The 66,546-nt window shown below is 37.4% G+C and overlaps 3 protein-coding genes across 9 annotated transcripts; 2 read left to right on the plus strand and 1 right to left on the minus strand.

The window, feature by feature from the left end:
• Positions 1 to 21,386: 21,386 nt before the first annotated feature.
• Positions 21,387 to 44,856, plus strand: LOC149830593 (protein AGENET DOMAIN (AGD)-CONTAINING P1-like). Of its 6 annotated transcripts, none has more exons than XR_016433899.1 (6): positions 21,387 to 21,507; positions 22,730 to 23,160; positions 23,989 to 24,279; positions 25,224 to 25,412; positions 35,278 to 35,354; positions 43,437 to 44,856. XR_016433899.1 is itself a non-coding variant. In XM_090016622.1 (4 exons), exons 2-4 carry the CDS (start codon positions 22,756 to 22,758, stop codon positions 40,028 to 40,030), a joined length of 723 nt encoding a protein of 240 aa, XP_089872748.1. In that variant the 5' UTR covers positions 21,387 to 21,507; positions 22,730 to 22,755; the 3' UTR covers positions 40,031 to 40,230. The 6 variants fall into 6 exon arrangements, 2 of the variants coding, with proteins under 2 accessions (XP_089872748.1, XP_089872749.1); XR_016433897.1 differs by lacking the exon at positions 43,437 to 44,856 and adding an exon at positions 40,004 to 40,230; XR_016433898.1 differs by lacking the exons at positions 35,278 to 35,354; positions 43,437 to 44,856 and adding an exon at positions 40,004 to 40,230.
• Positions 40,222 to 49,260, minus strand: LOC149830594 (guanine nucleotide-binding protein subunit gamma 1-like). 2 transcript variants are annotated; one of them, XM_090016625.1, is made up of 5 exons: positions 48,777 to 49,260; positions 40,634 to 40,686; positions 40,505 to 40,549; positions 40,359 to 40,420; positions 40,222 to 40,282 (listed from the first exon to the last, which is right to left on the minus strand). In XM_090016625.1, exons 1-5 carry the CDS (start codon positions 48,909 to 48,911, stop codon positions 40,266 to 40,268), a joined length of 312 nt encoding a protein of 103 aa, XP_089872751.1. In that variant the 5' UTR covers positions 48,912 to 49,260; the 3' UTR covers positions 40,222 to 40,265. The 2 variants fall into 2 exon arrangements, with proteins under 2 accessions (XP_089872751.1, XP_089872750.1); XM_090016624.1 differs by having other exon boundaries at positions 40,222 to 40,420.
• A 6,410-nt stretch (positions 49,261 to 55,670) lies between these two features.
• On the plus strand, positions 55,671 to 57,447 carry LOC149830595 (uncharacterized). The gene is made up of 4 exons (XM_090015489.1): positions 55,671 to 56,106; positions 56,597 to 56,758; positions 56,956 to 57,048; positions 57,308 to 57,447. Exons 1-4 carry the CDS (start codon positions 55,671 to 55,673, stop codon positions 57,445 to 57,447), a joined length of 831 nt encoding a protein of 276 aa, XP_089871615.1.
• Positions 57,448 to 66,546: the final 9,099 nt, after the last annotated feature.

The following is a 66,546-nucleotide window of genomic DNA, read 5'->3' on the forward strand; positions in this document are numbered from 1 at the left end:
AATAAGATTTGGTAAGCCAAAACGATATCCTATTATAATCGGGTGCAGATATGGTTTTGAGTTTTTCCCACAAATATCCGGATTTTGATGGATATCATAATCTGATCACATGTAAAAAATCGGATATGATATGAGCTTTACACCATCGGAATCCGGATCTGAATTCGGATCCTTTTTAGCCAACATCTGATTAGTCGAAAGACCTATTTATTGTGGGTCTGCACTTGGGTGTATGTGGATATAACCCTTGTTCAACCAACTTGTTCAGATTTTGAAGGTGCCGGCAACTATATAACTTTCAAATAGGGATGTCAATTAATCGGATTTTATCTCATATCCAACTGAATTCGATCCCGTTTAGTTGCATTTGGTAAGCCAAAAGCATATCCTATTAATTATAATCAGATGTGGATATGGTTTTGAGCTTTTGCTACTGAATCTGACAAATATCCGAAATTGATGGATATCCTGATCCATTTACATGTAAAAAAGTGGATCTGGTACGAGATTTTCGTCATTCGAATTCACTTAGCCAGCACTCCGGTTCGAGTTCGGATTATGTTACAATCCCAAACTTGACCCACATAATTTTGAGGTATTTAGATTATTTTTTACATAAAAATATCTAAGAAAGCATCCAAGTCAACCAGGTTGGTTCGGATATCCATAAAAAATCATAGCCCAAACCTGACCCAGATGCTACTTAGGTTAGTTTGGATCAATGCAAATAACATTTCGGTCAGCATGTTCTATGCCCATATCCAAGTTTGGGTTGGGCCTTACCTGAGGCCAACCCAACCCATAAGAACAACTCAAGCAACTTAGGGTTGGTCTGGACGTATGTGCCCCAGTGTCAGCCAGGCTATGTCACAGGGACACGCCATTTTGGTTGCATGTCCCTGGTGACACCAACTCATACACTGACATGTATGGCATTATTTAAATCTTTTTAAATAATATTTTATCATATTAAATTTTATATCAATAAAAAAACATTTTTATGTTAAAAATATTAAAAAATAGTTTTTATTGATTAAAAAATTAAAAATCTGTGTCCTCGTGTCCCATTTTAAAAATAAATAAATTAAACTTTCGAGTCGAATCCGAGTCATTCATCCTCGAGTCCACGAATCATTGTGACATAGCAGCCAGGTCTTTGCAAGTTTGTGTCACCTTAACTGAATGAGACCCAACAAAGCAAACTACATCTTTAACACAGAAGCAGCACAAGGGCAGTTTAGTCAATAAAAGTAAGAGTCCAAGATTCCCTCATTAAATATCTTAGCTTACCTTAATACTCAGATTATTTATATTTGTGAATATTTCTGTTAAGTTTTCTTTCTTTACTGTTTTCAAGCAGAGGGGTGATGCATTGGTGACTTCATCATGAGTGTCAGAGATGTTCCACTGCTCTTTTCCTTGCCCAAGCTGCCCCCATTCCCTCCACAAAGGGCCACTCTAAAATCCATAAAGACATTGGAAGATCTATGATCCTTTCTGATCCTCATCTGCATGGGATAAGGCTTGATGATGACACTGACCACATTTGTTTGACAATCTTTTTCACTGAATTTTCAAGGTGGACCACAGTCCACACCCTGCTCAATCATCCCTTGGAGGGTATTTGGGCACACCCACTTGTCTTAAAATGGTAGGATAATATGAAAGGAAAAAAAGATTTATAACTTTTTATCCTACATTTCTAGATAAGTTACTGCATCCAATCTCCCCCTTTAGGGTATACATAAAACACTAGTTTCAAGTTCATGAATTTCAATGTTTCTATTACTAGCCACATTGCACCTAATGCAAGACATTTCTATGGCTATTGACTCAATCAATCACCAATGCAGCTGTTTGGTGAGGTTGCTGTCAATGTTATCAGAATCGGTTTTCGAACATTTTTCAGAGAAAGCCCACATCTATCCGAGTCGAATTGGTTTGAATCGGTTCATCAAAAAACAAGATTGTTTAAAAAAATCATAAAATATAAAATTTTGGAAAGCTTGTAAAAATAAACCAACTTAGGACATGAGCTGATTTGGCCGGATTCTGCAGATTTGGACCTGAATCGGCTAAGGGGTCTGAACCGGTCCATTTGTTGAATTGAAAGGGTCCGACCCGATTTGAACTGGCCGATTCAGGCCGATTCGATTCTGACAACATTGGTTGCTGTTGTTGTTGAGCAATGAGCAGTGGCAGTGTACTTCTTCTTGGCATTGTTCAACGGCCTGAATCGGCTAAGGGGTCTGAACCGGGTCCCTTTGCTGAATCGAAAGGTGCCGACCCGATTTGAACTGATCAATTCAGGCTGATTCGGTTTGATACTGACAACATTGGTTGCTGTTGTTGTTGAGCAATGAGCAGTGGCAGTGTACTTCTTGGCATTGTTCAACTAACAAAGAGATCAAAATTTGATAAGACCCATAGCTTCAGTGAACACATGACTCCTACAAAGTGAGCTTATCTAAAGCTATGAAATGATGTGGTCAAAGACTTCAATGGGATCGGGTGGCAATTGTTGTTAACTCTGCATTGAACAGTGTATCAGCAAATAGGGAGGCACTACCGGTCCTAGAGATCAGAGATGTGCAAAACTCATGTGTCTCTTGTGGACATGAGCTGCACCAATAAAGTCTGTGGGTTAGTACACTGCATTTCCCTCAATGAGCTACACCATGTTTTTGCTCTCCATTCAAAGCAGGCATGTGCATTGTATTATATATATATATATATATATATATATATATATATATATATAGAGAGAGAGAGAGAGAGAGAGAGAGAGAGAGAGAGAGAGAGAGAGAGAGAGGTGTTTGAACGTTAGGTGCTTGTGATAAGTGTCTTGTTTGATGGGTTTTTCTGGTCTTTCAGTGTTTTCTTTTGCAGTTTTGACCCCATGAAACTTATAAAAACCCACCCATGTGTCAGAATCGAACACTTTAAGAATACTTAAAAATCAAGTACATGTACGATTAGAATTTAAAAATAAAATAAAATAAAATAAAAACACTTTAAGAATACTTAAAAATCAAGGGGACAGGCCTGGGTCTGGACCTAGTGGATCTAGATCCACATCAGGCTTGAGTGTGGTTTTTCACTCAATGATTGTTGTCTGTCTGGGTCTGAATCCAAACATGGCTAGATAGGGGACAGGTCCCGGAACGTTTTGTGATTTTAAGTTCATAAAACAACAAAATCCTAATAAATCATGAAAAAACTGTGATTTTATTAAGATAGTTCACAAAGCAATAGCATCCTAATAAATCACGAGAAACTTAAAATATTAATTAAAAATATCATACACTTATATGTATCATAATTTCAACAAAATTTTAAGATGAATTTTCAAAAGATTTTCTTATATATTACCATGTTCTTTCTCTGTAATTTCAAAATAATGACTTAACTATGTAGAGATTTCTTGAACTTTTGTTTTTTCCTTGAAAATAAAATCCTGATAGTAGTATTCATGGCAATAGGTCATGCATAGGAGTGTGGGTTTGGTCACACCGCTTTCATTTTCTTGGTTTTTAGTAGCGAGAGAAAAACCACCTCACTCACCGAGTTCATTGTCCTAAAACCCTAGGTCTTCCTTGCCTACCTATCAAAGGGGGGGGGGCGCTCCCGGCCCAGTTAAAAAATAAAATAAAATTTAAAAGCCCAGTCCTAGCCCAGCCCTGATTCCCGGGTCGGATCCAGCACCTTGCGAGGGCGGGCACCCGCACGTGCTGGATCCGACCCCACTACAATTTTTATTAATAATTGTAGCCATTTTTTATTTTATCTAAAAAAAAAAAAAATTCGCCGCTGCCCCGAATCCCAGACTATCACACCAAAATTTTTTTTGCTGCACCCCTGTTTGCCCCGCCCCCCCCCCCCCCCCCTTTCACATGAATCCTAGCTACGCCCCTGCTACCAATGAGTACAGCCAGCTTCAGCCTCGGTCACAAGTTGACCCTACCAGATAAGTGGAGCCTTTATGGACCTCTTTCAGTAATTTGGTTCATGCCTTAATGGATAAAAATGAGTCAGGTCATTGTCATAAAACCCTAGGTCATCCTTGCCTACCAGGGAGTACACCCAGCTTCAGCCTTGCGGCGACCGAGTTCATTGTCCTAAAACCCTAGGTCTTCCTTGCCTACCCTCGGTCACAAGTTGACCTTACCAGATGAGTGGAGCCTTTTTCATTATTTGTTTTTCATGTCTTGGATAAAAATGAGTCAGATCCAGGTTGGTCTTGGATCTCAACAGACCATACCTTTGGCCCATATCGATGGCATGGGCCCTTGATCGTAGTAGACACGGATAAGGATGACGGGACAAAGTAACAAATCAGACTGTCAGATGTGGACTCTAAGTCCATTGTATGTGTCTCAAGGCTTTACTTTGGTCAGTTAAAAAGTGAGATTTTGTGATTTAGTAAGGCCTATGCCACTACTTTGTAAATATCATGATATTTTTTCTGAAGGCCGTATGATGCCAAAAATATCATCATATTTTCATAATTTTCACCTGTTCTGAAAGTACCACAATATTAATCTAACAAAGAACACTTTTTTAAGTTTTGATATATACATATAAGTTACTTTCGCTGTATGTGTGTATATTCTAATTTATTAATGGTTGTGCTAAAGTAAAAAATAAATAATTCACACAAGCACAAAGGCACCAGATTTAAAATGTCTCTCTATCTCTGGTCACATTTTTTAGAGATAAGAGATTACACGATTTTTCTAGAAAGGTTTCTCCCTATTGAATTATTCAAAATACAACTCATACATGTGTGAGACTCTATATTAACTTGATCTTGTAGAGTTTGATCTTGATCAGCTTCTTGATCTACATCATATAGACGGCGAGAGAGTATTATAAATAAAACATGATTTCTTGAAGACTTTCAGCCTAAAGTTAACTCCTCGATTAATTAAGGCTTCTTTATTTGAGTCCATTTGTTTTGAATTAGGACTCTTTTGAGTTGGATGTCCCCTTATGGTGAGAGTCCTTGATTTCCTTCTCTTGATCAATCTGTTTATATGCTTTAATTAAGCTTCCATAATCTTGAACTGGATCTGGGTCATGATCTGGAACTGATGGAGTTTCAATAACAGTGTGATTCTATGGGAGTCCTCTACCACCATAGCTTGTGGGGATACACAATTGATTTACATAAATCTAAACTTAGAAAAGCAAAATCTAACTATTGGATCATGTTTAACATATTCTATTTATTATTTTCATGTGTTAAAGTTGACTCAAATATAATGTTTTGTTATATTTTCAAAACCACACTTATTTTCATGAATCGTGAGCCATTGATTTTCAATGGCCTAAAAAATAGAACCTTATGGTGTATTAAACATGATAAAACCTTTTAATATAATAAATAAATCAGGATAAAAACATTGGTGTGGTTAGATTTACAATTTGATGGTTAAATCTATGCAAACAAGAGGGTATTGTGAAGGTTCAAAGGAGTTAACACATTGTGTATAACACGTAGATGAAGGGATATCGTCCCATACCTGTCCCTGCCATTGCGTTGATGCGAGAGACAGACGATCTCCTCAGCTGAACTGCTTCTGTTGATGAGTACAGGCCTTTAAACAGTGAGTGAGCAGGGACCGATCTCTGTAAGCCTTCAACCCATCATGTGTTATATATATAGGTATTCAAAGAATACCGTCGAAGGGTCACCATGCATTATACCAAAATGTATGGTGCATGAGAATAAGCACATACGAAGGGATACCTTATTTCTCAACATTCTCCCACTTGACCCGAGTATGTGAAAGTTCATGTGGATAGGTCTTAAGTCCACATTATCAATCCAAATTTGTTGTTATGTTAAACTCTTAAACTTTATGAGCAAACTTGATGCATAACCAACAAAAGAAAGAAAGAAAGAATCATATCTTTATTACCAAAATGTGATCACATAAAAGTCAGTGTACATGATTGCAGGATTTCAAATAAGCCCATCCTCTTAACATGTCCGGCATATAATCCCGGGACCAAACCCTTAGTAAGAGGATCAACTGTCATTTCCTTAGTTCCTATGTTATCAATATACAGTAAAAGATTCATTGTCCTCTCCTTTACAACAAAATACTTCAACTCTATATGCTTACAAGATGTAGTACTTTTGTTGTTATTAGAGAAAGATACGACTTCATTATCACAGAATACTTTCAGTGGTCTCCCAATGGATTTAACCACCTGAAGTCCTGAGATGAAGTTCCGCAACCAAATGACATGTGAAGTTGTCTCGAATAGAGCTATGAACTCAGCCTCCATGGTGTGGTCAACAGTAGTGGAATGCTTCCCACTCTTCCATGAAATCGCACCATCGGCTAGCAGAAAAATGTATCATGTGGTAGACTTTCTACTGTAAGGACAACCTCCCAGATCTACATCTGAATAGCCAATAACCTCAAGGTGGTTCATCTTTCTGTAGATTAACATATAATCCTTTGTCCCTTGCAGATAGCGTATGTCTTTCTTAGCAGCCTTCCAGTGAGCAAGACCAGGATTTGATTGAAATCTGCCAAGAGCCCCGACTGCAAATGATATGTCAGGGCGAGTGCATGTCTGAGCGTACTGCAAGTTACCGATCACTTATGCATATGGTATTATGGTCATCTGTTTTTTTTCTTCTTAAGTCTGTGAGCAATCCTTAAGGCTCAATTTATTCCCTTTTAATATGGGTGTCGTAGTAGGAGCATAATGCTCCATCCCATATCTTTTGAGAATTTTATTAATATAAGCTTTCTCAGAGATACCTAGTACACCTTTAGACCTATCTCGATGGATCTCATTGCTGAGAACATAGGCAACCTCTCACAGGTCTTTCATTTCAAAATGAAAGGATAAAATTGTTTGGTTTCTGTCAGCATATTCTTATCGTTGGTTGCAAGTAAGATGTCATATACATAAAGTACCATAATTATGAACTTACTCCCACTTGTCTTGAGGTATACACATCGATCAACGATGTTTTCAGTGAATCTAAATGTCAAAATGACTTTGGTGAACTTCATATACCATTGACGGGAGGCATGTTTAAGTCCATATATTGACTTTTTCAACTTGCAAACCAAACGGTCTGACTTATCTTTATAGAAACCTAGAGGTTGATCCATGTATACCTCTTCACTTAATTCACTATTTAGCAAAGCTGTTTTTACATCCATTTGGTGCAACTCTAGATCAAAATGAGCTACTAGGGCAAAAATAATTCTCATTGACTCCTTAGTCGAGACAGAAGAAAATGTCTCGTTGTAGTCAATGCCTTCCATTTGAGTGAAACCTTTAGCAACCAGCCTTGCTTTATACTTTTCGATATTGCCGTTAGAATCTTTTTTGGTCTTGAAGACCCACTTGCACCCTACAAGCTTGACTCATCTAAGTAATTCGACAAGATCCCATACTTTGTTTTTGGTCATAGAGTCTAGTTCTTCTTTCATGACCTCTATTCAAGATGAAGATTGCTCACACTCAACAACTTCCTTAAAAGAAGATGGATCTTCAATATCTATGAAATCATTGGGCTCCTATAGATACACCACATAATCTGGATGAATAGCTGATCTTTTAATTCTCGTGGATCTCCTGACAGGTGAACTAACTTGATCAACCTGTGGATGCTCTTCAGCATGATCCACAAATGGTTCTTCTTGAGTTGGTGCAACACTAACAAAATCAACTTCTGTTTCATTATTCGAATGAATAATGAAAGAAAGTTTTAAATTTTCAGGTGGAGTAACTTTATCCTGAATTTCCTCAAAAGAAAGGTTTTGCAATGTATTTATACAAACAGAACCATCTTCTAAAAATCTAGCTTTATTCGTTTGTACTATTTGTGGTATATGAGAGGGACAATAAAACCTGAAACCTTTTGACCTTTTTGGATAACCAATGAAGAAACCATTGATTGTTCTGAGGTTAAAAGCCTTAATGTGGGGATTATATAATTTTGCTTTTACAAGACAACCCCATATGTGCATGTAACTTAGACATGGTTTCCTACCTATCCACAACTCATAAGGTGTTGTTGAGACAACCTTAGTAGGGACCTTGTTTAAGACATGTACAGTTGTTCGCAGAGCTTCACCCCACAGGGTGATGGGAAGGGTTGAATAATTCAACATTGTACGTATAATTTCTTTAAGCGTACGATTTCTTCTTTCAGCTACACCATTCTGGTATGCACTTTCCGGCATGGTGTACTGAGGGATTTTTAATCTATTATCATTGAATAAATCCAAATTTCTTCAAATCCCTTTGAGTGAATCCAAATTTCTAAAAAAATCCACTTTTATTAAATGATCACAATTATTTGAATTTCTTCAAATCCATTTGAGTGAATCTGAATTTTCAAAAATCTATTTTTATTGAATGATCATAATTGTGTGAATTTCTAAAAAAATCCATTTTTATTGAATGATCACAATTATTCAAATTTCTTCAAATCCATTTGAGTGAATCCGAATTTCCAAAAATCCATTTATATTGACTTATCACAATTATCCAAATTTCTTCAAATTTCTTTGAGTGAATCTGAATTTTCAAAGAATCCATTTTTATTGAATGATCACAATTATCCAAATTTTCTCAAATCCATTTGAGTGAATTCGAATTTTCAAAAATCCATTTTTATTGAATGATGACAATTATCCAAATTTCTTCGAATCCCTTTAAGAGAATCTGAATTTCCAAAAAATCCATTTTTATTGAATGATCACAATTATTTGAATTTCTTCAAATCCGTTTGAGTGAATCCAAATTTCTAAAAATTCATTTTTATTGAATGATTATAATTATTTGAATTTCTTCAAATCTCTTTGAGTGAATACAAATTTTCAAAAATCTATCTTTATTGAATGATCATAATTATTTGAATTTCTTCGAATCCCTTTGAGTGAATCCACATTTCCAAAAAAAACATTTTTATTGAATGATCACAATTATCTGAATTTCTTTAAATTCATTTGAGTGAATTCAAATTTTTATTTTTTTTAAATGATAACAATTATCCATTTTTTTTCAAATCCCTTTGAGTGAATCTAAATTTCCAAAAAAATATTTTTATTGAATGATCACAATTATTTGAATTTCTTCAAATCCATTTGAGTGAATCTGAATTTTCCAAAAAATCACTTTTATTGAATGATCATAATTGTCTGAATTTCTTCAAATCTCTTTAAGTGAATTTGAATTATTAAAAAACTCTATTTTTATTGAATGGTCATAATTATCCGAATTTCTTCAAATCCATTTGAGTGAATCCAAATTTCCAAAAAACTATTTATATTGAATGATCACAATTATCCAAATTTCTTCAAATCTCTTTAAGTGAATCCGAATTTTAAAAAGATCCATTTTTTATTGAATAATCACAATTATTCAAATTTCTTCAAATCTATTTGAGTTAATCCAAATTTTCAAAAATCTATTTTTATTGAATGATGACAATTATCTGAATTTCTTCAAATCCCTTTGAGAAAATTTGAATATGCAAAAAATCCTTTTCTATTAAATGATCGCAATTATCTGAATTTCTTTAAATCCATTTAAGTGAATCCGAATTTCCTAAAATCTATTTTTATTGAATGATCATAATTATTCGAATTTCTTGAAATCCTTTTGAGTGAATATGGATTTCTAAATATCCATTTTTATTGAATGATCACAATTATCCAAAAATTTTCAAATCCTTTTGAGTGAATCTGAATTAAAAAAATCATTTTTATTAAATTATCACAAATGTGTGAATTTCTTAAAGTCCATTTGAGTGAATCTAACATTCCAAAAATCCATTTTTTTTTAATGATCACAAGTACATGAATTTCTTTAAATCCCTTTGAGTGAATCCGAATTTCTAAAAAATATATTTTTATTGAATGATCATAATTATCTGAATTTTTTTAATTCCATTTAACTGAATCCAAATTTTTAAAAATCTATTTTTATTGAGTAATCACAATTAATCAAATTCCTTTAAATCCATTTGAGTGAATCTGAATTTCCAAAAATGTGTTTTTAGTGAATGAATCAACATTATAAAAAAAAATTCAATTTTATTTTCAAATCATTGAAATTACTTTAAACACATTTCCATCCTATAAATTTAGTCATGGTTGTATGGGTTTTCAATAATTGATTTTTTCCTAATTGCTTTTTATCACTTTATACAAACTTTGAGAATTTCAAAAATGCAATTTTTTTCATATCCACATAGATTAGTTTCAAGAATGCGTTTCTCATAAACAAGTCATACCCTCTTCACACAAATTTCCATAAAACTAAGATTTCAAATTTTTATGTTCACACGAATTTCCAAAAATCTTTCAAGCATGATTTTTCTTAGGTAGATTTGGATGAAATTAAAATTCGTGGAATGCCTAACTTTTTAGGAGAAAAACTCTATAAAATCAACTAAATTTTTCATGGTAAGAAACTATCATTGGAATTGGTAATCTTCTTTTTCCAAATATGATCATGGCAAAAAAATTTGTGTAGCTTAAGGAAGATATATAAGATAGAAAAAATAACAATATGCATATCCCTTGTCATATCCACATATGTTATGAAAACACATGTTCATATAGTTGAGGTGAGAGAAGAAAAATTAAATAATTATCAAGATGCATGACTAATAATATTACTTACCTTAACTTAAAAAACTTAGGCTTGCTTCTCCGTTTCAAGTCACTAAAAGGGTAAAGAAGAGTTTCTAAGAGGCACCATTTACTACTCCTAAGTGAAGAAAAACGAAACCTATAAAAATGTGAAAGGATAGAAAAAGAGAGAGAAAAGCAAGATATGACCGCTTGGATGTTTCAATCTCTCCAATTGATGGGGTATTTATAGGGGAAAGGTAATGATTACTTCTAAGACGAGTGGCTTGAATCAAATACAAGGAATAAATGATTGAGATCAGATTATCTCAATTCTCAAAAAAAAATTCTCAAGCATAACCCTTGGCCCTCATATTTCAAGTTGAATTTTTCCTAATATGGAAACCTAGGCAAGCTAGAGATTCTAGCTCTTTTACTTTATTTGTTCCACCTATGATATATCTGGAGATTCACATGGGATTTAGTGCATCTTACTTAGATTTTAAAAAATCCATTATCTAATCATTCGAAAAAATCATACCACTCTATTGTACTTGCATATAGTTAGATTCAAACTTGTCTTTTCTATTTACTTTAACTAATTATTATTTTATTATTTCATTTTGTTAGATTTAAACTAGCATTACTACTTAGTTTGTCCTTTCCTATTTACTTTAACTATTTACATTTCTTAGATATTTTAATTGACAACCTCAATTAATACTAATTCTATATTGGATATTATTTTTCTTAAAATTTTATATTGAGTCTTTAATTTTTCAAAATTCTATCTCAAGGCTATACTTTTCCAAAATTCTATTTCAAGGTTCTATTTTTTCAAAAATTCATTTCAAAGTTATATTTTTCCAAAATTCTATTTCAAGGTTATATTTTTCTAAAATTCTATTCTAAGGTTATATTTTTTCAAAATTCTAAAATGACTAATCAAATTTAATTAGTCCTACCAACTTAGCATTATATACTCTAAATATATAGGTAAAATCAATATCTTCATATTAAGAATCGTATTAAAATACATAAAAATTTATGGGTCTTATACCATGCCTCTACCCAAGTCTACTAGTTGAAGATGAAGGAGGAAGAAAATCGTGGGGGATGAGACCTTCCACAGTCAACAGGCGGATAAAGAGGAAGATGAATGAGAGGAAGAATGAAAGAAAAAGAGAGAGAGTGAGAGGTGTCCTCCGACTTCATCAACAAATGTTTGGCGATGGCGGTTTTTTGGTGATCGTCATCCAAGTGAGAGACATGAAGTTCCCTGGCATCAGAGAGAGAGAGAGAAAGATAAAAAGAAAAGGAAAGGAAGGGAGGGAGTGAAAGTGTAACACCCCAAAATCGTGAACTTGAAACCTTTTATGAGAAATGTTGAAAGCTTTGAAATCAATCACTTATCAGAGTTTGAAACAGAAGTTCAGCGGAAGATTAGGTTTAAAATAGCCAATCCCTAGACTTTGGGCACATTACAACACAAATGCAATCTTCCCCTTATAAACCGATTTGCAATTCAAATATACATTTTATTGAAATGAAAAGAAGAACCACATTTTGGTAATACAGTTTTAATAATCCAAAGTTCTAATCAGAATAAATACTTTCAAAGAAACTTTATACCCCATCTATCAAAAGTGTCCCCATGAGCGCAACGTCAGGAAAGGGGCCTTGCCTTGAACGCATCATGACATCGTGCCATCGCAAGTTGTATAACATGTTCATCACCTGCCCATGAAATGGGTGAGTCTCACAACAAACTAGTAGGGGTGCAAAAGACAAGAAAGAACAAAGGCTGCAATAAGCAAGATAATCGCTAAATCAAGCAGGAAAAACAAGACTAGCAGATCTAATAAAAGTACCGTAGAGTAAGCAAAGCACTAGTAAAGAAAACAACTGCATACAAGAGCAGAGATGACCATAGTACTAAACAAGCAACTATAGCAATTCAACAGATACTATAGGTGAAGAGTGACTAACTCTAACCAACAGTCAGACAAAGCAAACACATAAGTCAAGCATTTGTAACAATGCTTGCCATACATACAATTACCATTAGATGGCTGAGACCATCAGCATGTAGCTATATTAATCGTAAGGCACAAGCTATTGCATCATAAACAATTCATAAGCTACGCATGATAAGCAATCATACGATAGTAGTTATATCACAATATGTAACGACTAGCATAATGCTAGTGCTATAAGCAATTGAGTAGTAATGAGAAGCTAGTTATCACTGAGCAAAGAACTGTGTAAGTAGTTTAACCAACTAGAATAACGCCTCGACAACCGTACATAGCTCAACGAGTAGCGTACCAAACTACTGAGCTAACAAGCAAGTAATCAATTCACGTCACAACACGCATATCTCATGATCATGTGTATAAGTTATATCTTGTCTCATTATGAGCTCGCCGTTGTGGGTACGCACAAGGCAAAACGTAGAAACAGTCAGAATCGATTTAGGGGTTCATTATGCTATGTATTTTATTGTACCCCGAATGACTGACTGAGTCTGCTCCTAAGGGGACAACCAATGACTAAGAGAGTAAATCCCCAAAGGCAAACAAAGTCCCTATGGATGCGCATCCGAACTTCTGCAGAAGTGGCCTAAAGGATTTCCCCTAACCTCCGATGATGGGAAAAGTCCGATCTTTGCTCAAGATTGCCATTAAAGACTATCCATCGGAGTTTTGTACAATCCATCCTCTCTCTTGATGAACCGTCCCGAATGAGCACGACGAAGGGTTTTTTTAACCGCCGTCCCATTCTACATGCTCTGGTCTTTCGACCCACTCGAGCATCTTGCCTGTGAAGGCGCATGATTATTATTTAGGTGAATTATACGTGCCATTGCGCGTTCGAGACAACCACATACCTCTCATCCTACTCACCGCAGTACAAAATGTACTTGTTCAAAAGTACAACCACGATGAGAGGGGTCAACTCATAGCGAGGGTAGAAACATCTCTTGTGATCTCAAACACGTGTCATTGCACGTTCGAGGTAGACATAGGCCTCTAATCCTACTCATTGTAGTACGCAACGTACCTGTTCAAAAGTAGAACCATGATGAGAGGGGCATGGATCTCTTCAGAAAGAATCCATCAACAATACGCTCACAAAAAATCCCTCAACACATCTGCATTACAGAAACCCACCATGAACTTATTCAAGTTCCAACTTGTCATGCTCGGGTCCTTTAGACAATCGCAAGCATTCTGCCTATTAGGCGAATATCAACATAGCAGGATTTAGCTTAAAGTGTCAATACACGCTTAGAAGTAACTATAGATCTTTCATTCTGCTCTTCGTAGCCCAAACATATCGTACATGACTAAGAGTGCAACTACAAGAGGAGGTACATGAATTCCTTGTAAGAAATCCAACAATACCTTCACGAAGGAAGGAAGACGCTATTATCTTGGTTGAACCAGAAAGCCTAGAAACTAGGTCTCGCATCAGAAGTGATGTAACGTCGATCTAGCGATGACGTAAGTACCTCAATAGGATTCCTGCCCTACTCGTGCACAGACTCCTAAACAAGGTTATTTGAGTCGTATCAGACAGGCCAACTGAGGTTGCAACACACTTCTCCCAAATACATCGACTTGGGAGATCCATCCGCTATCTTTGCTTTACAAAGCTATACATATCTGAAAATAGGTTTGCACCTAAGACCATCATCTTTGAAGAACCGAAGTGCATAAGTGTGTGTCGTGACTCTTAAGGCAAGTAAAACAATATACACTATACACTCGAAGTTGCACTCAGGGAGTGCAAGCTGATAAAGGGCAAACCCGTGCACATAGTAATACAATGACAAATCAAGGGGCAAGACTCGATGTACGAAGCTGCACCACGAGGGTAGAACGCTAGAGCTACACACGAGGTATGAGATCCTATATTGACTAAGCAAGTGTAAAAGATGACTCACGGAGCTTGGGGTTGCACCTCGATAGATCGATAAGCGTCAGCAAGTAAAAAAGCATGAGACAAAGATAAGAAAAGCATATGCGCAAAGTGCGAACAATACATAAAAAAATAAGTGCAAGAGCAAGCATGACAGCAACAGGAAAGTAAGGTACGAAGAGCAAAGTAAGTAGCAAGGCCATGGCGCATAAAGCGCAGCGCAATAAGTAAATGCAGAAAGTAAAGTGCGAGAACGTAAAGGAGGACCAGGATTGCGTCCTGGAGTAAAAAGATAGTGAATGCCATGGCGCAAAGCGCGGGGCAGCAAGAAAGTAAAGTATAAAAGGTAAAGAGGACAATGACCGTGAAACCGCATCCTTGAGTTAAAAGACATGAAATGTAAAGACAGAAATTAAAAGCCTAGGCACATATAGCGCGGCGACAACAGAAAGAAAAGTGCAAGAAAAGTAAAATGGACAAGGATCGCGAAACCGCATCCTTGAGGGTAAAGACACACATATATATATTATATGCATACATATATCCTCTTTTATTTATCTTTTCTTATTTTAGCATTTATCTATTCATTGTCCTTTCATGCAAGAATTCTCTACCTTAAGGGGTTGCAGGTCCTCGTATGCCTGCGACGTAAGCAAACAAGAGCTCGAGCAACAGAGGGCGAGCTGGATCCACCGTTCAACCTGCGATGCTCAGAACATTAGTATATGCCGCAATATAAACGAGAAGCAGGTCCGGTAAGACCTGCAGTGGTACCAGACTCCAAACACAAGTAGGCAGGGAGCTCAACTCCTTGCAGAGAAACAACAGAGGCAGCAAGGCCTTCTGCCTGCAGGAGGCAGATGCAGGAACTCTGCATCCTGCAGACAAGGGTGCCAGGGCCAGGGGCCTCAGCCATGCTTGGCAACAACAGCAGAGGTAGGGAGCAGGAGCTCCCTATCTGCCAGAACAAAGAAAGGCAGGGGAGGGAGCAGAGGCTCCCTGCCATACCTGCCATAACAAGACAGGGGGGAACACCCCCTGCCAGAACACAAAACAGGCAGCAAGAACAAGGCAAGGGGGCAAAGCCCCTTGCCGGAGAACAAGCACGGTGTAGGGGGCAAGCCCCCTACTCGAAAATATAAAGAGGACAGAGGGGCTTCATCCCATGCTGGGAAACCAAAGGAGGTAGGGGGGAGCCTCGCCTCCTGCTGGGAAAAACAAAAGAAACAGGGACAAAGCGCTCCCCTGCCGGCGAAACACAAGAGGCAGGGAGGTGCGACCCCCTGTCATGAAGAAACAAGAGGCAGGGGGCCTCAGCCCCCACCGGGGAGCAACAGAGGGCAGGGGGAGCTCCTCCCTCCCCCCCCTACCAGGAAACGACAAGAGAGCGGGGGGGGCTCGCCCCCTACCGGGAAACACAAGAAGGGGGGATGACAGGGCTCGATCGAACCCTGCCAACACACCCCGAAAGCCCAAGGTGGTGGCAGGGACTCGGTCCTTGCGGACCCACAGAATTCAAGGTGGCAAGGAGGGGAGGTGTTCAACACCTCCCTCTCTGGTAGACACAGAGCCACCGCGATGGTGGCTCTGATCCACCGAACTGAGAACAGGAGGGTCGAGGGCGACGAAGAACAAATGGGACAACGAGGAGGGGTGCTCGACACCACCCTTCTGGTGGACCCAGAGCCACCCACGATGGTGGCTCTGGTCCACCACCACCAAACAAGAAAAAGAGGTGGGGGTAAAGAAAAAAGGAGGTAAGAGGTCAACGACCTCCTGCCGACGTCTCCAACGAGAAAAAAAATGAGAAGGGAGTCGCCAGTGTCGGGGTTTCGACAAGGCACAATCGACGTCGAGGCTGCTCTAACACAGCCAACAATCGAACATTAGGTCGGCGACGATGTCGCAGGTGCCGTCGAGGAGACGAGGGCGTCGGGTGGCCAGAAGCGGCAACAGTAGGTCGATGGCCAGGGGAAACGGGAGACCCCCGATCAAAAGGTTAGAGTAGAAGGGGCGCCGACAGCTCCGGCGTCGGGGGCTATGGCGCAACCAACGAACGAATCGGGAGGAGAGCAGCGATGGTGGTGGTGGCGTTGTCGCCTGGCGGCAGCACTCACCAATGACAGCAAATCAAGGGAGAGGAGAGGTCGACAACTCCGGCGTCGAGGTTTTGGCTCAGCCGACAGCGAGACGGGAGGTGGAGATGGTCACCAACAGTCGAAGGTCAGTGGCGGCTTCGATCGCCGACGTCTGCAACACCCAGGATGAAGGCGGTGGCCGGCGGCGAGTCGTCGGCGTCAGTGGCCGCAGGGAGGGATGGAGATGGGCGAGGGGTTCTGCCCCTTGCTCGAGACGCCGGGTCCGAGTTCAGGCTCGGGTCCGGGTCCAGCTCGGATCCAGGTCCAACACGATAGAACAACCTTGACACGTGTCCGACGCGTGTAGGGCACGTGTCTGACACGTGTTCGACACTATTTTTTTTAACGGGCTTTACAGAAAGTGTGTAAATGAGAGAGGGGGGATAGAGTTTACTTAAACAAAATAAAATTTAATGGCTTTAAGCCACCCATTAAAGGGTATTTGAAATGTGGGGGGCTAGCTATGCATATTTATGCCAGCTGCTCTAGCCAAAAGATGGTAATTCCAAAAAAGGAAATTCCAATGTGTAACATTTGAGGATTTTTGTCGGTATTTTCATTTGAATAAAAATAAATTTATGAGTTAGTTTAATGTTTGGATCTTTAGGTGACGATGCTTGACCTTATATTCAGGATCCAAGTGTATTTAGAATTTCATTAGAGTTGAATTTCATTTTTTAGAGTTAAATTCACATTTAAAATAAAAATATAAAATCAAGATAAATTGTGAATTTTGCCTAGACCAAAGTGGGACCTCTTGTGGGTGAGGTGGCACATGGGACCCATAGGAGGGTTGACCGAGTGGGATGGACACCACTTGTCACCTATCTAGGATGTGGAACCAACCTAGGGGACAACCCACATGACTTAATTGGCTTAGTTTTTTAATTAATATTAATTATAAAGTTTAAATAAAATAAATAACTTAGAATTAGTTAATTAGGAAGATTACTTTAAGATTTGATTGAATTAAAAATTCAAATCCACTAAGAGGGGGTGTCTCATATGGATAAGGTCACAAGTCGAGTAATTCCGTATGGATTCTAAAAAGAAATTAGCAAGTAATTTTTTTTTAAAGAAGTCAAAATTTAAATAAATAAGAAAAGAAAAAAAGGAAACAACATTGGGCTGAATTCACTTTGTTTTTAGAAACCAACTAAACAAATGGAAAAGGCCAGGAATTGTTTTTTTTTTTTGTTTCTAAAGGGGGTCATGGCCTTGCTATATGGCTAAGGCTTAATTTGGGTTGGGTTTCTTTACATTATAAGGCAAAGATGGAAGGAGAGAGCCACACCATCTTGACATCCTCTACCATTTCTTCTCTCAATCCCTTTCTCACTTCCTTTCCTCAATATCTCTCATCTCTCTCTTTCTCACCTTGTTCTCCCTCTACACCTTTGCTGGAGTAAAACCCATTTAAGAAGGCTTGAAAGAGGACATCGAATGGGGGAAAATCAATGAATGAGGTAGGGGATCTTTTTATTTGTATGTGTGATTCAATGTTGGGATGCATTTGCATACTTTCCACTGATCCAGGACATGGATCAATATGCAACTTAGCATAGAAGCACCTACGACTATGGTTTAACATGAAAGCATGTTTTAAAAACTCAAAATTTAGTTTTGGGAGGTTCTGTTTTGAGAAATTAAGGTTTTTTTACAAAGTCGGTTTTGGAAAAGTAGAATAGGTGGACAAGCATATAAAATAGTAACGCAATTCATGTTTATGAGCATGTAAAGATGCATCATGTGATGTTTTGCATACCATAATTATGTCTTTTATAGATATGAAAATTGGTTGATAGGAATGCATTATAAATTTATGCATAAATTGGAAGTTTCTGTATGTTGTGCATACAAATCAATGAATATGAAAATTTAATAACATGTTTAGGTTAGTTTATGCTTTGCCATTGAATTATCATATGATTATGTTTGCAAAATCATTTTATGAAAGTGTGGGTGGATTTAATGAATGTGTTTTATGTCTAAACATAAACCTTGAGTTCATAACCCTGCTGTTCACATTTTTTGACTTTATCAATTTTAGAAAAAAATCAATTTCTCCTATAATTTGTATTCAAAAAAATAAAAAAAATATTATGATGTTCTGCACATTCGAAGCTTGTTTTTAAAACTTTATTTCACTCCATTTGGATCAGTTATGAGGGATAAAAATCTGTTGCAACAAGTGACAGTTTTTGTCTTGTTTGCATGACTTTTTGATCAATATTTTTGTAAGATTCATAAACCCATATAAACTAATGAAAATCGAGTTGTAAAAAAATCAATGTAATATCTCTTACATAGTAAAACACTCAGTAAAAAAGGGTTTTTGCAGATCCCTTGTCTGGAGATCCCAAAAATCACCCAAGATGGAAAATTTTCTACAGTTTGCAGAAACCTGTTCTGTAATTATACAGGATAGAGGTCTGTTGTGAGATTTTTCTATTTTTTATAAAATATTTTTCAGTCTAGGCTTTTGGTGGTTGAAAGTAGACATGTTTGAGCATCTATTATAAAATCTAGAAAGCCAAAATCATTACTTGTGAATATTAGTAATTTTTGCAAAATTGAACCGATTATTAGCATGTTCTAATTTTCTGTTTTGTTGAATTTTAAGTGCCCGTCGTTCCTGTATTCAATTATCTTATAAAACAGACCCGGATAGCTAACAACATCCAGCTTCTATATTACCTTTTTCTCATATAATTCTAAATTGGAATATGATTAGACTAGATTCAGTAATACTCAGATCCAAACCATGTCCAACCCGTTTACACGTACAACTTGGTGAGTATGGTTTAATATGTCCATCTAAGTTGGAGTGCTAGCAATACAAGGGATGCAAATGGGTTGGAGCTCTAATCCTGATCCAATATGCAGATGTATACGAGTTGGATATGAAACAAATACGGTTGAGTGCATCCAGGTTAGAATCGAGCACGCAAATATAATCAGGTGTGGATAAAAATAAGATCTAACCCGACCTATTTTACATTTTTTTGACATAAAAAACAATAGGTTTTACTCTTTTTCCAGTGAGTCCAGAACTACGAAACCTCATATCTTGACCGGGCCCAAAACTTTGCTAGGAGATCCGAGTCAGATCCAAACATGGATTGGAAAGAACAAAGCACTATTTAAGGCAATGGATACATGTCCGATCAAGCTTGACACGACCCATATCTGATCTGTTTCCATCCCTAGCAAATAGAAATGTAACTACTAGTTGGGTTCGGATCCAATTAGTCAAGCTGATCGGATTCGGTTTTGATGCACCCTCGATTCCAAGGACGCAGAAAAAACTATCCTATTCTACTTCTAAAGTACGAAAATCAAGGCTAACAGGAAAAACAATGAAAATAGACAATAAATTAGAACAAATTTTTTAAAAATATCAAGAATATTCATCCATCAACTACTCTATAATTATCCCTATAGAGACTATTTATAGGTTAAAAAAAGAAAACCCTAATTCAAAATTGGATCTGAGATAGATCCATTACTTTAAAAAATCCAAATCTAAACAAGTAATGCCTAAACTAAAGTTGAATCTACATGGATCTCTTAAACCCAAATTTCATGCGGACCCTCTCTTTCATTAGGTTTTATTTTCTTGCATCCCTTTCCAAGTCTAAACCACAATACACCCCTAGATCCAACAAAAACCGGCTCTGATTGTACACATAATTGGATTTGGATCTAATTAAGATAAATGGCTAACGGAATCAGGGTTCATTGGCTGATTGGATCTGGATTCAGTGAAGGCTTTCTTCATCCGATAAAGTAACTCAAATCTGATTATACACGACATTAAACATGACCGGCTTTTACATGTTCCATACAGCTAGGGGTTTCAATGGGTCGGGTTTGACCTGGACCTGACCCTTACCAAACCCTATAGGGCCAGGGTTTGGTGATAAATAAGAAATCCTGATTAGAATACAGGTTCCGATTAATATATGGAACTGGGTATGGTTTGTGAAATTTCATACCAGACCCAAGACCAACCTGAGTTTCGATTAAGATCCACAAATTTTTAATATAAAAATATTATTTTACCGAGTATGGTCCAGGTCTGGTTCATGTATTCCTTATAGGATCTGGATATGGTTTATCTTATAGTAAGTCTAATTAGACTGTACCATCATCTCAAATCAGGTTTGGGTCTGATTCACATGAGTCCGAACCAAACCTGACCCGTTGACACCCCTACATACAGCTAGGGGTGTCAACGGGTCGGGTTTTCATTCGGACCTAGGTAGCACCAGACTTAGACCAGATTTTGGGGTATGGTATCAGGTTCGGACCCAAGTTTAATTGGGTCCATTATAAGAAAAACCATACCCAGACCTGATAAGAACTACATGAACCAAACCCGTAAAACCCTGTTTTTTATCATTTTTACATTGAAAAATTGTGGGTCTTAATCCAAATTCGGGTCGGTTCCGGGTCTGATATAAAATTTCACAAACTATACCGAGTCCATGTATTAATCGGACCTTCGGGTCCGGACTCGCGTCTTAACAGGGTCTTCTTATTTATCACCATACCCGGACCCTATAAGGTTTGGTTCGGTTCGGGTCCGGGTAAACCAGGCCCGTTGACACCCTTACCTACAGGAAGGCTTTCCGGCTGTTGCTTCCAAATTTCAAGGGTCAAAGAGAGAGTCCTAATCGTCGTCTATTTTGAGCGGTGAGCGTTCAAAGGACGCAAATTAGCGTTAGGGTTTGGATTGAGTTCTGTAATCTGTTCTGTGCTCGTCGGATCGTTCCTCCCCTTCCCCGCCGTTCGATCGTCTCTCATTCCTCTCTCCTCAGCAGGTTACTCTCTCTCTTTCTCTATATCGATCGATAGTTTATGTTGTCTGTAAATGTATGTGATTTACTGAATAGAGTTTTACTTTGATTGAGTTTGATTTGTATGTAAAGAATCTTGTCATTTTAGAGGATATCTGTGGGGAGCGCTTTGGATTTGATCGGCTTACAGGGATTTCCCTAATTTTTTTAAGTTATTGCAGTCGAATGCGGTTAATTTGTGTGATTTTTCTTGAATTATGAGGAAACCCATGGTATGCGGTAGATTTATCTAAAGAGGTTATGTTTCTAGCGTTTTCGGGTTAATTTTGTACAAAATTCTCTATTTTAAAGGATATTTATAGTTGTAGTTTCTGGATTCTGGTTATTTATGTAGGAAGTTCTCAAAGAAGAAAAGGTGTTTTGTTCATAATTTTACGGGGTTCTTTGAGTCTGGAGTAAAGTTTATAGTGGAGGATTCTGGACTGGTATTGATATACAGGAGTTTCTCAGAAAACTAAACAAGTTGCTTTGATTTTTTTAGCGGCACAATTAGGGTTTGCGTTCCTCTTTTTCAAGATCATTTTTTTCCTGAGAATAAAGAAAGGTATATAGGTGTCGTTGACATGAAGTCAACCAAAGCCATACATAATCTGGTGAAAAGCAAGAAAGCTAGGTGAAATTTGCAAACCTGAAGATCGATAATTGTTACCATAGACTTTTTTTTCACACTTTCAAAATACCGGTTTTAGGTTTGGGTTTTCGTTGTATTTGTTGCATAACTGTCCTCGGTGTGGAAATCCTTGTAGTTTATTTTGATGTTTATGCAAGCAAAAATTAAATTTTTTTATTGTGAATATCGGAAGTCTTTTCTAGTTTATTTTAATCGTTTGGCATTGAAAACTGATCAGGTTTCTGATTGTTTATATTATGCAATAACATTTTGAAATCATTGTCATTGTGATTTTGATGTCAGAGCTCAAGTACTAATTTCAGATCAGAACAAATATTGTGATTTCGGTGTCAGAGCTCAATTGTAGCCCTTGTTATCTGTACACAGGACATAGAAATTCTTCTTTTTTGGTTTAATCATTTCAAATTAAAAGTTTGATTATGGTTTTGAATCATTGTTATCATAAATGTCCATTTTTCTTCTTGTTCCTCTTTGTTAATCTGTAGTTGGGGTGTGGAAGTTCTTGTAATTAGCTTAATTGTCATTCAAAAAATTGACACCCATTTTTTTTTTCAGTACATAGACTGGAGCTGGTTAGAACCATGGGATTCAACGAAGGTGACGTGGTTGAGGTATGGAGAAGAGACGGCTTGCTGTTTGGTTCTTGGTGGACTGCAAAGATCATTTCAAAATATGGTCATACATACTGTGTCAGATATGAGCAACTTGCCAACAGTGATGGGAATTGGATTGTGGATGCTGTGTGCAGTGAGGATCTTAGGCCATTGCACAGTCCTCTTGGAGGTGGAGAAAGTTTGTTGATGTCTGGTGATATGGTTGAAGTATCTGATCAACTTTGTTGGCGAGTCGGGGAAATTGTCAAGGTGCTTCCAAGAGATTGGTTTGTTGTTAGGTTTGGTAGTACAGATAAAGGCACAAAAATCCATAAACAAGATATTCGTATTCAACAAGTGTGGAATGGCGGGAAATGGGTTTTTATTGTAAAGGTACTCACATTCTTCCAATTTTTCTTTTTCTTTGTCTGGCTTAATTATGAGTTTTGGGTTTCTGGTTCTCATGTGGTTTTGTTGATTTACTTCTCATATCATGAGTGTAGAAATATGAGATGGCTATATTCACCACAAGCTATGTCAGTCTGTATCTGTTGTAGGCAATGCTGTCTAGTTTATGAGAATTTGCTAAGGTGTTGATAAGTGGTTTTATTTAGAGAAATATTGATCTCAACTTGGATATGCTTAACAACATTCTTTCCCCCTTAGATGCTTCAATTAGATGGTCACGAGCTTTTAACTTTTGGTGCTTATCACTGTTTTCATCCTTCCAAGATTTGCCTTGTGAATTTCATGTTGCATAACATGACTTGGGAAGTTTGTATGTATGTTTGTGTGCATGAATGAATTAATAGAATCTTTCTTTTTCTTTCTGAAAACATCACATTCTTCAGATGGCTGTCTGGTCTTATTGTTTATGGTTCAAAAAATTAGTTTGGCCCACAAAAAAAAAATCAGCTTTTACTATTTGATCCCTGTATAGATCATTGAAGTCTCTGGGTCTGTTATGGAAGTTTCATAGTCATTTCTTCTTGTGAATTAGTTTGCACTGAAGATAGCTATTATCTGACTTAAAGTCACCAATTCACAATGGCTATTGGCTGTGTATAAATAATGATGCTGCCCATATCTTTGGTGTTTGTACTATTGTATGACAGATGTAGCTTCAATGTCTGTCAGATTCTTGTGATGAGATATATTTAGTCATTGTTATTTGTACTGCTAAACGCTGAATTTATTGAATAATGTTTTTTATACATGCAGGACGGCAGTATAAAAAATCCTGATGAAAGAGAGATACAAGCTAGTGGAAACTGTTCTTTGAGATTGAAGTTTGGCTCGAGGAAATTCTGTATGGATGAAGAATGCATTGGAGATAACTTTGTTGGGGATATCATCAACCTGGATTCAAAAAAAGTTCGATATTCTCTTCCTGTGTCATTCCCTGATGAGGCAAATGGCGATGCCTTGCATAGAAGGAAGAGAAGAAGATCTGAAAGGGTGGGATCATGCAAAGGGCCTGTCCCAAGTATGTTGCCTCCATTGCTTAACAAGGTAGATGCTGTTTCTTTTGTAGAAACACGGGTGGTTGAGAAACACTTGCATACTTCCATTGACGGTGAAACATTTGGTTCTTACGTAACAGATGTCGGAAGGGAAGAATTAAATGGTCATGCACCTTCCACTTTTACCAGACCTGTAAATGTTACTGAAGAGAGTAGTGGTTCCTCCGTTGCTAGCTGCAACAGTAGCCACTCACTGTCCTATACTTATAACTTCAGAAACCCCATCATGAAATCTTGTGAAAGAAATAATGATGATGATGCTGAGTCAACCTGTGAGTCCCAATCTGGGAAAATTCATTTGAGTACTTCCTGGGAAGATTTAGCTGTAAATGTCCATGCGTTAGAGCTGCATGCATATCATTCTACCTTGCAGGCCTTTTATGATTCTGGTCCCTTGAATTGGGAGCAGGAAGCCATCTTGACAGATCTCCGCCTCTCTCTTAATATTTCAAATGATGAACATTTATTTCAGCTCAGGCACATTTTAACTTCTCGCAAACTATGATTGTTCTTGTCCCTGACTGAAACAATGATCAGAAGTTTCAAATAGGCATCCTTTTGCTTTTGTGAATTCATTTTCCTGCAATGATAGAAAATTTCATTGCAGTGATGTTGTAAAGAAAAGAAAAAAAGATAAACAGAATCAATAAAATTTTTCTGGAGTACCAGTTTGAAACTGTGATCTTTCTATTTGCTATTGCATTTTGTGCTGTATGGTTGCATATTGATAAGTCAGACGCTGGTTTATGAGAATGATTCACTCAAATGCATATAAGTTTGCTCTAGTTTGTAGCTTTTTGCCTTCCTGCCTCAGGTCTTTAAGCCGTTCTTTCATTGTTTCATGATGCTCTTCATACTGATGTAAATGGAAATGGAAGGATTTGGTTTATTTCTTTTCCATACTCTGAATCCATCTAATTTGTTTCAAATCAGGGAGGTCATTCCTTGATTGGAGGACTACGGTTGACATTGACATAGACATATGAACTATTGCATAACAGTCATTTGTTGATCGGATCGCCATGAACATCAGGTGTTTGGCTAAGAACGAGAAACGCTACCTTGACTGATTTTGGCCTCTGCCTGGATTTCTGACAAAATTTTAAATGAAACAAATCACTGGTAAATCCACTTGCTCTTGATTTTGATAATCTTTTCAGCATGTCATATTTGGGCATTTGGTACAACTTATGTTGATCCAAAGTTGCAGTACAGAAACTGATGGACTTTTTTGGACATTGGTACAATTTGATGTTGACACGAAGATACACTGAACTCACGCTTGAGAACCTTCTTTATAAGTAGCTATCAGAAAAATTTTACACCTCCAATTTTAAATGTGCAATTTATCATTTGTTTTCAATAGTTAAGGATGTGGTCTTTGGTTGTTTTCTTGCACAGAAACACAAAATATATGTAGATGGAGATGCACATACGTGCATGACACATAAGCATGTGCATGCACGTAGGTGGAAATAAAACACTTGTAGTGTGCTGCACAATATATGCATAAGGACAACAGTACTTTGCACAACGTGGAAGCTTAGGGACTATATGAACAGTGTCTGCTTTGTGTGTGTGTGGCGGGGGGGGGGGGTGGCTCGTGTGTTTGTGTGTGTGAATCCATGTCAAAATTTTAAAAATGTTTATCTGCTCTGAGCATTGAAGTTATTCAAAAAACTTAGAGACTATATGAACAGTGTGCTGCACAATATATGCATAAAGACGACAGTACTTTGCACAACGTGGAAGCTTAGAGACTATATGAACAATGTCTGCTTTGTGTGTGTGTGTGTGTGGCTCGTGTGTCTGTGTGTGCGAATCCATGTCAAAATTTTAAAAATATTTATCTGCACTGAGCATTGAAATTATTCAAAAACTATTTTTTTTTTAAAATGTCTTGTTCAATAAATAGGGTGACAAGGAATCACCAAGATACAATGAACAGGAAAAAATTATTCAGTCCAGTTCCAATTCATGACAGCTCATGGCCCTCCTAAACCAAAGATGCACAAAGACAAACAAATATCTTGCTGAATCCTTCAGTGTAATGATTTTATTTTGGAGCGAACATCCTTGAATATTCTGTTGTTTCTTTCAAGCCACAAAACTACCATGCAGAATGCAGTCACTGTTTCAATGTTTTCCTCCATTTGCTGGATCCAAGTGTGCTGAGTAAAAGATCCCAAATGCAATTTCTATTCTAACGAACAAGTTTGGGCCATTTTGAAGTGTATCTGGAGGGATGTGCAGAACCAAGAGAATTGTGTCATCATTCTTGCTGCAGAACGATGCACATCATCTCTAGCCGAATGGCAAGCTGATTTAAGTTACTTAGAGTGCATACCTTTCTTAATGCAACCAACCAACCAAGCGATCATTTATCATGTGCTGATTTTTCCAACTCCATAGAGATGCTTGGAAATAAGTGCCACTGCCATACCTAGTTTCAAACCAGCAGTGTATGAAGAAAAAAACCAAGAATTGACCATCTCTAGTGATTCTCCAAAGAAGCTTATTAGGTTCATTGGATGGCCTTATGACAGCAAGCAGTTCCTTATGGTATAACCGGTCAGGAATTCCCCTATCTAAAACCTCTTAAGAAAGTTACACCTCAAGTGAGATGACCAGCAATTGGACATGGTGCTGTTAGGTGATCTAGAAAAGTGATAGAGAACCAGAAACCTTTGACTTAGAGTTGAGTTACATGCCAGGTGCCATTCTAGAAAGAAATAGCTTCAATTGTGCCTACCTGGATGCTCACAAAATTCTTGAAACCATAAAAAACTGATGTCAACAGTTTGCACACACCTGAAGTTTTCATGCATTTTCTGTTAGGAGTCCACTTTCATGGATTGCCAGAAACTCGATATTTCACTTTCAATAAGTTGCTCCAAAGACCATCCTTGGTTCCCATACATCACCATGCATTCCAGAAGAAGGCTTTCATTGCTTGGTTGAGTTAATTTTCCCTGGTAATTTGTTAATTGCCATAAGATAGGATGACAAACTGAAGATGACATGTTTTACTAGAGTTACTCTCCCAGATATTTATAGGTAACTAGCTGACCAACCCTAGAGTTTCTATTGAACCTTGTTCTCAAGCTCTCTCCACCACTTTCCAGGAAACATTTGATTAAGTGCATGCCCAAGTACTTGACTAGGAGATCACCTTTGTTGCATCCAAAGATTTGTCTCGACCACCACAACTAGATTTAAATTAGAGTTTGAATGTGATAAGATTGCATTTTCTTTTGTTAACTAGTAACCCCATGGTTGTTTCAAATGCTTTTAGGATAAATCAATGCTTCAAGTTGCTGTTCCAAACAGCAAAATATCATCAATGAGCTGAAAGGGACCAATACCAAGAAGTCAGTTAGAAACCCAACATCAACTGCGATTTTGAACATAAACTGCAAGCCTTTCACTAGACACCCTGTTAAATGGACTGTGTCCTGGGCTTTAAACATGATTTCCTTAACCCATTTCATCAATTTGTTCTGAACCCCTTATGCTTGTTAAAATGTATCATTCAACATATGTAATCGTATATATATTTTATATATATAAAGGATAATACATATTCATATAAGGTATATATGCATATGTATTATCCTAATTATATATATAAAATATATATTTTTCTATTTATAAGCATAGGGGTAGTTTAGTCATTTCACAGTTTTACGCATATTCCATTTGGAATATGTTTGTAATTTTTACTTTTATTTTTCTCCTTTTTAGTGGTTTGCGCCACCTAGGGAGGCTCCCCAAAGAGTCGTTGGGGAGCCCCCAACGGTCACAAATGTGACCGTTGGGGGCTCCCAACGACTCCTTTGGGAGCCCCCTAAGTGGCTCCTCTCTTGTATTATAAATAGGGGAGTTCCCCTTGTAATTCCTTCACTCCTTGGAGGAGCTTATGCTCCATTGTATAGGGTTTTTACCCTCTTTCTTCAATAATATTCAACTTATGACTTTATGTCATATTTACCCCTTTTATGGGTTTATGTATTAGCACATGATGTGCTTGTGTTGTTCCCTTGAATGGGTATATTCGCACTTAATGTGCATGTGTATGGGTTCATTATCGAACCTAAAGTATTCAAAGTCACTTTCTAACATGGTATCAAAGCAAGGTTACGATGGGGTTGTCTTTTGATGCAACGGAAAGCGTGTTGATCAAGAAATGGTGAAGTATTCATTGTCCTTCTCTTTTTTCTTAAGTTTTCGGTATGTATCTCTTTTCTTAACATATTATGCATTATGAAATTATTTTTTGCATATGAAGTGTTTATAATAGTTGAATCACCTCTTTTCATATTTCGCATGTTCAAAATTTTTTAAAAATATCTCCTTTTAAATTTAGTAAACTTGTTTTGTATTCAAATATATAAATTCTTGTTTATATGTTTATCGATTACTCATCACATATAAATAGTAATTTATGTTCTTTCTTAAAATTGTCTTCAATTATGTGGGATTTATGCTGATTACATAAGTATTTCATAAATTAACTTTTAAAGATTATATATGATCTCTTGATTAATGATCTTTGTTTAAAAAATCTTTTCTCTCATATAAAGTCTAATTGGTTTTGAGTTCTTCTCTTGTTTATGGATTTTAGTGCATTTTTTTGAAAAATCTTGATATAATTCTTATATAAGAATCTCTCACATCTAAATCTTTGTCAATGATGTTTCAATGGTTTTGGTTTAGTTAAAGGATTTTGAAAAATTATTTGTGATAAATATGTTGTATGAACCATTGTGTTCATTAGGAAAGATCTTTTAAAATCTTCTCACACTATATAGAATGCATAGTGTATCTATTGCATCCTTTGGTATAAAAGACTTCATTAATTTTTGAGTTTTCGTCTAATGATACAACTTTATAAACATGTTTGTTTTATTTTTCATATAAAGTTTCAAAACCTCTTGATTGTATCTCTAAGGATGCCTACATTGGCCATAATATGGTCTTCTTTGTCTTAAATTGCATTTATCAAGCATATAATTACATAATTAAAGCTTGAGAGACTCAAGCATTTGCTACCATTTTATGAAATACATGCATTATCGCATGTTTATTATTTATACGCTTTTTTTGTATTTTGTTCAAGTGTTGTGTGAGTGCTTTCGTGCACTTCTTCTATAAAGTATTTATGCTTGTATGTGTATTGTCTCTTCGTAGACATTTTCACATGATACTCTCTTTTCAATAAAGAGATGTTTTTATTGCCTCCTTTAGGGCTTGTGTTTATTTTTTATGAACTTGTAAGATTGTTTCTTTTATCATTATGAATGCTTCCGCAATATCTTGGTACATGTCCTAAATTTACACATTTAAGATTATTGCCATTTTACATCTTGGTATACATATAATTGCAAATTATAAAGGCTTGATTTGTTTCTTGGATGATTCCAATTCCTTTCCCACACATGACATAGCTTAAGTATTTCATGTTGTGTTTATTGAGTCTTTTGATAATGATCATGATGTTGCTTAATATTTCATAAATTGTGTTAGTTGCATACTAAGTCTTTTTGTATAAATGACTTCTTTTGAAGATTAAGCATAATTCAGATTTATGCAAAATTGTTGTTATAAAGCATATTATTGTGATTGATTATATTGGACCTTTGATTCAATTTTTAATCGGTCCTCTTTTCTTTGAAAAATGATTCCTAAAGTGTTTATTGCCTTTTTGTGGCATTTATATTTGCCCATCACATGTTATTTAATGCATCATTTATTTGGCCTTATTATTGTTTTATTAGAGATGTTTGTTGAGGTGAGTTATGGGCACCTCGTGTTATATCATTCTAGATTGTCCACTTTCCATATTATAGATGGTGATTGAGGTGAGTTATGGGCACCTTAGGACTCTAGAATGATTTGGTATATGATCTCTAATTATGAGTGTGTCACTCATTGTTATGTCATTTTAGTTTGTCCACTTACCATATTATAGATGGTGGTTGAGGTGAGTTATGGGCACCTTGGGACTCTAGAATGATTTGGTATATGAGTGTGTCACTTGTTTAATGTTGGCCATTGATCTTATGGATGCTCTTATTTATATATAAATGTGATGGATATATGATGTTTAAAACCTTAAATGTTTTAAGGTATATTGAAATCAAGGTTTTGGGGTTATTGCCCAACCTTTTATTGTTTATGAATCATATGAGTGCATTTGCACATTTATGTTTTGTGCTTTTGTGCACAAGTGTTCTTGGTGTGTGTATATTCACACATTTTATTTCAAAATGATATTGTTATGGGTATTCTTTTTTGAAGAACATTGTTTCAAGGTTTTATTTATATGTTTGTCATTACAAGTTTTATTGCCTCAAAAGTCTTCTCCTTTTATGCCCCTTATCTAAGTGTCATCATATGTAGACAAGAATTTTATTACATCTTCGTGTGTTGGTAGCCCTTTGTTGGCTTTTGCTCTCTTGGTCTAGTAGCTGAACACACTTGTCTTGAGTGTTATTTTATGTAGACAAAGCACGTTGATTCATACCATGGTGTGTGATTTTAGTCCATGTTGGCGTTTGTGTCCTTGTTGTAGTCGCTGAGATGTATGCTCATGGTTGGCTTATTTCACTCATTTCAAGTGCCATCTTATGTAGACAAGAGATGTATTGTATTTTAGCCCATAGTTGGCTTGTTACTCTTGTTCTAGTAGCTGAACATACTTGGTTTTGAGTGTATTTTTATGTAGACAAGAGATGCTTTTGGTCCATGTTGGCGTGTATTCTCTTGTTCTTGTCGTAGATGCACTCATTTCAAGTATTATTATATGTAGACAAGAAGTTCTTTTGCACACCTTTGTGTGTGTCTTTGGCCTTTAATGACATTATATTTATATTCTTGATCTAGTAGCTTATACACTTGATTTATGGGTTTTGGAGGACTAATGAGGTAGTGGTTTGTAATGGATGAACTATTGTTGAAATTTGCAAAATTTCATTTATGACTTGTGTTTTAAGATATTCAAGTGAATCATATTTTTGATATGCATATTTTAAAATCAAGTTGATTTTTTGGCATTTAATCTATATATTAAGTGCTTATGGTTCTTTGGCCACTTTTGTATGCAAAATGTGTTTTTTGTCAATTGAGTGAGATTTTCCTAAATGGGTAAGATTCTCTATTCAAATAACACTCTTCGTTTTGCCTTGTAAATGAATTTAAAACCTTGTGAACTCTTGTGATTATTTTGTCTAAAGTATGCTTGGAGACTTCGTTTCTCTTGTTTGACACTTCATTACATGTCTGAAGCATGATTCATTAATGATTCCTTTAAGTATTAATTCATTTCATGATAATATATGCATATGCTCTTTAAGGCCTTTTAGGATCTCATTCAATAAAACATATGTAACTTATGCCTCTTCGTAGGCTTACTGTGGTGTCCCTTAGGGGACCATTGTGTTTTTCCCCATTATGGGGTTATGTTTGTCCAATGATGGACCTTATGAATGCATTATGCATTCTTGCAATTCATTTTCGCATAATTTGCTTCTGCTCACTCTTTAACATGATATTTGATTTTTGAAACTTTGGTCTTCTAAATTTACTTTTCATGCTAAAATAATTATCCTATCATGTGCTTTAAATTTCTATGCATAAGTTATATTTTTGCACCATTGTTTTGCGAATGTGTCATCCGATATGGTTTCAATTGAGCTTGTTAGAAATGTTCCAATTGGGTAAAGTGCAAAGATATGTTTTACTTGTTTCTTTGTTGTTGTTCCACAGGATCTTGAAGATAAGAGGAAAAGAAGTACCTTGGATAGATCATGGAAGGTGCTCATCATTAAAGACGTTGGAGGAAGACATTTACAATGGCATTCGTACGGAAGGCTCTTGAAGCCTTGAGAGTCTTCCTCCTGCTTTCTTCAATCTTTTCGTTCCCCCACGCAAAGTTTGAGGGGGGGTGTTAAAATGTATCATTCAACATATGTAATCGTATATATATTTTATATATATAAAGGATAATACATATTCATATAAGGTATATATGCATATGTATTATCCTAATTATATATATAAAATATATATTTTTCTATTTATAAGCATAGGGGTAGTTTAGTCATTTCACAGTTTTACGCATATTCCATTTGGAATATGTTTGTAATTTTTACTTTTATTTTTCTCTTTTTTAGTGGTTTGCGCCACCTAGGGAGGCTCCCCAAAGAGTCGTTGGGGAGCCCCCAACGGTCACAAATGTGACTGTTGGGGGCTCCCAACGACTCCTTTGGGAGCCCCCTAAGTGGCTCCTCTCTTGTATTATAAATAGGGGAGTTCCCCTTGTAATTCCTTCACTCCTTGGAGGAGCTTATGCTCCATTGTATATGGTTTTTACCCTCTTTCTTCAATAATATTCAACTTATGACTTTATGTCATATTTACCCCTTTTATGGGTTTATGTATTAGCACATGATGTGCTTGTGTTGTTCCCTTGAATGGGTATATTCGCACTTAATGTGCATGTGTATGGGTTCATTATCGAACCTAAAGTATTTAAAGTCACTTTCTAACAATGCTAAATGCAATTTGATAATAAACTCCATTCCCCTCGCCGTTTATGTGAGTCCAACATTGAATTGGCTGTAGCCTTCATTGTTAGTCCAGATTCTGATTTTGTGCCTAATCTTGTTTAATGTGTAAAATTTGAATGCCTGTCCATTCACACATAATTTGCTCCTCCCACTAAATAGCAACCAACTCCTTGAATCCTATCACTCACATCCACAAAAATTCAAACTTACTGTTTATTACTTCTGAATTCTCTACCCAGTTGCTCCATGATAAAAGTGCGTTAGGAACTCTTTGGGCATCAACACGCAGTCAAGTTTCCTAAGACATGGTTTATCTTTGTTATTCAACCAAGAGAAAGGCTCACCTTGGTGGGAACATCCAAGAGTTTCTATCTTTTGATTTGACAAGACTCTTACTTTGGATTTGTTTCTCTTGGTTATTGTCCTTTCGATTAGCACTGAGTTTAAGTCATCCACCACGCTCTGATATTCTGTAGTTCCACTGAAACGGCCTTCATTTTCGCACTGCTGACCAGTCCATAAACTACACATTGCAAAACAGACCACCCAAAAGAGTATGTTCCTAAAGATGTTAACACATATTTCCACCCAAAGACAATAATTTATTTGAGTCTTAACTAGTTACCTTATATGGGGACCTTTGTTGGATTCATTTGTGGATTGTTATGCACTTGCTTATAGAAGCCATGTTCATTTGGTACAATCTAAGATCACCTGTTCTTTGATGAGGTAAACCAGTGGCTTCAACCCTTATATTAGTTTTGTTAGCTCCTGATGCTATTAGGTGTCCACATCTATAGTGTGAATGGCTGCTTGTTTGGTTTGGAAGTTGGCATGTAGAGATTCATCTTAAATGAGTCGGGCATAAGCTTGCAGTTTTATCTTCATGGTATGAAAGTTTGGAACCTTCAACTAGCTTGTACTGTTATATTTCTAGAATTCTATGAAGTAGCTCTGGGGAGCTCATGCTCAAAGGCTTGTTAAGACAATATAAGTTACAACACAGGAACTGAAACGTCTTAAAAGAGAAAAGGACAATAATGCGTTCACCATAGAGGTGGTTTCCAAGGCCAGGGTGCTTCCCTTGTGCAATTTTGTGTTAGAACTTTGTTCCAAGCAAGATGCTGTAATATGTACATATAAATAAAGATGCTTGAACTTCATTTTGTTTATAGATGACAAAATTAGGACAGGAGTGCTTAGTTGGACCATATTCACGGAGCATCCAAAATTTGTGAGCCTCTTAAATGAAAAAGAGATTAACTGCAGTATTTGATTAGATCTAGACAAGGACCTTTCTTTGGACATTTTCTCCCACCACGTTTGTCCTTGAAATAATGAGCATCTTTAGAGGAATATCACATGGACATGATAAAAAGGCAAGGGGCATGCCATTCTTGTGTAACTCTCTCCAGTCTCCATTAAGAACAGTATAAAAGGAGACATGGCATGGAGGTAAGTTGGAGTAACTCTATGACAGATTGAGCAGTGGTTTTGCATACGTATTGTTAAAATGACATTCATGCTATCTCCTTAAGATTAACGTCCAGTCATTCTTGACTGTCATTAGAAATCTGGATGGTATTAACCTGCAGGATCTTACTGTCAATTTATAAATCATGTGATATATGGGTGCTTTATTTCCTCATTATTAAAGAGGATTCATGTAATTATATATTGGAGATATCCTAACGAAGACCTGACTTGCCTTACCTATGAATGCTGGAATGATCCCAAGTATATCATCCAGCTGCACTACTACAAGTTTTGTGAAGTCAGTGTATGCTATATTATGTGCAGCAATGCATGGATCAGTTGTCATTAATAGATTTGGTTGAGGATTCTATGTCCTGATCTTGATCTGAGTATGAATCTAATTTTTGATTTATGTTAGTTGGATAAATTATGGATTCAACCTTGATTTTGACCCAAGGCAACATAAACTAGTTTGCACAAACCTAGATCACAGGTTGTAACTTAGTTTCCTGAGATCAATGAATCTGGTCCTCTATAATAAAGTCTTTATAGAGAAAGAAAAGAGATGGAGTTTTCATGTATGAGCTCCTAAAATTTAGGTTCCATACTATCCACTATAAGGGTTTAGACAAAGTCTAAACCATAAATACTTAATGGTGAATTGAATACTAGCATGACTACAATGTACTTTAACTCACATGCTTGCAGACACACTAGTATATTTGGTTCAATAAGGACTTCACAATATGCAAACTACAACTTACATCCCATGTTCCAATGACCTGCAACCTTGGTGACATTGAATTTGAACCCCTTGATAGTTCTATTGTTGTTGGTTTAGAAGCTTTTAATTTACATGACACCATCAGAAATAAAAAAAAAATTAGCTGTTGAATCACATTCTTGATGAATTAATGTGGGAGCATTCTTGGGTGCACCAGGTATGTTAGCAGAAACTGGGACTTGAAAGGAACATTTTAGATATGATTACATGGAAATTAAAGCATTTGGAAGAAAGGTAACTCTCATGCTACTTGTATCAATGCCTAATTTTACTTGGATGCAGAATCACATCATATATGCTGCTTTGATGATCATGTTATCTCACAGTGCAACAATTTACAGTGAGAAATTTAATGCCTGTCAATGGCTGGATTCCAAGAAGATACTCTATGAGTAATTATTATACTGTATACTTGCTTAACTGGTTATGTGTCTCTTTTTCATGTGTCTCTTTTTAAGTCATGTGTCTCTTTTGCATTTGATGATGAACTTTGGTTATTGGAAGCTAACTGGTTACTTGTATACTTGCTTCCAAGTCAAAATTAAATGCTTTAGTTTCCATTTGAAACTTGAAAGCTTAAGAAACATATGATCATGCGCCTCACAGAATGATTGAAGTCAGGCGTTAAAAATCTAACCTACAAGCTCAAAAGCTGCCTTAGAGAGGCATGACTTTCTTATATTGAAAAAAAGGTCTGACCTTTTGTAAATCAAAATTTTTTAGACATTGTGCATTATTAGAAACATTCAAGTAAGAAGAAAATAACCAATGGACATGTATATCAAGCTGGAAGCATATACATGGTGTAGTTACTTCTAGCACTATGTCACTTAGGTGCGGCTGTAAATAAACCATGCTAAACACATCTGTACGGTTGGATCTACCATTTGGTGGCTAGATCCATACAAACAAGAGTGTGTACCACCATAAGGTATCATGGTACAAAACCACCTTATATTTTCTCTATTTTAATCAATGAACATTTATCGTGAAAAAATCAACCATAGTAGGTTCATTCTTAAAGGGCATACAGCCAGTGTGCAAAGGTGCTTGCATCAATTCTGCATTGGTTCCACTATCGCAGATCCTCCATGGTTCTATTCCGTGAATTTATGGGGGGTTGGCGTAGTGAGGTGGAGTCTTGGCCCCTAGACCAGCGGTCAAGGTTTGATTTCCATGGGTGTCTCCCTTCTGTGCAAGCCGACATGCAGCATAGGCCCTGGGCACGGGGGTCCTATCCTCGAAGTTTTATGCTGCTGGCACGATGACTGTAGGTATGGCAGGCTGAGCCAGCACAGCCAGATCTTCATGCCGGGCGGGTTATAAATAAAAAAAAGTGGGTGGGTGGGTGGGGGGGGGGGTTGTTGGCCATAAACCATGTAATTGCTGGAGTATCTGTTAGTGTTTATTATAGTTTGTATCTTTTTTAGTATCTCATGATATTATGGTGGAAACGCGTATCCTAATATGTCTGACAGTATTTGGCACCTGCTTCCCACATTTGGATGTGTGCCTATACCTTGTTTCACATTTGTAAGGTTCTCTTTTTTGTATTTTCTCATGCATCTTAATGTAGTGTACGATTCATCCTATTGATGTTTATGGCACAAAACAAAGTAGCGAATGTGCCTTTGTAGGTGGGGTGAATGTCTGGGTTGTTCTGTATTGGCATTTAACTGTATCTTGTTCAAACTTGATTATGCATGTTAGTAGTGGGCAGTTGGTGTTCTACCCCTCTTCTAGTGTTAGGTTGGTGTGCTATCACTACTTACAAGATATATGCGATTTGTGGCATCTTATATTATGTTGTAATGTGTACTCCAGAACGTGAGAGAACAAATCTTGCTCTCCTGTGCACATCATGTAATGACAGAGCAAATAATGCATAAAATCATGAAAAAAGTGACAAAGTATGTCTTGCAAGAGAGAGAAAGCAATGATTAAAGAAAAATCTGTAATATACAGAAAATGAAAAAAAAGAAATTTCACACCTATAACCCTAAATTTGGTGCAATATACACAACTTCATCCAATTGTTTTGGGATGAAGGCGTAGTTGTTGTTGTATACACAACTCAGCCGCACTTTGGACCCTACTTTTGGAAAACAACTATGTTGTACCAGCTGTAGTATCTGCACCTCTACCTATGTGACACGTGACACCTGGGGTATCATCTTTTCAACTAAATGAATATTCACGATTGTTGTTTTTTCTGGAGGAGAAAACAAACCTCTTTATTGCCAAAAAAACAGAGTCAACAAGAAGTTACTTATCTTACAGCAAGTCGTAACAATTAGTCGTTTAGAAGACTTGTCCCCAAGGACTGATCCATGACGGATCATCATTTGGCCATTTTATGATATTGTGTGCTGTTAAGTAGTGGAGTTTTTATAATATTTCTATTTTATTGTTAATTGTTTCTTTTATTGTGGATGTCACTTGTTAGTGGCATACAACTTGTTTGTAGTTTTCTTTTTTATGTCAGACTTTTGTGGCATGTTGTAGTTTGTAACAGTTTGTCGAACTCTTGTAACTTCCTGTTTTAGGGTCATGATGGTGCAGCCATTCACTGTAGAGAACATGTTAGGCCTCGTGGATGCAAGTTTTTCTTTTACTCTTCTCTTGTACAGCAATAGTGCTTTATTGCTTTAGTGCCACTTTTCTCTGTTAACAGTATCCTCTTCTTTTTTCTTTCGGTTCTTTTCATCTTATTTCAATTTCCCCCCTTCTTCCTTGATCCATGCTTCTTTGTTTCTTTTCCATTGATCTCTTTTCTTGCTTGTGTCATCCCCTTCTCAGTCTATCTACTTATTGCCTCTTCTCTTTTTCTTCTTTCTTTTCTCTGTTTTTTCCCCTTCCTTTTCTCGTTTTCTTCTTTATTTCTTTTTTTTGTTCTCATTTGTTTGTGCTACTGTTGATGCCATTACTGATGTCAGCATGCTGTTGTTGGTGAGTTAGCAGCTTTTTCCATTCCGAACCCTAGCCAGCTAGCCCAATTATCTTTTTCTCGTCCTTTTAATCATAAACGTTTCTTTGACCTATTTTTCCACATGAACGGACCCTTCTTCCACTTGTAGTGTTATTTCTTCCCCATTGATGCGTTCCCATAAGTTCAGATTCAAACAGACTCCTTCCAATTTCTTCTTTTATAAAGTGATTATGGTTCCTTGCAAATACCTTGAGTGTAAGTCATAAAGATGGGACCCCCATCTCCATTATTTCTTCATAATCAAGACCAGTCTAACATTGCGCTGGATTCCAACTCATATATATATATATATATATATATGGGTTTATATTTTGTACAATTGATTGTACCTACAATCTAGTTTGAATCTCACCATGCGAGTTGTTTTGACACAATCTAACCTCAGATGTGTTCAACATGCTCGTTGATTTTTGGATTGTCAGAAAAACTTGTATATAGATTGGATTCCAGTGATACAAAAGCTGGTTCCTACTAAACAAAACCTGTAGACAACATGTATGGTGTTAGATGTGAGAAAAAAACCAAAGGGGGTCCTACCCTATTTTTTAGGTTGTTTGTACAAACGATTGTAACAAATCTTAACCATATATATATATATATATATATATATATATATATATATATATATTTTCCTCTAATGAAATATGGAAAAAATTGCATAATTCTTATGACTAGTTTGCGGCATCTTTGAGAACAAGTGAAGTCACGAGGATGATAAATCTGGAATTGAATGTTTGGCTCAAACTGAATGTGTGTGTGATCAGTTGGCTTTAGTTCAACATCTAGTGTCGGATTTAAATGACTATTATCATGCGCTTCGTGGTTTAGTGTCAGTTTTGTAGTTTTGTGGCTAGTGTTACCACAAAGCCTCTATAAGCTTCTTTTCTGCAGTTGAGTCTTTTGTCACTTCAATGTGAGTCTAAAAATAAGAAATGCAATCAGCGGCCCCTAGTGTGATGGCCATGATAGGTCATGGATAATAGTCACTAATGAATATGAGCATGGTAGTCAAGGCAAGGGAAGAAACAAAAAATGTAATCTTGGTCAAGTTCATTTTGGCAATTGCTCCAGCTATAGTGGTGGAGGATGCGGTCTTGAAAACTGCTATAATAATGCTGCCCATGGACATTCGATTGCTGGCTCGGATTTAGAAGAGCATTTCAATGTGGGTCCAACACTTCTTACGAGGAATGGTACCTACTCCAAGGACTGATATTTGTTGCTGTCAGAGCTTTGAAGTGTGATAATATAAAAATCAATGTGCTTGCCTTATGTCTTCTTAAGTTCTTATGAGGAATGCAATGAGGAGGCGACAGCAATATGAATATGGCATGTATCTCTGGACAAGAAATTGAGAAACATGGCTTCTTAAAGCCCATCCAATGCAGTTGGAACAAGGCTGGACTAGATGATGATGATGTTGCCGTCTCTCCAACTACATGATAACTAACAACAATTTGTTGAAAAGATAGAAACATATCATATCTAAAAATGCACCTACCTCTCCAACGGTGACTTTGTAGTAACCGCGTAAGAAGCATTGCTTGCTCATCTCTTGTCCGAGTGGAAACAATGATTGTAGAACCTACTTGCCATGTTTGAGAAACAAGCTCAGATCATGTTGCTGTAACATGGAAAGGTACCATGTTTTCTCCAAACCTGTCTAATTTTAGTATCACCTGTTGATGCTGTAAGAGCCCGATTTGCGATTTTCTTTGGTTACATATTTGTATATTTGCCTTATCTATAAGTGCACATGGTTCATTCGTTTGCTTGATGATGAATTTAGGTGGCAAAACCCCTTAAAATTCTTGGTCTGCTATAAATATGTCTATTTCTTCTGCTCATTCATTACTCTGTATGATTGATTTTCTTTCCTTTTTGGGTGCATCAGCTCTGGGATTTGGAAGGCCAAGATTGATTGACAACATCATGGGTGACATCTTATCATGGAACGCATTGCTGCAACACGAAGATAACCAACACTGTTATGCTTGTCTTGCAGAAAAATGCCATTCTGTTTGAGAATGATTCCTTCATGTACTCATAACACCAAAATTTTGGTTTGGAAGGACTCACACGATACACCTATGCAAATGGAATTTCTTACAATTGCTGAAACGCTTCTTTTATCAAGTTTTGCAAGTAAAACATCATCAACCACTGCTTTTCTCTGAGATAGGGAAAAATGTGAGAAAATCAATAGCCAAATGGAGTTAAATGTGGTCAAAGTATCCAGCATCTGCAACCTTGCGAATCTTGAAGGCCCTCAAACCACCGATCCCAGGCTGGGGCAGCAGGCCCGATTGTCCTGCGCATCATAAAAGCAAACTAAAGTTTCAACAGGCTGAGTGGAAGATACCATAAGCAAGCAAAAGGGCTGCAGAATTCTTACACAGGGAGCAGGGGGTCTGATTTCATTTCTATATTAAGCAGCAACCTGAGAAAAAAAAAACGGACTTAGTAGGTTGTCATTTGAAATGACTCTAGCATGATATCTGAAGCATAGACTGAGCATACATACGCCTGACATGCGATGGAAACTTTTTCTGTTGTCTCTAGCGCTTCCATTTCTTTCTGAAAATGAAAACCAGATAATGAGCTACCCTATAATTGATGCTTTATTTTGAAAAAAACAATGAGATATATACATCATAAGTTCTAGAAAATAGGTGGAGAGCCAAAGATACCAAAAGAAAAAAAAGTACACCAAATAGCAATTAAATAAAATAAAAAAGATAAGAAATCCTGGTATTTTACGTTCAGGAACACTACATTTTGCGAGTTTTAACTTCAAATCATGTGGACCAAATATCACTAAAATAGCAAATGCTAGATACAATGTTGATCATAAATGAATTTTATGATGGGTTTATATCTGCAGCTATATTGAATCACACAAAAATGTCTATTTTTTTTTATGACGAGGAACCCTCACCGAATCCAGAAAAACCCTGGGTGAAGAAGCAGTCTGAAATCAAGAATGTATTGATTATTCATCCACTTCCGCTCTGAAGTATCACAAGTCTAGTCAAATGGATTGATGTGGCTTGGGTTCTCACCTGATTCCCGTCATGGTATCTGCATCTTGGCATTGCGTGTATGCTTTGGTGTCGGTCCTTTCTCACTTTCTATTCTTTCAAGTATACTACCATAAATGGGATTGATATGACCATCTCTATGATTGTCCACTGTCCCTGGTGTTTGCCTCTTCATTTAGGAAGTAATGGAGAATTCTCACCAAACCCTCATTTGCTTAGAGTTTACACCACAGAAATTCCTGTTTGGCTACTATTCTGAAGTCAACAACACTTACTGACTGTTGGAACCAGCATTACCACCTCGGGAGGTAGTAACACCACGTCCCAGAAAAATCACCACCTCATAAAAATTCTATCTAGTTAAACACCAACTTAAGCATAGCCTCAGATTTGTTTATGCATTCTTGATGCCCATGCAGTTTTGCTTTTCCTAACATGGCACAAAAGCATGTTCCCGTAGGCCTTTTTACAGTTTTGAACCAAAAGTTCTCCATGCTTGATTAAGCCTAGGAATTTACCATCATCTGTGCTACTATTTTTGTCACAGCATTTTTCTTTCTAAGACTAAACCAGAAAAGATGATCTGTATATGGTTTTTCCTTTTTCCTTCCTCTCATGGAATGAAAAACATAAAATTCCATTAGAAGAAAGAAACCTGCATGACACAGTTGATAAGATGACAGTTAAGGACAAGCAAATTCTTAGGGACGGATGTTCACATGCATCTTCCAGACCATTTATCTCCCAGACTGTCCCAGACCTTTTTTAAAAAACATACTAGCATGAGTTTTGTTAAATCCAAGCCGTAGATGTGTTAATCGTTGCTTATTTACTAAAAACCAAGTTTTGAATCAAATCAATTTAACAGAAATATTGATTTTTAGTTGATCAAATTTTTGATGCAATATGTACTGTTGATTTTTTTTATTGAGCTAAAAACATATCTAAACATGAAAAAAATTTAAACTAATACATGTTTTCTACTAAATAAAGCATAGAGATCACATCTATGGGTTTAGACTTTAGAATAAACAAAAAAGACATGCAAGTATGTTTTTTAGAGGAGCCTGGAACGGTCTGTGAGATAAATAGTCTGGAAGCTACACATTACTCTTGTTGTCACATAATATAATGACAATTTATGTTCAAAAAGGAAAAATATAGGATGAATAGATCGCACATATTGATAACTTTTACTATTTTTTTTGCATCATTGCAAACACTCACATCTTGCTATAACATCTTTGTCATGTTTCCTGTTTCTATATATTTTTCATGCTAGTAACCAATAACTTCTATTTCTTTATTGTCAAAACTAGGAGCTACTTTGGCAGTTTTCCAGCTCTACCGTTACCAAAATTCCTATAATAACTGCATTGGCATATACATATTGTATGTTTGGCTCCTTTCCGTTCAGCACTGCAAAAAAGGAGGTTTCATAGCCATAGACCAGTACATACAAAAGGAATGTTGAGACACAAGTATGGGATACAGCATGGTTACGTTTTGTACAATACAGGAATTTTGTAAAACTAGGATATGGGGACATGGCTAAACTATACTGAATTCATCTATAAGGTCTGATTAAGAAGGTGCAAACTACACCCATGGTTTCTAATAGGTAGGTGTAGGTGCTTCGGGAGCACCGTAGCATTACTATATATATAGCCTATTCACCAACATATCAACTAATCTAAGGAAGAAATGGATTTAGACCTCCCTCCTTTGTGGTTCTACACCTCCAAACCTATATAACAGCTTTAATACTATCTGTGGGCCCTCTCATAGCTCCAACCAATAAAAATCAGGTACTTCAACCTAAACTTGTATCATGGCCATATGGCTTGTACAAAGTAAAAGATTGCCTTCATACCAACTGTGCATACAAATATCTGTCAAGGATTATAAGAGATTGCCTTTAAACCAAATGTTATACAAATATCTGTCAAGGACTGTACGAGCTTATGAGTTTTTTTCAATAGAAACCTTATACCATCTTCCATGGCATTTGCTGGAAAACCTTCAATTTTTGAAATTTTATCACATAAATCTTTGTTTGGATTTGTCATGCCGTGTAGACCACTCAACATTGCATAAGGGCCTAGAAGAGGCAATCACTTAACCTGTCTACACCCTTGCATCTTCACCTTCTTTGCCCTACTGAACTTTTTCTTATTTTTTCACATTTAATACCTTTTAAGGTTTAGGTATTTTCCTTTGGCACCAACAGCCATTTTTTTTTTCAGAACATCACCCTATCTTACTGATTGCTTTTGATAATGTCAGAGCCTGGTGCTCAACAGTGGCCATTTTGTGGTCACTTGGCATGGTGTTGCTCAATCAATCGGACACAATGAGGATGGAACTTATCTTAGAGATAAACAGTTCATTTCTATTCAGCATATGCATGGAGCTAGGGTCATTGTTGCAACATTTCAAGAGATAGATACTCAGGTATGAATGAATAAAGGACAGGGTTGAAGCTCTTTTTAGACCATAAGAACATAGTAACCAGAACCAAAAGTGGGTATAAGAAACCATCTGTGAAGCGGAAGCAGCGAAGCGAATGATGAGAAGTGAAGTGTGAAGTGAGAAACATAATTTGAAGTAATTATGAAAGCATTTGGAAAGTGAAAAAGAAAATGTGCAGGTGGCGATATGAAAGTGGAAGTGAAAGTGATGCAGAGCGGGACCGACCCGGATCCATACAGCATGACCCAGGCACGGCCAAGGAACCCGACCCAACTGGGATGGACAATCGGACCCAGGAGTTGGATCCGATCGCAAGCAAGGTACCTCGATGCAGGGACGTGGCTCTGTGCACCTACTCCAGGCGAGCGAAGGTCTGAGGCATCCCAGATCCATCAGCAGATTGAAGTCGTCTCGGTCCCAGCCCCTGGACCCGAGACCCAGATCCACTTGCAATCTATAAATACCCTGTTTTAGGGTTGCGTGGGGGAACATGTTTGAGTTTTTTTCAGCCATTCTTTCTTTGACGTCCTTTTCCCTGCAGTCCTTTTTCTATTACTCTCTTGTTTCTTATTGTTTTCCCTTCAGTTATAAAACTTTACGTGTTCTTTGATTACACCTATGAAATAAAATCTCATTCTATACATTATTGCACTTGTGTATTTCGTTCTTCTGCTATTCGCACGATCGTGGGAGTTGTGTTCCATTTCCGGCACTCAAGTGCGTCAAGGAGCTGATCCCCACGCTGCATCAAAGTGGTATCAGAGCGCAACCCCTCCTTGGCCGACGGTATGGCGCAAGAAGCGAGGGACGATCCTACGAGAGGGAAGGAGCGTGAGGAATCGGGTACCGTCAACGAAGACCCCATGATGCGGATGATCGACATGATGGCCAAGATCCAAGAAAATTCGCTACGCGTAAGCAAAGACGTAGCTGGCATGTCAAAGCGTATGGATGGGATCGAAGATCAGATTGTCATTTTTGAATCGCCGATGGAAGCGCACGCAACACAAGCGAACAAGTGGGGTATGGGAGTAGGCGAGGGTGTAGTCAATCTCGCAGATGCCACAGCGACCAACCCAACCCAAATGACTTTTCAGCGTGATGTGCGACGTGAGGGCATCGAGATGGCCTTGCACAGGGATGTGGGTCACATCAACTCCTCGCAAATGGTACCTCCTTCGAACCCTGTCATGGTCATGGCTGGAGATGCAGGGATTGGAGTCGTCCAGCCGAACCAAGTGGTCGCTGGCGGACCCTCCAACCTTGGCCTGGCCTCGAGCCACGGCAACAGGGCCGCAGGCCAGACAGGCTCAGCCGGGCCCGAGCGTGATGCTGGGCCAGGCTGCAGGCGCAGCTGCATCAGCCCGAGCAAGGGCTGATCAAGTCCCCCTTCCTGAGCCTGCACGTGGGGGCTCTGTTGCAGCCCACCAACGAGCAAGGGGAGGTGGACCCCTGTGGAGCGGGCCGAACCCGAGAGGGTCCAAACCAAAATTTTTGATAGCGGGGCCCAGACCCGGATCTCAGGGACCATCCTTTGGGTCCCAGGGAGCGGGTCCGAGTCTCGAACCCCATTACCCGACCTACCCAATTGGGTCTGGTTCGCGGGTCGCCCCGAACCAGATCCAACCAACTACTTTTAAACCCCAATACAGATCCAATACCGACCCAAACCTATATCGGATCCGGACGAAGCTCCAATTTGAATTTGAGCAGGGTCAAAACTAGACCCATCCTGTTATGGATCAAGGATCAAGTTCTAACCAGGCCTTTTCACACCACAACTCGATCCATGATCCTACCCACCCCATTCTAGGTTCGACAAATAGCTTAGGTCTTGACCTGATCCAGATCTGATCCGGTGAGTCATCTCAGTACTACACCAACCAGACCCAATCTTTTAATCTGTCCCCGACCTAAAACCCGGTACCATATCTGACACATTACCCTTATCCTATCCTGACCCATAACCCAAACCCACATCATCCATTTTCCACCAACCCAAAACCCATAAATCGAGCAGCCCTTCCACCTTTAGTAGGACCTCCTGCCATACTGGTGCCTCAACGCCGGCCGCAGATGGTTCCCACTAACAGGCGGGCTAGACCGAGGTAGTTTCCAGCAGCCGCCACGCAGATTCAGCAGGGACCAGTGCGACCTGAGCGCCGACCACACGTCATGGGAGTTCGTCAACACCAACCTCTAGGCGAGCAGTACCGTGAAGAGGGTGATGAAACAGTGTTGGATGATAACGCTTTCTGGAACAAGTATCCTGCAGGAATGGTGGAGACTCGTCAACAGAGAGCGCCAGAGCACCCCTCCACCTACGGGGTGAAGCTAGACCTTTCGGAGTTCGCAGGACGATTCAACGCAGAGCAGTTCTTCGATTGGGCCTATGCAGTACAGTTTTTCTTCGACTACCACACTGTAGCTGAGTACCGTTGTCTCTCTAGCCTCCACTCGATTGAGGGGCCTAGCGCAGACATGGTGGGTTGAGTTGCAAAGGTCGAGGGAACGACAGGGACAAAAGCGCGTACAGACATGGGAAGAGATGCACAGATTGATGCAGTCCAAGTTCGTGCCATCAGACCACGCTGAGAGGGCCTACAAGGAGTACCTGACCCTGCGTCAAGGCACCTGTACTGTGATAGAGTACACTGCTGAGTTCCATCGTCTATCCCTACGAGTGCAGGTCGAGAAGACCGCCTGTCAGCAAGTCACGAGGTATATTTCTGGTCTCCGTCCTGCTATTTCTGATGATTTCAGTTGTGTCACAATCGAGTCATTGGATCAGGCCAACAGTTATGCCATAAATGTGGAGGAAAAATTGAAGAGGCAGGAATATAGTCTCCCGTAGTGACCAGTCTAGTCGACCCGAGTCGAGTTTCCCAACCAGGAGAGCGAGTTACCCTAAGAAGGAAGACTCCAAGTCCACCCCAAGAGTAGACCTCAACGAGCCTGACCATTCCGGACCAGCATACCATACCAGATCCAAAGCCAAGCCTAGTGAGTCTACCATCCGTTGTTTTAGGTGTCAGGAGTTAGGACACATAGTATTCAAGTGTCCCACCGTGAGCAAGAACACCCATTTTGTCGAGGGTATTGTTGATTCAGCAACCGATAGTGAGAGTGAGGGCGAGTCATCGATTGAGGGAGAGAATGAGAAGGAATTCGTAGTGTTCGACAGTAACGTCAAAAATTTGTTGTCCATCCATCATGTTTTGATCGCACCCTGCGAGCCAACCCCTGCAAAATGGTTGCGGAACAATATTTTTAGAACCCAGTGCAACTGTGAGGGGCATGCGTGCGATGTTATCATTGACACTGGGGCTTCTGAGAACATGATTTTCGAGAATGTTGTGTCCACCCTGAATATGAAAACAGAAAAATTGTCCCAACCATACAAGATGGTGTGATTCAAAAGGGAGAACGAGGTTCCCATTACCCAACGTTGTTTAGTTTGGTTCTCTATGGGGGAGCATTACCACGATGAGGTGTGGTGTGATGTAGCCCCTATGAGTGCGTGTCATATTCTTTTGGGACGTCCCTGGCAGTTTGATCGCAAGACCATTCACGATGGCCGTAGGAACACGTACTCATTCATTTTTAAGGGTCATAAAATAATCCTTCTCCCTATCAAGGAGACCGATTTTTACACTGTGGACAAGCCTGAGCGAGTTCTCTGGCTCGCAAGCTTATCATAACGGACTTTCTTGAGCCATTGTAGGGAGGACGTTTATTGTTATGCCCTAGTGGCTAAGCCGTCTATGAGTACGTCGTTGCCCATTCCCACGAACATCGCGCCCCTTATTGAGGAGTTTCGCGACATTATGCCAGACAACCTTCCTGATGGTCTCCCTTCGATAAGGGTGGTGCAGCATGCCATCAATTTGGTTCCAGGGTCGAGTCTACCTAACCTCCCCGCGTATTGCATGAATCCATCTGAGCATGCCGAGCTGTTGAGGCAGGTTCAAGAGTTACTGCAAAAGGGTTTTATTCGTGAGAGTGTGAGCCCTTGCGCAATGCCCGCCCTTCTCACTCCTAAGAAAGATGGGTCTATGCGCATGTGTGTCTTCATTCTGACTTAATTTGTACCTAATGTTTTTTGTTACAACCGGATAACTTTCTTATGATTCTTGGGGGAATCACTTCAATTGACTAGCTTATACTGAAGAAGCAAGGAGCAATTGACAGATCTAAATCTAAAGAGAATATGACAAATACCTACTGATTCAGAAATTCTTTTAGGTTTTTTCAATAGTTCTACACACCCTCATACTACAAAAGATGCTTTAGTTTGAAGAAAAAAGAGTTTCCACAGATCAATCATTGCATCACTAAAAATTCTTAGTCAGAAACTAAAACTTACCTCACTAGAGTCCTAACTATTTCACAAAATCAAATTATGGTTCTTAGTGAACCATCGACATGGTGTTTCTTTGCGACCAATCTAAAGATTTGAGGGGAATGAAGTTAGTTATGCATGTCTTATAAATGTTGTATTAGTTTTTTCTCGCACTATACAGCTACTTCTTCATAAGGGTTATGTAACAAACTGGTCATCAACCAAAGTTGAACTTCTCCCTCCCGAACCCTTACTGTTTGGTATGACCATAAAACCTGGTGCAGCAAATCAGCCATTACAACACCTTATGCAGCTAACCTCGATACAAACAAAGAACTAAATGTTCAAGAACAATCACCCATGCTGCTCTGACCAATGATCTCACATAACCAAACTTATTGAGAATAAAGATCGAACTGCAACCATTGCGAACCCCAATTTTCTATATAGACCACTGTAAGAAAAGAAACAGTTGAACAACACTGAAGCCTCATTATTTCATGAGTTCCGAATGAATGGGCATTCATAAGGTCAACCAAATTTCAATTCAAGTTAAAAATACAAATTATCCACATCCATTTGATTCAAACATAATATGTTCTCCCAAAAATACTAAAGCTACAAAATTTTCCGGTAGATCCATGAAATTTAACCAAATTATGTTCCCCAAATCAACCCCTTCACATAATTTAGGCTCTCTCTCCATTCTCTAACCCAAAAAACAAAAAGCATAAGAAACCAACAGAAATCACGAACCAAAAGATCAACAACCGCCAAAAAAAAAATCAAACCAAAGAAGCAATAAAACCAACCTCGAGAAACCGCGCCTCTTGCTCCAACCGCTTCAACTCCGCCTGAATCCGGTGCTTCCCCCGTGCGTCCGCCACCGCCGGGAGTTCATGTATCGGTGGAGCTCCGACTGAGGCCTCCGCCACTGCTGCCTGCATCTCCCAACCCTAGAATCTACGAAAGGTCTATTTTTTTGAAAAAAATCCGAAAATAACTACGAAATCCAAAGGTGGTGCTTCATCGAATGATCCAACAAACTCAAGAGCTGATGGAAGATTACATCACAAACGACACGACGATCATCGAGGAAAGACAAAGAAGAAATGAAACAGAAAAACTATTTTTTTGAAAATCAGACGACGATTCAACCACGGAGTATGAATCTGCCGATTCCAAGGATGGCCAAAAGAATAACAACAAAATTTTAAGCAAAAAATAAAAAAATAATAGAGGAAAAGACGAGATCGATGGTACGCAAAAGGAGGAAAGAAGCGAAGAGACGGCGGAGATTCGAAGACTCCAGAAAAGGGCGAAAAGAGCGACAATGGAGGAAGAGAAAGGAAAAAAAAGAAGCGACAGGGAAAAAGGAAAAAGCGCGTGAGAAAAAGGCGAGGTTTTTTGTAAGGGTTGGAAGAAGAGAGGGAGGAAAAAGAATAAAATAAAGATCCGGGGGCGAAAAGGCAGTTGAATTGAATTTTTCGTTTTTTTTTATCTTCTTTTACGCTTAACCCCTCCCCCCCCCCCCCGCCCCTGTCACCTTTTCTTCTTCCCTTTTTGGGTGCTCTTTTTTGTCTAATTAGCAAAAAGACGTCTCTCACTCTGTGGTATTCTGGGATGAAGATGGATCGGGTCCCGGAGCCAAACTTTGATATGGACCCATGAGATTGGTTGAGATTCGAGAAACGTGTACAAATGGACTGAGTTTGACAGGACATTTGACTGAATCTGACACTTAACTCTTGGATATGGATTTTAAAATAGGACCTGAAGGTGTAATTGGAACTGAATTCGATTTTTCACTGGATTTTGTTTGGATCTAGATCTGGATTCACATATATTGCTTAGAATTCAGATTCAGATCCTTATCAACCATGTTGCTTAAAAATAGTCAATTCAGGGGTGAATTGATTATTTTTAAATAAATGCAAAAATACTAAAAGTTAAATTTTAATACTATTTTAATAGTTTAACATGTGTCACGTTATGATTGACACATAATATTTTTTTATTATTTTTTGCCGATACAAAAAGATTCACTTGAGTACTGGTATCGGGGCCGATACAGCTGAATCGGTGGCCAAACGATTCAGGGGACAACATTGGTTTTTAAGACAATGCAGGCCTGTTTTTGAAATATCAAGTAAAATACGAACCTCGAAATGAAATTTTCCCACATATATTCATATCCTGACAACTAGATTCGGTAACATTAGTGTCGTCCATTGTCCCTACAACTAAGTACCACGTTGACTGGTAAAAATACTATAGTTGGATATGGTGACAAAGGAAAACACCTAAAAGTCAAGGCGACGGTGTCATTCTCTGAATTTACAACATCGTGTATCGTGGAGTTTGGGTAAATTTTGGCACACTTTAACACTTTGAAGGAGCTTATTTTACAAGTATTTAGACGGTCATGTAATCAACGAGGTTCTTTTGATTTAGCTACGGCAAGGATCAGGTTTACTGTGTAATTGCATAAAAAGAAAATGGCACGCTTCTGACCATTTTTTGGGCTCTGTCACAAGGATATTGTACGATACGCAAATTTGACAATATTCTCCGCAAAGAACACGAAGATATTTTTTTTTAAAGTTTTAACTAATAAGAAAATATTGTGATAATTTAATATATATAATGCAATTTTCAATAAATTATTATTTGAATTTATTAAAAATTGTTAAAATATTAAAATAATAAGTGTAAGTGTCATAGTATGTCAAGTGTTTCTGGTCGTGTTGCGAGGGAACTGGCCTGTGCTCACTTTTGTGTGGATGTATCAGTTGGATGGTTAGGATTAACATGGAATCTTCTGTAACACATGTTATTTGGGTGGTTAAAATTTGGTTGATTCAGCTCTGAATTCGAGTTGCACAATTCCAAAATCAATTCAAGGTTCGAGACGATTCATACAAATGGGCCCCAACTCCCTCTTAAATATGGATAATGATCAAGATGGTTTCGTTCCGGTTCCAAATGACCACGTGTCATTGCAAGATAAAAAGTCTGATATTATGTTGCCACGTGTACATTTCTGTGGCCTCTTCCACCCTGGGCATTTCTACTATCTGAAATTACGTCTGTCTCTCTTCTTGCCCGAAACTCCGCCACCCCAGCATCACACGACTTCCCTCCACCCAGAGGTGCATCCTCAGGGCCCTCTCTCTTCTCTACCCGCCGGAATTTGACCTGTTTACAGTAGAAATCAGATCAAAGAGTAGCGATTTACAGTGAAAATCATATCAGAGAGTGACGATTTATAGTGAAAATCAGATAAGAGAATAACGATTTACAGTAGAAATCAGATCAGAGAGTAGCGATTTACAGTAGAAATCAGACTAGAGAGTAGCGATTTACAATAGAAATCAGATCAGAGTAACGATTTACAGTAGAAATCAGATCAGAGAGTAGCGATTTACAGTGAAAATCAGATAATATAGTAGCAATTTACAGTAGAAATTAGATTAGAGATTAGCGATTTACAATAGAAATCAGATCAGAAAGTAACGATTTACAGTGAAAATCAAATCAGAAAGTAGCGATTTATAAAAAAGATCATATAAAGGACCCGCGCCGGGAGGAGCCCCCGGACCCCCCTCCTGTAAGGGCAAAAACTATAAATCAGGCTTCACAACTCATCAAGTTGAATGATTCTACCCACGCTGGGAGGAGCCCCCAAAACCCCCTCCTGTAAGGGCAAAAACTCTAAATCAGGCTCCACAACTCATCAAGTTGAATGATGCTACCCACGCTGAGAAGATCCCCCAAACCCCCTTCCTGTAAGGGCAAAAACTATGCTACCCACGCTTGAAGGAGCCCCCAAACCCTCCTCCTGTAAGGGCAAAAACTCTGAATCAGGCTCCACAACTCATCAAGTTGAACGATGCTACAGTAAGTGTGCAAGTCAGTCAGTGTTTGATGGAGCAATGTAGGATCGTCTGTTGGATGTGCACAAAAGCAGAAAGAGAAGGCAGAGAGAGTGAGAGGGTTGATGTTCATGGCCTTCTCTAAGGGGGGATTCCTTTCTCGGATAATCCTGCAGTGCAGGGACTGGATCTTAAATAACCATCTTCGGGGTACTTAAGTCTTTACAACCACTCTTTTTCTAGAATCGTCATTTTTTTTTGCACCAGTGAAGAAAAAAGTAATTAAGTCTTTGCAATCGCATCAAACTCCAACACTAAATGATGCTGACAAACATGGGGATGGGATACGAGACACACACACATGCTTATATACGTGGTGTTTTTTGGGACCCCCGAGTATAAGATGCCCTCTTCGGGGGGGGGGGACATATAACCTGCTTCGGACAATGACTATGTTGAGATACATCTCTCAATTGTAGAAAGCAATTGTGAGGAAAAAGTTTGTAGGTGAAGAAAATCTCATAAAACATGGGATATCACGGTGACTAGGATTTTTGGAGTAGGCAGGCTTAGGTTAGGTCAAAAGTCAAAATCAGGTAAGTAGGCTTCGACTGGCCGAGTTCGAATCATTCTCATTAGTGTGAGGGAATGATTGTCATTTGAGGCCAATCAAACGTGCCCCTAGTTTTCGCGCATACATGTACGCACTAAAATACACTTCAGGCTGTTAACGGGTTGGCCATTCGACCCATCAAAGTGCATCCAAATTTACCCATATAACAAGCAATTGGGTTCTCGTTAAATTGGGTCAAGAAAATGAAAGCCCAAATCCTAAATGTGGTGTTTAAGTTCGTTGCATGGTTTGTTAATAAAGCACTGATGTATAAGAATGATTTTTGAGGATATAAAAAATGAATGGCTCACAATCAGGGTTACAGGAAACTCTACTTACATGTGGGAAACTCATTCTTTGGGAAACCGTTTTCCTAACCGGAAACCATGGGTTTCTGAAACTTGTAGAAAACTTCTAAAAAGCATGAGAGACCTGTTTCCCGTAGAGTGAGAAACCTGTTTCACATCACATGAAAAACCTGCTTACTTTATATGAGAAACTGGTTTCCCTTATTTGAGAAACATGTTTCTGTTTTTTTTTTTTTGCGAGTTTTCTTAAATAAGAATTTCTTTTTCAATGAAAAGTTGAGATATGTGTTATTCAAAATTTTATTTATTTATTTTAGTTGTAATGAATATAATCATATATTTTATAAAAAGTATTAATCCTTACTATTTATCATAATATTAATAAAAAAGTAAAGTTTATGTAAACTTATAATATTCTTGTCCATATTATCGGCAATTGCATTTTTGCACCACATACAAGCACACACACATTTCTCATTTCTGATTCCAACACATTTTCAGTTTTGCATTAAATTTAGAAAGTCTCATTTATCGTTTATGTTTCCCAACATATTTCTCTTTTCTGATTCCCTTCCTGGCAACCTTCCTCAGAATACACAGGCATTTCACAACTTAAAAATCGTGGTTTTATTTAAAAATACATGATAGAAAGTATGATTCCCAACAATCAAACTACGCTGAACATAAATATGCAGACAAATTGAGCAACAGCTATGTCACAAAGATTTGCCTACACAAGGACACATGCACAGGGTTCAACTCACAAGTTCAAAATTTATTCAGAAAATAGGGCATGAGAACATGGAGTTTTAAAAAATTTAATCAATAAAAAACTATTATTTATTTATTTTAATAATAAACAATGCATTTTTATTAAAACATTAAAAAGTATTAAATTATCAAAATAATATCTGTACATGCCAGCATGTCCGAGCATGTCACCAGGGACATACCCCAAAATGGAGTGTCCCTGTGACATAGTGTGAGAGATGTTCTAACACTGGAGCTCACTAGTAGGGGTGTCAACGGGTTGGGATTGGTTTCAGACCCAGGTGAAACCAGACCTAACCCTGATTTTTGGGTATGGTATCAGGTCTGGACCTGGGTTTAATCAGACCCACCATAAGAGAAACCATACTCGGACCCGATAAGAACTACATGAATCAGATCCATGCCATACCTGGTAAAATAATATTTTTTATCACTTTTAATTGAAAAATTGTGGGTCTTAATCGGAACTCGGGTCGGGCCCGGTGTAAAATTTCACAAACTATACCTAGCTCCACGTATTAATCAAACCTTGACCGGGGTCTTAATCAGGTCTTCTTATTTATAAACAGATCCTATAGGGTTTGATACGGGTCAGGTCTGGATAAACCTGACCCGTTGACACCCCACTCACTAGGGCATAGCTGACACCATCTCTCTCTCTCGTGTGTGTGGTTGTATCTCATAAAAACTACATTTGTTCGACTCCAAATAAAAATCGTTCCGTCACCACGATTTGCCCCATTTCCCCATTTCTCATGTGCAAGCAAACGTGAGAAAATGGGGCATTGGGATTTCAAATCACCTTCGGGGCCATCGTACTCTCATGCAATTTCAAATTACATCGTCCACCATGTGATTTATAAAAATATGATTGGAATGATATGAGATGTAAGCCAACTTGAGAATCACACTATTTTTCTTTACTTTTTCCTCTCTCTCTCTCTCTCTCACGATTCTTCCTCGCTTTTAGTAAAAGAGAATGCACTGCCAATGTAAGCCAACTTGAGAATCACACGATTCTTCTTTACTTTTCCATCTTCTCTCTCTCACGATTCTTCCTCGCTTTTAGTAGAAGATAATGCACTGCCAATGTGAGCCAACTTGAGAATCACACGATTCTTCTTTACTTTTCTCTCTCTCGATTCTTCCTCGCGATTCTTCCTCGCTTTTCCTAAAAGAGAATGCACTGCCACAAGGAAACATGATTCCTGTCCGTCTGCCGTACACACCTCTTTGTCTCTCTCTGTTGTGTGGATGACGTGGTTCCTTGCTTGTTTCAGCAACATGTACGGTGACTCATTCGGCATCATTCATTTGTTTTTCTAAATTCTAATACAAAGTGTGTATGTAGGTTTTAAGAATTCCCCGACAATTGACTTTTTTCTTCTGTTAAAAACAGAGGCTGCGCCTGAAGGAAACTTGCATTTTACATATAAATGTGCAAATAAATGGGATTCAATCTTAGATTTTAGAATATAAAAGCCAACAAAAAAATGATGATACAAATCCAAACAGAGATCCATTTGCATCCCCTATCTCACACACTTGAAAAAAAAATTGTTTTTTTGTTGGCAATATTTTGCAAGTGCTTACACAAAAACCTATAAAAATTAGAAATGAAATATCAAAATGTGTAATAAAAGATAAAATAAGCAAATGTCCATTAAGATGATTTGGACATGTTGCACGAATACGTATTGCAGTTCCTGTGAGAAAGATCGAATCAGGCTCAGGGAATTAGAAAAAAAGAAAAACACAGAAGACTTGAAGAAGAGTGCCTTGGAAGGAGACAGGTGACATTTTGCAATTGAACACAATACGATTGACATAAGGCTCGATGATGATGAATCATTTTGCAATTGAAAATGAAATTATAATGATCACTTGATTATTTCAAAGTACCGTTACATATCTGCGACTGGCCGTACGGAACTTGCCATTGCAGCTCCACTCTCTCTCTCTCTGCAAAAGTGGTGGCGAATCACATGATTCTTCTCTCTTTTCAAAAAGAAAACTTGATCAAGTGAAGGAACTTCCATGCCTTCCTGCAAATGCAAGAAAACCCATCACCCATCTCGCCCTTTAAAGCACCAATCGACCAACTCTCTCTCTCTCCTCTCTAAGCCCACATTCCCCACCATGGCCATGAGCACCCCACTCTGTGTTCACCTCCACCACTCTGTCCCACCATCTCATTCCCCCTCCAAACCCATCAAAAAATTGTCTCTGCCCTTCATCTCAAAGACTCTCCACCGGTTTTCCTTGCTGAGGCGCAAGAGATCCCAAAAATTCAGGCTCAGTGCTTTGCAGGAAGGAGATGATGGGGGCTCTTACCTTCATAAGTGGAAGAGGGCCATGTCAAGGTCGGAGATCGAGAGGGACGAGCAGCAGCATCGTAACTTAGGCGCAGAAGAATCCGGGTACAGTCTCGAGAAGAAGGGTAAGCAATTTAGGAAGATTTTGGAAGTTCCAATTGAGGAGAGGAATAAGATTCAGAATCGCCCGGTGATCGATCGAGCGGCTGCGGCCATTGCGGCGATGAGGGCGATTCGCTCGGAGAAGCCTACATCAGACGGTAATTTCCCTTCTACTTTAGTTGTTGAGATGTGATTCAAATTGTTCATTATTGCAGCTTCTTCTTCTTTAGAGAACCTGAAGCCGGATGGTTTCTCGGGTTCTAAAGATTCAGGTTTAAAGCCACCGGGGTTGAATTATGGGACAAAATTCAAAAGCAAAGAAGTACAGTTCTTTCTTAAGTGTTATTTGGATAGGTTTCAATGAGGAAGAATGTACTATCATTCTTGTGTGTTTTTGTTCAACTGGGTTTGGGTTCTCTTGCTCATACTATTCAAAGTGGTTCTATTTCTGCAGTAGGCTCCAACAGGGTAAAAGGTAAATTTCTTTTTTGGGAGTTTTTTGGTTAGGTTCTACAGGGGGAGAATGTATATTTATTTCCTAGGTGTTTTTTTTTTCGATTTTTGAACTAGGTGACGGCTCTTTTTTCATATGGCTCAGAATGGTTATTTTTCTTCTTGCTGAGATGTGAGTTGTTTTTTCTTCATCAGAGACGCCTGCATCGGATGGTATGTCCAGTTCAAAAGATTCAAGTTCTAGGCAGCCGGTTTCTAATTCTGAGAAGCCCACATTGGATGGGGTATCAAGGGTTAAAAATTCAAGTTCAAGGTTGTCTGGGTCGAATTCTCAAATAGACTATAATGGAGGAGAAGGTACATTCTTTTCTTGAGTGTTTTTTGGATAGGTTATAATGGGGAAGAATCTACATTTATTTCAGTGCTCTTTTTTTTAATTTATGAATTATATACTAGCTCTTTTGCTTATATGGTTCTAAAAGGTTCTTTTCCTTTTGCATTTGTTGCTGAGAGGAGATTTTGTTTGTTCATAGTTGTTATTTCCTCTTCTTCAGAGAAGGTCGCACCAGATGGTTCGTCAGGTTTGAAAGATTCAAGTTCAAGGCAACCTGGTCCGAATTCTGCAGTAGAATTCAAATTGGGAGAAGGTACATTTCTTACTTGGGTGTTTTTTGCAATGGTTCCGTTGGGGGAAGTTACAATTCTTTCTTGAGTGTTTTTGGGCAATTTTTGAATCCAGGGTTTGTTTGCTCGTAAGGTGGTTCATGGTCATTTTCCTTTCGCTTTTGTTGTTGAGATGTAATTCTCCATATTCATAGTGGCTTCTTCTTCTTCTTACTCTTTAGAGAAGCTTGCGTTGGGTGGTTTCACAAGCTAAGATGTGATTATGCTTGTTTATGGTTACAGGTTCTTCAACCTTGGAGAAGGATGCACAAGACGGTTCATCTGGATCTAAGGATTCAGGTTTGACAATGCCAAGGTCAATTTTTGTAGAAGAGTATGATACGCTAAAAGGTACATTTTTTTCAAGACAGTTTTTCAGATAGGTTTAGGAAGTGGAGAAAGTACATTTATTTCTTTGTTGTTTATTTCAATTTTGGAACCGGGTGCAGGCACTTTTTCCCAGATGGTTCTGAATGGTTATTTTCTTCTACTTTTGTTATTGAGATGTTATTCTCTTTGTTCATAGGGGTTGTTTCTTCTTCATCAAGCCAGCATACATCGGATGGTTTGTCCAGTTCGAAAGATTCGAGTTCGATGCAGCCCATTTCAAATTCTGAGAAACCCACAGTGGATGAGTTATCAAGTGTTAAAGATTCAATCTCAAGGCCGTCTGGGTCAAATTCAGAGATAAACTATAAAGGGGGAGAAGGTAAATTCCTTTCTAGGCCATTTTTTGAATAGGTTACAATGGGGAAGAATGTACATTTATACTAGTGTTATGTTTTTAATTTTTGAATTATTGGGATCGACATATTAGGTTCTAAAGTTTCATGTTTGAAGCTATCTGGGTCGAATTCTGTGGTAGACTTCAGTAGGGTAAAATACACATTTCTTTCTTTGGTGTTTTTCTGAGAGGTTCCAAAGGGGGAGAATATAGATTTATTTCATAATCACTTTTCTTTCTAATTTTTTATCTGGGTACGGGTTGTTTTTCATTTTTTAATAGGGTATGGGTTCTTTTGCTCATATGGTTCTCTGTTTTATAGTTGTTGTTTCTTCTTCATTAGAGAAGATTGCACCTGATGGTTTGTCCGATTCAAAAGATATAGGTTCGAGGCAGCCCGTTACAAATCCTGGGATAGACACCCAGACTAGCAAACATATATTTCTTTCTTGGGATTTTTCTTGTTAAGATGTGATTCGCTTTGTTCATAGAGGTTGTTTCTTCTTTATCAGACAAGCCTGCAATAGATGGTTCATCAGTTTCAAAAGATTTAGGTTCTACACACTAACTTTTTATCTGATTTTGTTGTAAAGATGTGATTCTCTTTGTTCATAGTTATAGATTCTTTTTCTATGAATAAGCCTGCACTGAATGGTTTTTTGGGTTCTAAGGATTCAAGTTTAAAGCAATCGGGGTTGAATTATGTGGTAGACTTCAATAGGGTAGAAGGCACATTTCTTTCTTTGGTGTTTTGCTGAGAGGTTGCAAAGGGGGATAATATAGATTTATTTTCTAAGTATTTTTCTTTCTAATTTTTTCAATAGGTAGAGGTAGTTTCTCATTTTTTGAACTGGGTAAGGGTTCTTTTGTGCATATGGATCTATATGGTTGTTTTTTTCTGCTTTTGTTGTTGAGATATGATTCTCTCTTTTTATAGTTGTTGTTTCTAATTCATCAGAGAAGTCTGCACGTGATGGTATGTCCGGTTCGAAAGACATAGGTATGAGGCAGTCGATTTTGAATTCTTGGATAGACACCAAGCCTGGTGAAGGTATATTTCATTCTTGGGTTTCCTATAGGCTCTAGTGGGTATAAAGTATAATTCTTTATCGACTTTTGAATTGGGTATGGGTTCTCTTGCTCATTCGGTTCAATGTTCATGGTTGCTTCTTCTTCTCCTTCTTTAGGGAAGCCAACATCAGATGGTTTGTTGGGCTCAAAGCCAATAGAGTCGATTTTCAAGACAGACACCAAAAGGGGAGAAGGTAGATTCATTTCTAAGGCATTATTTAGGTTAGGTTTCATTGGAGGAGAATGTACTATCGTTCTTGTGTATTTTTTTTCAACTTTTGAATTTGGTATGGCTTATCTTGCTCATACGGTTAAAAGTGGGTTTTTTTTCTTCTTATTTTGTACCTAAGATATGATTATCATTGTTTATAGTTACAGGTTCCATAGGGGAGAATGTATATTTCACTCTTGTGTATTTTTTTTCTACTTTTGAAATGGGTATGAGTTCTTTTGCTCATACGGTTCTACACAGTAACTCTCTATCTGATTTTGTTGTTAAGATGTGATTCTCTTTGTTCATATTTACATATTATTCTTCTTCCATGGAGAAGCCTACACTCGATGATTTATTGGGTTCTAAAGATTCAGGTTTAAAGCTACCTTAATAGGATAGAAGGCACATTTTTTTCTTTGGTGTTTTTCTAAGAGGTTCCAAAGGGGGGAAATATAGATTTATTTCCCGAGTGTTTTTCTTTCTAATTTTTTAATTGGGTAGGGTTTTTTATCTTTTTTTGAAGCGAGTATAGGTTATTTTTGTATGGTTATTTTACTTCTACATTTGTTGTTGAGATATGATTCTCTTTTTTCATAGTTGTTGTTTCTTCTTCATCAGAGAAGCCTGCACCTGATGGTTTGTCTAGTTTGGAAGATATAGGTTCGACACAGTCTGTTTCAAATTCTGGGATAGACACCAAGCATAGCGAAGGTATATTTCTTTCTTGAGATATTTATAGGTTTTAGTGGGGGGAAAGTGCAATTCTTTTTTAAGTCTTTATGCAATTTTTGAATTAGGTATGATTTCTTTTGCTCATAAGGTTTTACATGATCATTTTCCTTTTGCTTTTATTTTTGAGATACAATTCTCCATGTTCATGGTTGCTTCTTCTTCTTCTTCTTCTTTAGGAAAGTCAACATCAGATGGTTTGTTCGGCTCAAAGGATTCAGGGCTCATAAGGGTTTATCTTGTGTATTTTTTTTTTCAACTTTTGAACTTGGTATGGGTTATCTTGCTCATACGGTTAAAAGTGGTTTTTTTTTCTTCTTATTTTGTATCTAAGATATGATTATCTTTCTTTATAGTTACAGGTTCCATAGGGGAGAATGTATATTTCATTCTTGTGTATTTTTTTTCTACTTTTGAAATGGGTATGAGTTCTTTTGCTCATACGGTTCGACACAGTAACTCTCTATCTGATTTTGTTGTTAAGATGTGATTCTCTTTGTTCATAGTTACATATTATTATTCTTCCATGGAGAAGCCTACACTGGACGGTTTATTGGGTTCTAAAGATTCAGGTTTAAAGTTACCTTAATAGGATAGAAGGCACATTTTTTTCTTTGGTGTTTTTCTAAGAGGTTTCAAAGTGGGGAAATATAGATTTATTTCTTGAGTGTTTTTCTTTCTAATTTTTTAATTGGGTAGGGTTTTTTATCATTTTTTGAAGAGAGTATAGGTTATTTTGCTCATATGGTTCTGTATGATTATTTTCCTTCTACATTTGTTGGTTAGATATGATTCTCTTTTTTCATAGTTGTTGTTTCTTCTTCATCAGAGAAGCCTGCACCTGATGGTTTGTCCAGTTTGGAAGATATGGGTTCGACACAGTCTGTTTCAAATTCTGGGATAGACACCAAGCCTAGCGAAGGTATATTTCTTTCTTGAGATATTTATAGGTTTTAGTGGGGGGGGGGGGGGAAGTGCAATTCTTTTTTAAGTCTTTATGCAATTTTTGAATTAGGTATGATTTCTTTTGCTCATAAGGTTTTACATGGTCATTTTCCTTTTGCTTTTATTTTTGAGATATAATTCTCCATGTTAATGGTTGCTTCTTCTTCCTCTTCTTCTTCTTTAGGGAAGCCAACATCAGATGGTTTGTTGGGCTCAAAGGATTCAGGCTCAAAGCCAGTAGAGTCGATTTTCAAGACAGACACCAAAAGGGGAGAAGGTAGATTCATTTCTAAGGCATTATTTAGGTTAGGTTTCATTGGAGGAGAATGTACTATCGTTCTTGTCTATTTTTTTTTCAACTTTTGAACTTGGTATGGGTTATCTTGCTCATACGGTTAAAAGTGGGTTTTTTTTCTTCTTATTTTGTACCTAAGATATGATTATCTTTCTTTATAGTTACAGGTTCCATAGGGGAGAATGTATATTTCATTCTTGTGTATTTTTTTTCTACTTTTGAAATGGGTATGAATTCTTTTGCTCATACGGTTCGACACAGGAACTCTCTATCTGATTTTGTTGTTAAGATGTGATTCTCTTTGTTCATAGTTACATATTATTATTCTTCCATGGAGAAGCCTACATTGGATGGTTTATTGGGTTCTAAAGATTCAGGTTTAAAGCTACCTTAATAGGATATAAGGCACATTTTTTTCTTTGGTGTTTTTCTAAGAGGTTCCAAAGGGGGGAAATATAGATTTATTTCCTGAGTGTTTTTCTTTCTAATTTTTTAATTGGGTAGGGGTTTTTATCATTTTTTGAAGAGAGTATAGGTTATTTTGCTCATATGGTTCTGTATGGTTATTTTCCTTCTACATTTGTTGTTGAGATATGATTCTCTTTTTTCATAGTTGTTGTTTCTTCTTCATCAGAGAAGCCTGCACGTGATGGTTTGTCCAGTTTGGAAGATATAGGTTCGACAAAGTCTGTTTCAAATTCTGGGATAGACACCAAGCCTAGCGAAGGTATATTTCTTTCTTGAGATATTTATAGGTTTTAGTGGGGGGGGGGGGAAGTGCAATTCTTTTTTAAGTCTTTATGCAATTTTTGAATTAGGTATGATTTCTTTTGCTCATAAGGTTTTACATGGTCATTTTCCTTTTGCTTTTATTTTTGAGATATAATTCTCCATGTTCATGGTTGCTTCTTCTTCCTCTTCTTCTTCTTTAGGGAAGCCAACATCAGATGGTTTGTTGGGCTCAAAGGATTCAGGCTCAAAGCCAGTAGAGTCGATTTTCAAGACAGACACCAAAAGGGGAGAAGGTAGATTCATTTCTAAGGCATTATTTAGGTTAGGTTTCATTGGAGGAGAATGTACTATCGTTCTTGTCTATTTTTTTTTCAACTTTTGAACTTGGTATGGGTTATCTTGCTCATACGGTTAAAAGTGGGTTTTTTTTCTTCTTATTTTGTACCTAAGATATGATTATCTTTCTTTCTAGTTACAGGTTCCATAGGGGAGAATGTATATTTCATTCTTGTATATTTTTTTCTACTTTTGAAATGGGTATGAGTTCTTTTGCTCATACGGTTCTACACAGTAACTCTCTATCTGATTTTGTTGTTAAGATGTGATTCTCTTTGTTCATAGTTACATATTATTCTTCTTCCATAGAGAAGCCTACACTGGATGGTTTATTGGGTTCTAAAGATTCAAGTTTAAAGCTACCTTAATAGGATAGAAGGCACATTTTTTTCTTTGGTGTTTTTCTAAGAGGTTCCAAAGGGGGGAAATATAGATTTATTTCCCGAGTGTTTTTCTTTCTAATTTTATAATTGGGTAGGGTTTTTTATCATTTTTTGAAGAGAGTATAGGTTATTTTGCTCATATGGTTCTGTATGGTTATTTTCCTTCTACATTTGTTGTTGAGATATGATTCTCTTTTTTCATAGTTGTTGTTTCTTCATCATCAGAGAAGCCTGCACCTGATGGTTTGTCCAGTTTGAAAGATATAGGTTCGACACAGTCTGTTTCAAATTCTGGGATAGACACCAAGCCTAGCGAAGGTATATTTCTTTCTTGAGATATTTATAGGTTTTAGTGGGGGGAAAGTGCAATTCTTTTTTAAGTCTTTATGCAATTTTTAAATTATGTATGATTTCTTTTGCTCATAAGGTTTTACATGGTCATTTTCCTTTTGCTTTTATTTTTGAGATATAATTCTTCATGATCATGGTTGCTTCTTCTTCTTCTTCTTTAGGGAAGCCAACATCAGATGGTTTGTTCGGCTCAAAGGATTCAGGCTCAAAGCCAGTAGAGTCGATTTTCAAGACAGACACCAAAAGGGGAGAAGGTAGATTCATTTCTAAGGCATTATTTAGGTTAGGTTTCATTGGAGGAGAATGTACTATCGTTCTTGTGTATTTTTTTTTTCAACTTTTGAACTTGGTATGGGTTATCTTGCTCATACGGTTAAAAGTGGTTTTTTTTTCTTCTTATTTTGTACCTAAGATATGATTATCTTTCTTTATAGTTACAGGTTCCATAGGGGAGAATGTATATTTCATTCTTGTGTATTTTTTTTCTACTTTTGAAATGGGTATGAATTCTTTTGCTCATACGGTTCGACACAGTAACTCTCTATCTGATTTTGTTGTTAAGATGTGATTCTCTTTGTTCATAGTTACATATTATTATTCTTCCATGGAGAAGCCTACACTGGACGGTTTATTGGGTTCTAAAGATTCAGGTTTAAAGTTACCTCAATAGGATAGAAGGCACATTTTTTTCTTTGGTGTTTTTCTAAGAGGTTTCAAAGTGGGGAAATATAGATTTATTTCTTGAGTGTTTTTCTTTCTAATTTTTTAATTGGGTAGGGTTTTTTATCATTTTTTGAAGAGAGTATAGGTTATTTTGCTCATATGGTTCTGTATGATTATTTTCCTTCTACATTTGTTGGTTAGATATGATTCTCTTTTTTCATAGTTGTTGTTTCTTCTTCATCAGAGAAGCCTGCACCTGATGGTTTGTCCAGTTTGGAAGATATGGGTTCGACACAGTCTGTTTCAAATTCTGGGATAGACACCAAGCCTAGCGAAGGTATATTTCTTTCTTGAGATATTTATAGGTTTTAGTGGGGGGAAAGTGCAATTCTTTTTTAAGTCTTTATGCAATTTTTAAATTATGTATGATTTCTTTTGCTCATAAGGTTTTACATGGTCATTTTCCTTTTGCTTTTATTTTTGAGATATAATTCTTCATGATCATGGTTGCTTCTTCTTCTTCTTCTTTAGGGAAGCCAACATCAGATGGTTTGTTCGGCTCAAAGGATTCAGGCTCAAAGCCAGTAGAGTCGATTTTCAAGACAGACACCAAAAGGGGAGAAGGTAGATTCATTTCTAAGGCATTATTTAGGTTAGGTTTCATTGGAGGAGAATGTACTATCGTTCTTGTGTATTTTTTTTTCAACTTTTGAACTTGGTATGGGTTATCTTGCTCATACGGTTAAAAGTGGGTTTTTTTTCTTCTTATTTTGTACCTAAGATATGATTATCTTTCTTTCTAGTTACAGGTTCCATAGGGGAGAATGTATATTTCATTCTTGTATATTTTTTTCTACTTTTGAAATGGGTATGAGTTCTTTTGCTCATACGGTTCTACACAGTAACTCTCTATCTGATTTTGTTGTTAAGATGTGATTCTCTTTGTTCATAGTTACATATCATTATTCTTCCATGGAGAAGCCTACACTGGACGGTTTATTGGGTTCTAAAGATTCAGGTTTAAAGTTACCTTAATAGGATAGAAGGCACATTTTTTTCTTTGGTGTTTTTCTAAGAGGTTTCAAAGTGGGGAAATATAGATTTATTTCTTGAGTGTTTTTCTTTCTAATTTTTTAATTGGGTAGGGTTTTTTATCATTTTTTGAAGAGAGTATAGGTTATTTTGCTCATATGGTTCTGTATGATTATTTTCCTTCTACATTTGTTGGTTAGATATGATTCTCTTTTTTCATAGTTGTTGTTTCTTCTTCATCAGAGAAGCCTGCACCTGATGGTTTGTCCAGTTTGGAAGATATGGGTTCGACACAGTCTGTTTCAAATTCTGGGATAGACACCAAGCCTAGCGAAGGTATATTTCTTTCTTGAGATATTTATAGGTTTTAGTGGGGGGAAAGTGCAATTCTTTTTTAAGTCTTTATGCAATTTTTAAATTATGTATGATTTCTTTTGCTCATAAGGTTTTACATGGTCATTTTCCTTTTGCTTTTATTTTTGAGATATAATTCTTCATGATCATGGTTGCTTCTTCTTCTTCTTCTTTAGGGAAGCCAACATCAGATGGTTTGTTGGGCTCAAAGGATTCAGGCTCAAAGCCAGTAGAGTCGATTTTCAAGACAGACACCAAAAGGGGAGAAGGTAGATTCATTTCTAAGGCATTATTTAGGTTAGGTTTCATTGGAGGAGAATGTACTATCGTTCTTGTCTATTTTTTTTTCAACTTTTGAACTTGGTATGGGTTATCTTGCTCATACGGTTAAAAGTGGGTTTTTTTTCTTCTTATTTTGTACCTAAGATATGATTATCTTTCTTTCTAGTTACAGGTTCCATAGGGGAGAATGTATATTTCATTCTTGTATATTTTTTTCTACTTTTGAAATGGGTATGAGTTCTTTTGCTCATACGGTTCTACACAGTAACTCTCTATCTGATTTTGTTGTTAAGATGTGATTCTCTTTGTTCATAGTTACATATTATTCTTCTTCCATAGAGAAGCCTACACTGGATGGTTTATTGGGTTCTAAAGATTCAAGTTTAAAGCTACCTTAATAGGATAGAAGGCACATTTTTTTCTTTGGTGTTTTTCTAAGAGGTTCCAAAGGGGGGAAATATAGATTTATTTCCCGAGTGTTTTTCTTTCTAATTTTATAATTGGCTAGGGTTTTTTATCATTTTTTGAAAAGAGTATAGGTTATTTTGCTCATATGGTTCTGTATGGTTATTTTCCTTCTACATTTGTTGTTGAGATATGATTCTCTTTTTTCATAGTTGTTGTTTCTTCATCATCAGAGAAGCCTGCACCTGATGGTTTGTCCAGTTTGAAAGATATAGGTTCGACACAGTCTGTTTCAAATTCTGGGATAGACACCAAGCCTAGCGAAGGTATATTTCTTTCTTGAGATATTTATAGGTTTTAGTGGGGGGAAAGTGCAATTCTTTTTTAAGTCTTTATGCAATTTTTGAATTATGTATGATTTCTTTTGCTCATAAGGTTTTACATGGTCATTTTCCTTTTGCTTTTATTTTTGAGATATAATTCTCCATGTTTATGGTTGCTTCTTCTTCCTCTTCTTCTTCTTTAGGGACGCCAACATCAGATGGTTTGTTGGGCTCAAAGGATTCAGACTCAAAGCCAGTAGAGTTGATTTTGAAGACAGACACCAAAATGAGAGAAGGTAGATGCATTTCTTAGGCATTATTTAGGTTAGGTTTCATTGGAGGAGAATGTACTACCGTTCTTGTGTATTTTTTTTTCAACTTTTGAATTTGGTATGGGTTATCTTGCTCATACGGTTAAAAGTGGGTTTTTTTTCTTCTTATTTTGTACCTAAGATATGATTATCTTTGTTTATAGTTACAGGTTCCATAGGGGAGAATGTATATTTCATTCTTGTGTATTTTTTTTCTACTTTTGAAATGGGTATGAGTTCTTTTGCTCATACGGTTCTACACAGTAACTCTCTATCTGATTTTGTTGCTAAGATGTGATTCTCTTTGTTCATAGTTACATATTATTATTCTT

This window comes from Nuphar pumila, chromosome 8 (assembly GCF_984573655.1).
Source record: "Nuphar pumila chromosome 8, dmNupPumi1.hap1.1, whole genome shotgun sequence".
In the NCBI taxonomy this organism is placed as follows: Eukaryota; Viridiplantae; Streptophyta; class Magnoliopsida; order Nymphaeales; family Nymphaeaceae; genus Nuphar; species Nuphar pumila.

Coding starts and splice junctions, on each gene's coding strand:
- LOC149830595 (XM_090015489.1), top strand. CDS start 55,671: ATGGCCATGAGCACCCCACTCTGTGTTCACCTCCACCACTCTGTCCCA. Junction 56,107..56,596: donor GGAGAAGCCTACATCAGACG/GTAATTTCCCTT, acceptor TTTCTTCATCAG/AGACGCCTGCATCGGATGGT. Junction 56,759..56,955: donor AGACTATAATGGAGGAGAAG/GTACATTCTTTT, acceptor CCTCTTCTTCAG/AGAAGGTCGCACCAGATGGT.
- LOC149830593 (XM_090016622.1), top strand. CDS start 22,756: ATGGGATTCAACGAAGGTGACGTGGTTGAGGTATGGAGAAGAGACGGC. Junction 23,161..23,988: donor AATGGGTTTTTATTGTAAAG/GTACTCACATTC, acceptor TTATACATGCAG/GACGGCAGTATAAAAAATCC. Junction 24,280..40,003: donor TGCCTCCATTGCTTAACAAG/GTAGATGCTGTT, acceptor TGGGTGCATCAG/CTCTGGGATTTGGAAGGCCA.
- LOC149830594 (XM_090016624.1), bottom strand. CDS start 48,911: ATGCAGGCAGCAGTGGCGGAGGCCTCAGTCGGAGCTCCACCGATACAT. Junction 40,687..48,776: donor AAGAGGCGCGGTTTCTCGAG/GTTGGTTTTATT, acceptor TTTCATTTTCAG/AAAGAAATGGAAGCGCTAGA. Junction 40,550..40,633: donor GTTTCCATCGCATGTCAGGC/GTATGTATGCTC, acceptor TTTTTTTCTCAG/GTTGCTGCTTAATATAGAAA.